The sequence below is a fragment of the Sander lucioperca genome, chromosome 2, assembly GCF_008315115.2.
Source record: "Sander lucioperca isolate FBNREF2018 chromosome 2, SLUC_FBN_1.2, whole genome shotgun sequence".
Taxonomy (NCBI): Eukaryota; Metazoa; Chordata; class Actinopteri; order Perciformes; family Percidae; genus Sander; species Sander lucioperca.
In genome coordinates, this window is record NC_050174.1 from 35,908,304 (window position 1) to 35,980,392 (window position 72,089).

Sequence of the window (72,089 nt, forward strand, 5' to 3'; positions counted from 1 at the left end):
CAAACACAAGCTTGAGACAGGAAGCATCTGTATGCATTCAGCGTGGTTTTCAGAATGAAATACTTAAGATGGCCCCCGAAATAGCCTGACACTGGTCTCGGATGACTCTCCTGAGAGTGTATGGAGGGGGACATCGGTGCTTTAGTATTCCCTGTATACAGCCCCCAGAAAAAGACTTGGCTAAATCTCTGCATGTGGTTCCACTCAGAGCATAATGAGTGCGATTTACCCACGACATGATAGTTGCGGAAGGCTGAACAGCTCGGCCTCTTAACCAGCCTCCTCTCACCTCAACACATGATCTCATACTATATATCTGCTGACTGGGGGAACTGCTTTCGGCCTTTAAGCCCCACAGGATGCATACATTAGGAAACAATGTTCTCTGGTCAAATTTAATTTCTGCGGATCAATTTCCTCACATTCTTAACGTATGTCACAATACGTATGTCATGCATATTATTATACAACACATTTTCTACAAGATCATTAGTGTTCTGGGGTCTGAGGTTTTGTTTCGCACTTGCAGCCAGTCCGTCCTCCTCCTTCAGGACTTGATTAGCTTCTCCAGCTAATGTAGAGTTTCCTGTGCAAAAGAAGAAAAAAAGCTACCACACAAACAAACTTAAACTGTGCTATAAAGTCACAAGAATCCAAACTGCGGCGACGGTGTGGTGTGTAAACTAAAAGTATGATGGGATTTAATCTAGATTTCGTTCTTCAACATGTAGGATCATGAACATGAAAGAGATTGTGCGGTCGGATTACAGTAAAAGTGGAGCCTTTTTTAAAAAAGGTAATAGTTTGACCTCTTTTGTACAGTGTGTTTACACTCCTACCGCTGGCTCCTGTTCTACTTTTGTTTGACAGGATGAAGACATTAAACGTCTCTCTTGTCTCCTCCTGGAAAAGCAATGGTCGGCACTTGGGCAGATCCAAACAACAACTTGAGGAGCCACTCAATTGAAAAATCCACATCTTATGTTTAACAAATGGCCCACAATCAGTCCTGCTTAATATGAGCAAACTCATGTCAACAAGATGTACACCCTCTGGCTTCCTCCATTGGCAATAAGTGGGAGAGTGACTGCATGGATATTTCCAAGCATGGGAGGGTTGGCACTGGCCAGATGGATTGCATTGTGAATTGAAATGTAAGCTTGCAAAGTCCAGATGGCTGCCATGGATCAGGCCTTCCCTATATGCTGTTATTCTTGACAGAAAAATACCAGAAGTTTTTTTAATACAAGCTTGATTGGAACAGATCACCTTTGATGTTTCCATGGAGAGAAGGGAAACACTCCCAGGGAATCATAGAATATGTGAAGAGTGAGGGTGTAATAAACAGGCTTTCTAAAGCCTCATGACTGCTCTGATGATTTACAAGCTGCCATTATGAACTGAGCAAATCCCAGACTGTTCTGCACACTGTAAATTAATTTTTTTCTTCTTTATCCAAGGAATTTATGCAGTGGCCGTCAAATATATCTCCAGAGTTACAACTCTATTCACACAAAGCAGGGAACCGGTAAGGGTGTCACAAATATTTTAGTGAGGATGTTAATCTGAAGGATTTACACATGATTCAACAGATCAGACAGTCAATTTGTTGGCCTTAATTGGTAAATTACATCACGTGTACAGTAAGGAACATCACAAACTAAAAATGTATAAAGTTTAAGTGCCTGATATCGGACATACAAAAGTGCCAGTACCCTAATTTAGCAGTTGCACGTCATGATCATCGCATATGTCTTGGATATATTTATATTTAGGCGTAGGCTATATCTTGTAGGGGTGACCTCGAATAGTCACCTATTCATCGATTCGATTTTAAGAAGCCTGTATCGACGCCAATCTCACAGTCGAATTGTCCCAGTGTCTGAAAACGTGGTTATGAAACAAAGGTTTATTCCATTCAGGCAATATGCAGGTACTGAATGTCGGGTTTTTACATGGAATCGTTTGTTTTTTTCCCCAATAAATCATGAATCAGAGACTGTTCTCCCCCTGATATACTGTACACCCACTCAAGTTGTTCATTGAAGCAGCAATTAGGACCTATATTGGCTATTGATTGGAACAGATCACCTTTGATGTTTCCATGGAGAGAAGGGAAACACTGGAGAACATGCTGTCGTTGCCTACAGCAGAAGAACTTCCACTGACTGTTCTCCCCCTGATATACTGTACACCCACTCAAGTTGTTCATTGAAGCAGCAATTAGGATCTATATTTAAGGTTATCGACAGTGCCTTCTAGTGGCTGTAGTAGTTATGACGGGAGCAAAGCAGGAAGTAAGGTGGCGAAGTAAAAGAGCACCAAAGGTGGGTTAGTGGGAGTCCCGTTTAAAAATGAAAAGTAAACCGAGTTTTTTTTAAACTACTGTACAAACGGAGCTATGTCAAGTTCTGCATCATATGCATAACTGGAAGTAAAGTATGGAGTGTAGACCTACTTGCTGTAAAGTGTCCTGATATAACTCCTGTTATGATTTGACACTATACATTTTGATATATCAAATTGAAATTGAAGTAGCGTCTGATTTTAACCCAACCCACGATATTTTTATAAACCTAACTAATTAGTGTTAGTGCCTAAACATAACCAAACTAAGATCGTTTCACAACGTTAACGTGTTTAAAGCGTGACCGTTATGTTCTCTGGTTTATATATGAAGACGTATTTCCTGCCACTGCTAGGGGAGCTGATTTATGAAACGCTCCTGTGGGTCATATTATAGTGTAGGAATAAACTACTGATATTGTTGTATGGTTTGGATGACTTCTTGAAAAGCCTACCTAACAATTAAAAGTAAGGATACTTAGGTAGACAAAAATCTGAAGTATCAGACTCTTTACTCAGTACTGCTGAGTACCAGCCCATTTCAGGCGCGGATAAAGTTATTCTTGCAAATGACTTATTATGCATTATAAATCACTGCATGCACAGTACACTGATGTAGTGGTGAGAAATCTGCCGAGGCTATCAGCAACTCTTCTTGCGCCAGCTGCCGTGCCTGACTGCTCTAGGAACAGGTCCAGGTCCACCAATGGCATCTTCTCACGCAAAGACAAACGAGCATCAATCAAGCTGTCAGGGCTCCATCAGCGCGGCCCTTCATCAATCAGATGGGGCCTCTTGGTCATCAAGTTTAAAAAGGGGCCAGTGTTTTGCTTTTGCCCGCGTTTCCCTTTTGTGACTGCACTCACAATTCCACAACTTCCTGTCAGATGGGATGAGTTGAGTGACGTGACCCAGAATAAAAAAACATTTAAACTAAAATAGGGCAAATGGAAGGGAGGCATTGCATATGTATGTGTTGGCAAAGAAAATCATGCTACAACTGACTACAATTTGATTAAACATCTATTAGATTCTCTCTCAAGACCATTTGTTTTAGGAGTGACGTTTATTGGCAACAAATAAGTACAGATGAAGACATATCTTCACTTACTGCAGACATAAAAACTTATGTTCAATGATACATCTGAAGAAGTTTATGTGTGTGTCTATCACAATGCATTTAGTAACCCAAACATGATGCTATATCTAAAAGTACAAATAACATTAAAAATACCACTATAAAAAGGGAGCTGGAGCCAGCTGGTTAGCTTAGCATAAAGACTGGAAACAGCTAGCCTTGCTTTGTGCTTAGGTAAGAAATTCACCAGCAAACTACCTTTTGACACTTTTGGTCTCAGTAATAATGGAGCAACATCAAATTTATTCCATCTTCAGTTTTCTGGTTTTACTTTAGTGTTTCTAATATTTTAGAAGAAGGCTAAAGCTGTCTACACATGATCCGCGGCAAAACCGCGAGATGGGGCACAGAGCAAAGCGGCAAAGCCCATGGTTGCGCCTTGAAATGCCAGCGGCAACTAGGTTAAAGTTGAAATAATTTGAACTTTGAGCGCAGCGCACACGGCAATTCATAGTTTAACCTTTGTTCTTTAAGGCCGCTGTAATCAATATTTGGCGCGTCACCTTAGGAATTCCGAGCGGTGCGCGACGCTCGGAATTCCTAAGGTGACGCGCCAAAAATTCCTATATGCAGGAAAAACGCTGAAATATATACAAATATTGATTACAGCGGCCTTAAAGAACAAAGGTTAAACTATGAATCAACACAAAAACCATTAGAATATTCAGGGCGACAATCTTCATGAAAGTTGCAAAACTGCCAACAGATATGTAAATTCTTACTCCTAGTATTCCCGTGTTTATCTTCTCATTAGGTAGAAGTTAAACACAAGGTGGGAATAAACGCAGAACAATCACAGCTGCAGTTGTACAGCTGATCAGACCAAAGAAGGAACTGCTCGGTGACAAGAGAGTTAGCACCGCAGCAGAGAGACGGCTGGATATCTGAAGGGAATCGCATGAAAGGCATTTGTCCGATTGTTCTTCTTCAGTGCACCGGCTTGAGCAACAGCAAGATAGTGATCTATTATTTTCTTCCACTGCTTTGAGTCAAAGGGAGGGCACTTGTTTCCTGTTCCCTACAGTCTCTACAGCCTTGTGCCTGTATTACAAATAAACCTTAGGGAAGATAATGAGCTATAATTCCAATCTAACAGCTAAATTGTGATCAAAATAGTCCAATATTTTTTTTTTTTTTTATGTTTACTGCAAAAGCCGGCGCTCAGATAAATTACATAAAATGTTGTTGAGCCTTGGGAGTGTGTGTTTGAAATAGCCCAGCATCATTTGACAATCGGAACAGAAGCCAGCAGTGGAAAAGTCTGTCATATTGTTGACACAAGTCAGGTGACAGATACAGTTAATGGGTTAACAAGCTTAGTGGAGCTGCTACATCCAACACAGCATCAGTGACATTAAAGAATAAAGAGCTGATGGTCATCACATACTTTTAAACTTACAAGTAAACAATGTGTGTACGTGTCTCAAAGATCATTTGGCAGTTTTTACACATTTTACACCCTCTAATGTAGGATTAGTTCTTTGCCTATATAGTATATACGTGTGTCTATAAGTGTGTGATTGTTTGCATGTGTGTGAGGCTATTAGGGTGCTGATCCCTGTATGGCTTCGGCACACAGGCACACTTTTCAACTCCTCCCCTCTGCCTTCAGCCAGGGTGTGATTAGAGCCAATACAATCTTGGGCAACCTGCACCGAGAGAGAGAGAGAGAGAGAGAGAGAGAGAGAGAGAGAGAGAGAGAGAGAGAGAGCAAAAGAAAGAGTGGGCAGCCACTCTGGTGCACTCTGGTGGATCTTGCATCGGCGTCACTGTTGCTTGATCTCCAACAGTCCACACTGAAACTACTACTCTGATCCCAGTGGACGTTTTTTTTAAATGGACACGGGCGTATTTTCTTCTGAAAAACATTTTTTCCACACTTCATGTTAATGTTCCCGGATTCATGAAAGTGCTGCAACTCTGTGAGCTAATATTGTCTCAGCATTGTCGACAGTTTGGTTGTGGATACATCTTTTTTTTTTTTTTGGAGAACATGCTGTCGTTGCCTACACCAGAAGAACTTCCACTGACAATCACGTCTCGGCCATCACGTCTGGAAACATGGAAACTGCCTTTTGAGCACTGCCAAACAAGACTGCCATGCTGTGAAATGTAAGCAAGTAACGGCAACGTAAAGAAAAACTTTTATTTTCGTGAGCAGATTTATGATACTTGGAAGAAGTGCAGATACTTCCGTTTTGTTAACTTTGACCTGAAAAACACAAACTTGGCTTATGATAATGGACGTCAACCTGAGCACTTCAGCGTCCTATGTGATCAACAGAACCGAACCGTACCACCCAGCGGCGGGACCCTGGAGCCTCATCGTCCTGGTCATCATCATACTGACTATAGTGGTGGGAAACCTGCTAGTCATCATCGCCGTGGCTCGCACTTCACAGCTACAGACGACGACAAACATTTTCATCATGTCCCTGGCGTGCGCCGACCTCATCATGGGGGTCCTAGTGGTGCCTCTTGGGGCCACCATTGTTGTGACGGGCAACTGGCAGCTCAGTAACACCTTCTGCGAGTTCTGGACGTCTGTGGATGTCCTGTGTGTGACAGCAAGCATCGAGACGCTCTGCGTCATAGCAGTGGATCGGTACATAGCCATTACGAGGCCGCTCCGACACAAGGTTCTTCTCAACAAGTGGCGCGCCAGGGTGATAGTTTGTTTAGTATGGGTTTTGTCCGCTTTAATTTCCTTTGTACCAATTATGAACGGGCTTTGGCACGACAAGCACGACGAAGAAGCGCAAAAGTGCTACAATGACCCGACATGCTGTGACTTTGTGACCGACAGGGCCTTCGCTATTATCTCTTCCATAGTGTCCTTTTACATTCCACTGCTCATAATGATATTTGTGTATGCCAAAGTCTTTCTAATAGCCACACGGCAGGTCCAGCTCATAGATAAGAATCGCATGCGTTTCCAGAACGATTGTCCAACGGCGCAGGTGCAAGTCGTCCACCACATCAACAATGACCTGCAAATGGCGTGCGCAGGCTCCAGCGGCTGCAGCGCGGCACGGAGAAAGAGTGCCAAGCGGAGGCCGTCGCGGCTGATGCTCGTCAAAGAGCATAAGGCCCTCAAAACTTTGGGGATCATCATGGGGACCTTCACCGTATGCTGGCTGCCGTTTTTCGTCGCCAACATCATCAACGCATTTGAAAGAGACATTCCCTCCGAGAGGATCTTCCGACTATTAAACTGGCTGGGTTACATCAACTCCGGCCTCAATCCTATCATCTACTGCAGGAGTCCAGAGTTTCGAACCGCGTTCAAGAACCTGCTGGGCTGTCCGTGGCTGTCAACCATGTGGGTCAATACTTTCTACAAAGAGCTGCGGACTCGCTGCTCCTGCTTTCTGTGGCAGGCTGAGTCAGGCACGGCCGGCTCTTACCAAAAGTCTCCGACCTGTAAGACTGAGGGCAGCGGGAGTCTGGCCAGTACTCTTGGAAGCAGCAAAAGTGACGGCAGCATACAGTTCAGTGACTTAACTGAGCCAGAATCCAAATTGTAAGTCCCCTTATCTTTATTTTACCTACACAGTCAAATGGGTTTTAAATATGATGAATGCTTTAAAATTGTCCCTTTAAAAGTGTCACTGTCTAAAAAACACAAACAATGAAACCCCCCTTTAAAGAAATTGAAGTTTGAAGAATTTTGACAGCTAATATACACCTGGACATCATGAACAACCACAATACAACATTAACGTGCACTAAAGGAAATTCACACTCTGTGAGTGTTTTTACTTTTTTCGATTTTCTTTTTTAATAAGATAATTAAATAACATACATTTTATAATACTGTAGATGATACAGCATTATGCAATCTCAGTGCATCTTATTTGAGTGTAACTCACAGACTTTTGTTCAAATCTCTATGAGATCACAGAGAGGTATAACAGGGAGTGTGTGACTGACCGTGGCCACTGGTTTGGAATCTTGTTCTTATGAATAGTGCTGTATTACATCGGTGGTCTATCATGTGAGATGGGAGCAGAGCATTCAAGCAGAACTGTGAAGACTTATAGCGTAGAATCGATATACTATATATAAAACTGAATCAAGCTCACATGCGTATTTTTGTCACAATGACAATGACAAAAACACACATGAGCTCGATTCAGTTTAATATATAGTTATAGTAGTTAGAGTTTAATAATAATAGCTGCCAACTAAATAATCAAAAACGAAAAATATAGAAAATAATAATTAGTCATGTATGACTGTGCAACAAGTAAAGAGCCATTTTCATTTTCAGGGAAATCTAGTTTCAAACATATCTCAAACAAGTTTGAAGTTAGTTTGTTTCTTCTTTTAAATAGATAGATATTTGCCTTTTACCAAATTATAATCCATTATTGGTTTGTAAAGGTTTAACTCTATAAATCTACACGTTCTTGGTATTGTGCATTCTGAATATAATTCTGAATATATATATATATATCTTTAAAATATCAAAAACAGTCAAAAGACTGTAGATAACATTTTTGAAAGTTTGGGTTTCATAGAAAACTGTACTTTTACGGCCCACTGTTCATTTCCTAAAAGTAGAAATCCATATTTGGACTTGTTCTAATACATCTGTGTGCTGCTCTTCGGATATAAAATAGATTGGGCAGAACAGTGCAGAACAATAAATAATTTCTGAAACATTGGCTGCTGTTGGGCTGTTAAAACTTTCCAAAACTAAAAGTGAAACTCAATATTTGGATTTTTATGCATGATTCAATAAACGTTTGAGGACTGTTCCTGTATCGGTTACTGCACTGTTACCTTTAATCAATCTTTGGATCCAGCTGATGTTAGTGTAATACAAATATCACTGGTATCTTTTAGCACACTACTTAACAGTAGTTAACAATATAATGAATTAGTTTGGATTTTATAGAAACCTTCATAATGTAAATATAGTTTATCTTTTATCTAAAAACAGTGACCCAAAGATGACTATAAAGTGGTTTTGTAAAACCACCGAGCCATGTGACGTTTGAGGACATTTCTAAATATTAGTGTGTCTCTGTGCACGTCAGTGGGCCTCAGTGTGCCCTGCCCAACACACCCTGCGGTAGATAAATCGTTATCACTTACACACAAGACTTCCCCCATTACTGGAGAGGCTGTTTACAAGACTGACAGCCAATCAGAATGCCCTTGTGGTGGAATACAGCACTGCAAGTCAACAGAGGGCCTGTCACAGAACACAGGAAGATACGTAGTAATCATTAGGAGGAAAATAAATAAATAAAGTGTTCCTGGCTATCTAAGATGTAAGAATTGTTCAATTTACATATAATCATGGGCGTACATGTCATCTAACAGTTGAGGGGGAACAATGAACATAACATTTTAAAAGCATTTTTATTGTTTTAGAAAAGGTACAGTATACAGTGCAACTTTACATTGTCAATTATAACAAGACATCTTTCTATTAACCCCATCCCACCCACAACAAACCCTTGTGCTGAGGAAAGGAGGACAGATAAAGAAACCAATAAAAAAGAAAGAAAAAAAATAAAAGAAAAAAAGAATTAAAATAAATAAAAATGAAAATAAAACACCTTTCTTCTATTACTCATGATGGCAAATAGTGTAATCATTGTGCTTTACAATTCTTAGCAGTTATTAAGAGGGAAGTGTAGTAAGTCTTTCAAAGTAAGCCAGTAAAGGGTCCCAATTTTTGTAGAATTTTCTGGTTGAACCTCTAAGAAAGTACTTGATTTTTTCTATTTTTAGAAACATCATAATATCAGAAAGACGTGGAGAATTTTGATGGTGTAGACGATTTCCATTCCATAAGTATATTCTCCGTCGTGCTATTAAGGTTGCAAAAGCAACAACACTTTCCATATTATTGGGCATTACATCACATCAAGGGACAGGCATGTAGTTTATTGACATGCTATTATTTTGAAAAAAGTCAAATATCTTATTATTGCATGTCTCATGTAGTTTTCTCACTTACAGTTTTGTCGACATAAAGCCCAAAAAAAGTAACTTAGCCATCATAGAGTTTGGCAAACCAAGCAAAACAATGATAACATTTTTAAAAGCAGGCTACCTCACAGCTGACTAACAGCCTGAATATGAAAACGTTCTGCTTCCGGGAGAATTTCTGAGTCTCAAAGTCGGCAAATCTGCCAAATTCTGTTTTGAGTGTCAGGTAATTACAGTTTGAAAACAGTTTCCCGTCTTTTTGGTTTGGCGCAAAACTAGACGGGCCAAAATTTATTGTGAACCTAAATTGATTTACGGGCCGGATCAAAATCTGCGAGGGGCCGGGTTTGGCCCACGGGCCTTGAGTTTGACACATGTGACTTAAGGGGACTGGCGTTTCCAAACCACAATCTTTTTTTCTAATCCTAACTAGTCTTTTTGGGGTCTAAACTTAACTGTCGTCGCCGCAGGACAGTTACCTTTTGTCGGCTAAACTTAACTGCATCATCCGCTGAAGAAAAACGGTAACCTCATGGTGCTCTGTACCCGGCTCACAGTCACCTTTTGTCGGCAAAACTCAACGTCAACGGCCGCTGAAGGTGACGTAAAGGGGGAAAGCAGGCAGTGGACCAAACCACTGGAGGACTCTGACTGCGTTCGTATTGTTTTCCTACTTACATAATTATTTTAAGTATATATCATTATATTATTTATAATATATAGCTTGGTTTTAATTATATTTTTAGGGGGGTGGGACAACTCTCAGATGGGGTAGGTCCTGACCCCCTGACCCCCCCAACCCCACAGTGATTTCCACCTATGCATATAATTTTAAATATTTGCTGTATTATTGAATTTTGTGCTCAGAATTGGAATTTGGCAAACTTTTTTCCCCTAAAACGTTAATACAATATTAATAAATAAATCACTTATTGTGGTCAACAAATTCAAAGATTCAACAAGTTGGTTGCAACATTAATTCTAGATATTATTACAGCAGGCCAGTTTTAAAAGACAAAGAATGTACTTTACTTGATTGATTGACGTAATGTAACAACTTATCATAACTAATGTGTAATCACCATGTTTGGTTGATGTCTGCAACATGCGTGATAATTAAAGGTTTTAAGTGCTGTTTCTTGTCACAAAATGGAAATTGTAGCTTGTGTAATTTCTATTAACATATGCACAGTGACTGAGTTTGAAAGTGTTTCCAATTAAGATTCAAATCCATCCATTTCATTTGAGTAATGCACATAGAAATGTAAAAACAAGTAGTTCAATTTGAGAACATAAAATCAAAAAGCGTCCCAGCTCTTACACTGCAACCCTGTCTTGCCATATAAATTCCCATGAGCAGCCCAGTTCTACGACGAGATATGTTTCATTTCAAATATTTACTCTGCTCTACATATATCATTCTTCTCTTCTCTTTACATGACATCTTCTCTGTGGAATTTCACAGTCATAATCAATGGGGCTATAAAATGGGAGACATTTAGGAGCATATAAAAGTCTTCCTTAAAAGGAGCCTGGTGGTGTGATCCGTAGTAAATCAGCCCACGGGGAAGGCTCAGCGGGCTTACCCTGCACTTTGAACAGGATTACAAACGTAAGTGAGACCAGCCGCTGCAGAATGACTCTGGCGTTGGCGGGGGCCGTCGCTCGGGGACGAGTTTATTGAAGGAATATGACAAATGGTTCAGTCTGGAGTGCTGAAGTGGTTAGTCACTGAGTGCCAATAATGCCATGCTTGGCTATAGCTGTAAAAATTCCAAATGTTGCTTGTACAATTAATTGTCTCAGAAATAATTGCGATTAACTGTATAATTGTCTATCAAATCAAATTTAAAAAATATTTATTCATTACTTTTTCAGACAAATTAAAGTTTTGAATGAATCCCAGGACACATCTTTTGGTTATTTGTAACATTTTGCCCAACGAGGCATTTTTGAAGTGACAAAAAATAGTCATCACTATTAGCAAAACAACGTGGCAAATTAGTCATCACTGCTTCTTTTTACTTACTTTTTTTATAACTGTATCCCCCTTGCATTTTTTGATGCTATGAACGTGTATAGGGACAAGTGCCAATAAAAAAATTTTGTCCTCCGAAAAAAAAGGTGGGGGTGGTTGTATGTTAGGTCCATATGTGTTTGTGTTGTTTGTGAATGTGAACATGAACTGCTACCTCCTCTGTCAGCTCTAGCCACTGAAAAGAAATAAGTGGAGAAATCAGGCCAATTACAAAAGCTGGTCAGTCTGACGTTGTGTTGCCTGAGCTCATTACTATTCAGGAGCTTGCCCAGTTGCGCTGGGTAAAGGATGCTGATAGCCAGGCTCTCATTGGCTGGCTGTTAGCCAATCAGAGTCAAGCAGCTTAGCATGTTGAATATTAATGATAACTGGCACAAATCAAGCTGAGTCTTCATGCAGGCTTTCTATATCATGCTAGAATGGCTTGAAACAAGGTAACCAAGGCATATTTCCACAAAAAATGTTACAGAGTCCATGGTAGAAATTCAGACATTACCACAAAGTAATGAAATACGTGTGGCAGGGCACCTTTAATAAGCGGGTTTGTCGAGCAGATTTCGGGCCAGAAACACAAGCAAGTTTGATTTCTCTGGTTTGAGTCTGGGGATAGAGCTATTATCGTCCCTGGCTGATTATTGTGTCGTTTTTTGGCAGTTTGTAGATTATCTGTATCGACATTTGTTTGCTTGATAACTGATAAAGTTATGAATTAAAAAGTGATCTACTTTGGCTCCGCTACAGCTCTGTGTCTGTCCCTCTGCTTCGGTTTCCCTCACCACTGAGTCTGACTTAATGTCCCGCCCACAACACTATCTGACTTTTACTGGGTTTTATGTTGAAAGTTTGTAGTTTATTAAATAATTGCTTAAAGCATTTAAACAAAGTTTTGTGTTGAAGTTTGTAACATTCCAAAAATCTTAATTTTGACTTAGATTTTTATTTTCACTGTAAATGCATATCGGCTCCAAATATTTTGGTTATCGGTTTCATTAACTACTAAAAATCGATAACGATATCGGCCTTGAAAAACCAGTATCGATCGATCCCTTCTTGAGTCAACCACAGCCCAGGATGTTTGGAGTTGCTGTGACAACAAGTGACAGCTAGCTAGGATAGCTTTAGCTCAACAGTCTGACCAATTATCACTTATACAATTACAATTTGGCATATCTAAACAAAATCAACAATTACCATCAACAGTCATACCCCTTAGGTCCTAGGCTAATGTTAGCATTTAATAGAGCTCAATAGTGTGATTCCAGAAGTAAAAATCCCATTGATTTTCTCATTAAGGATTTAGATTATCAGCCATAATGTCCAAAACATCCGAGGTAGACTGACCACGAGCAACAAGGTTGTGAAAAGTTCCTGCTCCTGTAGAAGCTACAAGTCCATATAAAATCAACCTTGTTTTAAGAAAAACATGTTTTATTCACGATCTTATGGAGAAATACTATGCTATCCGCAATCCTAAGTGTAACAGCAACGTCTCCGATTGGTCTAACTCCCTGTTACCATGGAAATGTTTACCGTACCCGCGAAACCGCTAACGGCTAGCGAGCTTCTACCAGTGAAGCCTACGTCTGATGCTGCATTCCAGGCAACCCGTAACCCGTGTTTTCACAACCTTCTACCTGTGAAAGTGCCCTGGAACGGCAGTCAAACCCGTAACTTACTACCCGTGAACTTGTACCAGATCGTTGTACTCCCAGTTACAGTTTTTGACGTCACACATAAACAACAATGGCGACCCCTGTTGATGCTGTACAGACGCTGGTGATTAACGGTGAGAAATAGAAATAAATAGACGTAAATAGGCAACGTAAAGTAATTCCGCACATTGTAATCAAAACAATACACATATGATTGTGTACTACTACAGGTTATGTTGATTAAATGAAGCCCAAAATATGTCGCCGACTAGAAATCGCTAGTATCAGCTGGCGCTAGCTAACGTCAACGTTAGGTAGCTGCTAGCTAACTTTGTCGTGACTTTGCCTGGAACGCTACCTAAGTCTTGTACCTTTTGCCTTTTTTAGCCGTTTTCAAAATGTTTTTTTGCGCCGCATCAAATGTTTTATGCTCATGATTCCTGTCGTAGCTGGTTGGCTTGGTTCCAGACTTAAAACGCTTTATATAAGCAAGTTTTGGAACGTCAATGGAACAATTGAATGGGGAAAATACTACTTTAAACCAGAGCCGTTTAAAAAGTGGGCAGTCACTGTTTGAGCTCTATCGCGGTTGAACAAAGAAACCACGGTGACGTAAAGAAATTGCGATTAGACAATTTTGTAATAATTGTTACAGGCCTCTGCTTGGCCTCAGCCAGCCCTGTAAAGCATCTTTGTAACTAGCAACACAAAGGAGCAATGGAACAGCATATTTCCTCTAAACCCTGGGACAACTTGCAACAGGAGCTGATGTGATATATCAGCTCCTGATAAGCTGATAAAAAGCGAGGCACATGAACCACAGACATGAATGGTTACTAGGGAAGAGCTGCTGCACTGCTCAGCACAGAACGGCCATTATACTGCTTACTTTGTTTTCATGGAAATACATGCAGGTGTATCACTGACGCCCTTATCAACATCCACAACGGCCTTCAGCATCTGTCACGCATGCACCGTGTGATATGACAATTCACATTTATTCACAGATCCTCTACCCAACAGCATTTCTAATCTTTACCGGATGTTTTTGGTAATCAGAGTTTAAGTGGGGGGAAATGTCCCAAGTTGTGCAGTCCGCATGACTTATTTTCTTCACAGAATTGAATAATTTAGCCGTTTCGGTCCCGATTCCATTCCATTTCCGATTCCATTCCATTTCAATTAGGTTAAGGACATTTCAGTCACAATAACAATTTAGCTTGGATAAAAAAGTGATTCTCAGATAACTTCTGCTGTAAATTGTACAAGAAAGAAGCAACCCTCAAATATATTTTATAATGCACCAGGTTAATGTTTACATTACGAAGTGACCTCCAAAAAGTTAGTTTGAAGTACTTTTTACTTAACATGACAGTCAGACAGTAATCCAAATCAGATCACTCAAACAAAGATCGATTTTAATTAGATAATTGATTATTTGAACCAGGGCCTAGTCTGTTTCTGTCAGTCATACTGCTCTAAAGTAAAAACAGGCAGCTGCTGCATTAGTGTAATGGAGATATTTAAGACAAAATCTCCATGTATTTGATAGGCATCGCTGTGTGTTATGAGCGGAGGGACTTTGTTAGCACAGTTTATCCATGATCGAGAACACTAAAATTAAGCTAACAGAGAGCGGAACATTTTATTTCAAAGAGCCAGCAGCCAACTAGGTTATGACCTAAATTGCAATGTGAATGCGGAGCAGAAATGAAAAGTCTAATAGACTGGTTTAGAGCGTAGACACAGGGACTAACATTCCTTACTGCAGAGTTACAGTACAGGAGCCACACAGAGATGTGGTGAGAGCACAGGACAATATTATTATCAACTCTTACTCTACCAAATTTTTTCTTTAAGCTTTTTTAGTGTTGTTTATTTTATCTACTCTAGCTTTTTCAACATTTTAGACACAGATATGGAAATAATAACAGTCCAAAATCAAGCAAAACTACCACAAAGGGACATAAACCGAGTACAAAGAGACGGAAAAACCCACAAAGAGACACAAAATGTATGGGGAAATTGCATTTTTTTTTTTTTATTGAAAAACGTAAAAAAATTGAGGAAGGACCCCTAGACCCCCCGCAAAATACATGCACCTAAGTGTTCCACAAAGCCAGGGAAAACACTGAATATGGAATATGAATATGGCTATTAGTTTAATAGATGACAACTAATGTACCCTAACCCTAATCTTTGCAGCTCTAGTTGGTAGTTCTCAAAATAATTATCTCATGATATAAAAACAGATAAATATGGTACATTTTTGGATATATGTTCTTATTCTCAGCTTGTGAACTTTCAACGCTCAATGGCGTTTTAAGCCCAAAACGTCTCCTTCCAGGCAGCGCTGCGACCGTTGACTTCAAGGCACCTAACCCTAACCCCTAACTCCTAACCCTAACCATAACCATAATCACTGCCTAATCCTAGTGCCTTCCAGGCAGCGTTGCCTGGAAGGAGACGTTGGGGGCTTAAAACACCGATAAACATTTTCAACTGTGGTGAGCTAAAAAAGGCACAAATAAGCAGACATTATCATTTGGCAGAGGTTTAGGGGTCCTTCCATAAGAAAATGTTGCGTTTTTTCAACGCAATACTAAGCAATTTCACATCATATTATTACCATATCTGTTACTAAAACGTTAGAAAAGCTAGAGCTTAAGAGTAATAATTAATAACACTCAAAAAGCTTAAAGACAAAACTTGCTAAAAAAGTCCACGGGGTGCCATGTACAACCATTAGATCTGAGAAAAGTCTTTTAGTTTTCCTTTAGTTTATATCCACGAAGTTAAACTTCCGGGATTGCTCTGTTGCCACCAGAAATTCTGCCGCATGTCACGCTTTTTGTCCGGATGTCCGTTACCTTCCTCTTTCTTTGTGTTGGCGTTCTAACCTCCGGTGGATTTCTGAGGACTATGGTTAACTGCTCCTCAGATCTCTGCAGGGTAAATCCAGACAGCTAGCTAGACTATCTGTCCAATCTGAGTATTCTGTTGCACGACTAAAACAACCTTTGAACGTACACATGTTCCACCAAAACAAGTTCCTTCCAGAGGCTATTATGCAGAGGCACCGTGGCTTCGTCCGGCGCTTAGCGCTGCCCAAGACATTTGTGATTGGTTTAAAGAAATGCCAATAAACCAGAGCATGTTTTTCTCCCATCCTGGAATGCTGTGTGGACTAGCCAGACCCTCCTCCACAGCGCTGTCGAGGAAGGTCTGGCAACGCAAGACTAGTTTTCCTTAGTTTAGTTTTTCATTCGGCGTAGGGGATGTCCAAAGCGACGTCTTGGGTGCAGTGCCTATTATTATTAAAAGGTAGCGCAAACCCTGCAGTAAATATGGAAGACATTTTAAAGCAACACTAAAGAACTTTTCCCGCTCCGGTCCCCCTACAGGTTGGAAGCGGAATTGTCCATTACATTACATTGTCCAGCTCATTCGAACTACAGATCCGCTACCCGATCTGGCAAACATGCATAATGTAATGTAATGGGACAATTCCACTTCCAACCTATAGGGGGACCAAAGCGGGAAAAGTTCTTTAGTGTTGCTTTAAGGTATTTGATTCACTGTGCAGGGTAAGTTTGCAGGGTAAGTTAAACAGCAATGTGGAGGACTGGTGAAAGACATTTGCTGCAGAGCTTGTGACTGACAAGCTTTGTACTACACTGAGCTGCTAATGTGTTGCAGGTTAAAGCTCCGTGTGATTTTAAAGTGGCCCGAATGCTGCTGTAATAAGTTAAGACACTGCAGTGAGCATTAACATAGGAGCACATTAGAGCAACCTGATGTTTTGGCAGCGTTTTAAGAGGGGCAGGCGAGCACTAATGCTTTTTGCCCTGTGCTGTGAACCCTGTAAATCTGGGCTTTTCTCTGGAGTATACTAATGGTGCCTCCGACCCAACCTCACCACACCAACTTCCATTATGTGCATTTAGTTAGCTTAGAGCGAGATCAGGCCTAAGAGAGCATGAAACAAGCAGCAGGATGAAGCAAAACATGGTGGTGACCTGCGGGAAACCTCTAACACTCCCTTTTTAAAGCCTGGCTGATATCAGAAACAATCGCACCGCAGCGCGGCCTTTAAATGGTGGCCTCCGGGAGTTCAGCAAACACTTGAGAACAGTATAACGTCTAATTCGTTTCGGTTTGGACGGATAAAAAAAAACCCAATAAACTCTAACTGGATCTTATTTATGTTGTATCCCTACAGCAACTTCAGTATCAAGACTGTGTATTACAGCAGCATACTTCAAGATATCAATACTCTAATGCTAGAGATTTTTAACCATGTAATGAATGATTTTCACCATTTAAATCCATTTAAACTGATCGTCTAATACAGGGGTCTTCAACCTTTTTTTAAGCAAATGACCCCTTAACTAAGAGAGAGATGGATCAGTGACACCCTTCTACATATATTGTATGAAATGAAGTTGCATAATAAACTGGGCCTACAATAACATGTAGGGTGGCCTAACGCCTTTATACATACCCTTTTAGTACATAGAATAGCAAGCTTCGGCTTCATCCCGCTCATTTTCGGACAGATTGAACATATTATTTGTAACACTTAATATATATTGTTTTTCCTTTTGGTGTGGTGCTATGCACTCGTTGTGTTTTTACATTTTATTTCATTGTTATTTTATGTTCGAAATCAAAATACGATTAAGAATACTAAGATATTAAAATAATAATTGTTCGATGATTTTATAAATCATGTTTTATTGTTGTGGAATTAAAGGGGCATGGTGAATCCTTAGGATTAACTGTATGTGTGGACTGCTACCTTAGTGACCACAGAACTTTTCTTTTCAATGGAATTCCATTGCTAGGCAACAGCCTGGCCCCTTGTTAACTTCCTGTCAGCTGATGTCATTCACATACACTGCAACAGGAAGTCAACTTGGGGCCCATTTAGAATGTTTGTTTACAACTGTGAAATGGTCAAGCCTATCATAAGTGGGGTTTTCTTCACAAATAGGCAGATTTTTATTTGCTAATAATATTGGATTCATGATAAGACATTTTAGTTGTTGAAAAAATAGTTAATTTTTTTTTTTTTGCAGTATCTCTGAGGACCCCCTAAGGGGTCCCGGACCCCCTGTTGAAGATATCTGGTCTAATACGTTGATTCAATATGACTCCTTATACAAACCTTATAAAAAAGCTTGCACTTTGAAATAAATTAAAACAATTTGATCTAAAATCTACCCAATGATACATGGAACTGTATAAGAATTTGCCCTGTTCTCGTTGCTGTCGTCAGTGTGACGAGTTAACACTTCTGGATTTTGTGCTGACTGGTTGGTTAAATATCTGGGAAGCTGTCTGGTTGTTGCAGCTAGCTGCTCTTAATTTACTTATATGTGATTCGGGCTATGGAGGCTACTTATTGAAAATGGGATTGAGATTAATTGTAAGGTTGCTAAAATATTCACAACATTGGTAATTGAATACATTTGTTTAACATCTGGCCCTACTTTATATACCTTTTGATAAGTAAAATCATCTGCAGCACAATTTTGTCCCTGGTTCTACACTGAGTAGTATGTTCGGTACTGTACACTTACAGTAGCTAAAACTCATGCATTTTAATGACACAATGACTTTATATCACGTCGGAGGCTGTCCCTAAGATTTATTCAAAGTTTAAAAATCATGTTAACTTAATGCTTTCTAACTGCATTCCCCTTTGACAAGCAGATTTAAAAGAGAGAAAATACACATGTCACAGATGATGGATGGGTTCTCCTTAACAATGATGAGCTTAGCTCTTTTAACCTGAACAGAGACTGTTGAACACGTGCCAGTGATGTCTGTGGTTTGGAATTTAAAATAATCCTACATGAATGTGAGAATGTGAGATTGAACAGAATGTGTAACATGGTGTTTTTACTGGACTCTTTTTCCATTAAATCATCCAAATGCATCAGCTTAAAATCACTGAGATAGACTAAACGTTCTACATATTGTAAAAATAATTAAGTAACATAACTGGAAATTCTGATGAAGCCACATTGTAAGTTGTTCCCTGCATATCTTCCCACCGTATACATTCACATTTCTGTGAAGCTTAGTTCTAGGTAGTTTATGACTTCCTGTGGAGACATGTGGAGGTGATAGCATCAGAATTCCTGTCTTTTTGAGGGTAAAAAAAGTTTTCAGAGTCCTTTTATGCTTTGTGAAACACAGTTTCACAAAGCATAAAAGGAAGAGTGCAATTGTGCATTGTGATAACTTTCTGTAATTAGAAAAAAGAAGAAAATTTGAAAAAAAGAAGAAAAAAAGAAGTAAAGGTAAAGTAACCTGTAAGACAGCAAACCGTTATTGTTGTTGTCTTGCAGGTTTCTTATCTGATAGTAACTAGAATGGTGTGCAGGGTGTGAGCAGCACACGCCAAGTCATACAGTAACACACAAAAACAGCACGTTTTCCTGTAGTGTCACATCGCACAGGGCTGCACACCAAGTCAAATATATAATCATGTTTTTAATAACCTCATTATCAAGTGCTTTTCAGTTAAACAAAACCAATGAAGATTAGAAAAATAGAAAATGTATTAAGAATTTAATGGAGAAATAGGATGAAAAAAGCAAATGCAAGATTGACAGATGAATCTTGTCATTGTGGGCAACTTCTGGCATCTACAGTATCTCTAAACTATATATATATATATATATATATATATATATACAGTATATATACATGTGTATATCTGTCTATCTATAGATAGATAGACGCGTGTCCTGGGTGAAAGTCTTGTGTTTTCCCCCTTAAAGTCTTCCAGGACACAAACTTGGCTCGCCCACTTGAAAGCCCAGTGTTTTAGGACCCATTCGTTCACCTCAAACTCCTCCCTACGCGGATCTTCGCTCTCTTATACAGCAGCAGCCATTGTGGTGCATACAGCAATAAATGTGGAATACATACAAATTACGGTGCTTTACGTTTCGTAGCTACTGTATATGTAGGAATGGTCCATGAGAACAGCCTGATATTTACATGTGATATTCACTTGTTTTTTGTCCATCTATTTCCAGCTTCACATTGCAGGAAAAGGACGGATGAACTGTGATGATGAACCAGCCGTTAGTGTGATCCCTGCAAAGGCTGAGACCAAACAGCAGGGAGGACAGGCTGAAGAAGAGCACAGCCGGCAGCTCTGATAAACCTGGCTGAATGTAGCTAACCCCAAAAAAATTACTGGATCCACTGAAGAGAAACAGCTGATTTGGTCTGGACAGGAACACTGTGACCGTCTCTGTGGGCAGGAGACGGACTGCAGCAGCTCAGCACTTTACAGACATTAGGTGACAACAAAGTATCCTGAACTGCACGTTTGAAATGCATTCCAGTTGACCTTTGGACACAGTGTATGTGGCCTGTGGTTTCAAAAATGACAGCACGGACTAATGTTTTACAGTATATTATCTGGTAAGTTATTTTGATACACTGAATCTGTAGCAAAACACAAAAGTTTGTTTTTTTAACTTATTACATGGTCATGATTCTGGCATGGCTGTCTTCACTGTCATGGCACAAACTTGTCAGCGTAAAATAGGAGCTAAACCAAAGGGCTGTGTGCATTCAAATATTCAACAATACTGGTGTCTGTTTTCAGTCTTGGTCGTTCTGTTTTTGAGCCTAGACTCTGCATCAACACAATAGTTATCATGCTTTAATCTCTTCGTCTATGTTAAGGTATACCATGGCTATGGAAAATGTCCATTTCCGATTGGTTGGCTGTTTACATCTTACATCAGGACAACTCAAACATAATTCCTGTCATCAGTTAACCATTACTATAAATTACTGTGCAAGGTACAGAATTACAAACTGCAGGTGGCCAACATAACACTCCTGCTACAAGCTATCAGTAAACTCCCTACCTTCACAACACAGTCTCACTTCCAGTGCATCAAGTTAGGATTAACTGTCCCGTAACTGTTGTTTTGACCCATCCACCACCCCAACATGCCTCCTTACACAGATTTTCAGTCTTTCAAACTACTCATTATCATTATCGCTTGTCATACTACGTCATCTTACAGCGCCGTGGTCGAACCTTTTAGGGCTGGGTTTAAAAAAAACGATATTCCGATTTTCATTTGAATGATCCAAAATCGCTTCGTAAAATCCAAGAACCGATCTTTGTCTGTATCACATGAAACTAAAAGACCATTGGTACCGACTATGTCATACTAGCGTGGCAGGAAGGGGGGGGGTTACCTAATAACCCTCCAAAGATAGGCTACATTTTGGTGAGGGAAAACATGGCCATTTTCATAGGGGTCCCTCTGTTACCTTTAGGATATCTAAATGAAATGTCACTCAAAACTCACTGAGTGTAGAGTCTGTAGATCGGCACTTTATTGTGTGTTTATGTTAAATAAAAAGTACATTAATGTAACTGCAATTAATGTAATTGTAATGTAATGGAAACAATTGTAGAATCTCTTTCATCCCTAAGCTAAATTAGTATTGTAACTGAAATGTTCCTAACCTAATTGATATCAAAATCAAAAATAAAATTGAATTGGAATAAAGTCGAATCTGGAATAAAATCAATCCCTGACGATAGCCAGCCCTAGTTACCTTTTGCGTCGGTATCTTTCGCTGAGCAGCCACTGACCAAGCGTCAGTATTTGACGAGTTGGGAGTGAGAATGGGTTGACCTTTGGTAAGCGGCCATGGTAGAAGTTCAATAGCACACTCCGAAATGTCCAAATAAAATAATGGACTTAATGGATGAAACATCGCCTTCGCCTCATCCATTATTGTGTTACATCGGGACACCTTGTCTTTCATTATCACCCACATTACATCATCTGTTGCATTGACAAATAAAATATTATGAAACTGTGCAACGTTGGTCATGTGTGCTCTGTGTGCAAACTCACCACTGTGGAAGTAAAGAAAGGCCGTAATATGTTAAAAACATAAAAAACTGAGTGCATTATGTTGAAATTTAAACACCACTGAGATAATAACATTGTTATATTTTACTTTAAAACCCATCCATACCCCTGGGGGGGTCCCGACCCCCACATTGCGAACCACTACTCTATAAACACTGAGCAATGTCATTGATATGAACTACTAAACGATTTAAGGAAAAAAATCTAATTGAGATTTTTCTGCCAGATATTGCGATTACGATTGGATTAGCTAAAGTTCAATACTGTCTGTGTAACAGATAAAACATGTCATGGAACATTATAACATGAGACACCATGAAAACTGCTCTATATATTTATTTCAATTCAATTCAATGCTCTATATCTTTATGCGAGGAACACAGATATGAATTTCCAGCGTGATATCACCAGCGTTCCAAGTGATCTGTAACATTATTCCAGCATTTATCTTAAACAAAAACAGTAAATATAATAATAAAGAGGAATAAATAATATTAAACCAAATGTTACAAACATTCAACTAACTATTGCAGATTCAATTAACCGCGGCCTTCACGATTAGCTGTCGCATTCTTTCAAATCGCGATTTCGATTTGAAAACGATTCATCGTTCAGCCCTAATATGAATTTAAGAGACCATTCTAAATTACTTCATGTTTCTTATTTTGAGTAATCCTCCACCCACCGAAATCACCGTCACCTCTGACTCTGCTGTTTGAGCAGATATCATGTCATGAGAGGAAGGTTTGGACAATTTAAAAATAAACCAAGAGCCGAATGAATACAAGCCATTTGAAAACAAACTGCGACCAACGTTGGCTCATTAGGTGAGCTGTGTCACTAATTCAATATTCTCCAGTAATGAGTGTAAGCAATTATCCTGTCTGAAGTTAAAAAATTACATTTTTATCAGCTGATTCCTTTTACAATGTTTTCCAAGAGCAGAGTTGAATTCAAATCCCAAAAAAAATAAAAATAAAAAATAGAAGCCACCAATTAAGATATGAATACAGGAAACACACAAGTGCACCCAAATGAATATTTAACAAGCCAAACATTTGTTTATCATATTGGTTGAAGCAATCAAATATTCCCCAGTTTGCAAAAAATCTGAAGGTGATGAATCCTAGACAAATCTAGGACAATAATAAAAAATATGTGGCATACTGCACACACACACACACACACACACACACACACACACACACACACACACACACACACACACACACACACACACACACACAAACTATTAAGACATGGAGTCAAATATGTTTAAAAAATGTCAGTCTAAACTGTTTTTTATCTCTCAATATATGCACTTTGCTTTACTGGAATTATTTATAAAAAAAGACGTGGTAACACTTTACTTGAACGTATTGACATAATCGTGACATGACACTGTCATAACTATGACATGACACTGTCATGAACGTGTCATAAACCTTTATGACTCTTGTCATTAAGTGTCATTCGGTTTTTGTCATGACAAGTTGACATTGTTTGGGTTGTCTTGATTATGACAACTTGACATTAATCAAAGTGACATTACCAGAAGTTGTCTTGGTCATGACAACTTGACATTAAATTAGTTTGGGATGTCTTTGTCATAACAACATAACATAATGTCATCCTGTTTAATGTCAAGTTGTCTTAATAAGGACACTCCAAAGAAATTGAATGTCAAGTTGTCATGACAAATACATCTTCTGGTAATGTCATCCTGGTTAATGTCAAGTTGTCATTACAAAGACATCCCAAACAAATGTAATGTCAACTTCTCATGACCAAGACAACTTCTGGTAATGTCACTTTGATTAATGTCAAGTTGTCATAATCAAGACAACCCAAACAATGTCAACTTGTCATGACAAAAACCGATTGACACTTAATGACAGAAGTCATAAATGTTTATGACTTGTTTATAACGTTTATGACACGTTCATGACAGTGTCATGTCATATTTATGACAGTGTCATTTCACGATTATGTTGATACCTTCAAGTAAAGTGTTACCAAAGACATTTTATATTAATCGTGACAAAGGCACTCTGATCAAACACTGGTGTTTGATTAAAAGGCTTTTTATGGATCTACTTTGAAGTGTGCAGTATGTTTGTCTCTCTCTTCTCTTGATTGCACATGCAAAAATTGCAAGACTTTAAACGTAGTATTCTGTTGAACCCAACTTTTACGCCCAGGCTTTCCTGTGCCAACAACTTGTCCTTAAAGAGAGTGTTTGCTTCAGGCCAGACAGATATTTTCAGAACACGGGGCATCTTAGTCAAAAAAAGAAGTCCTTTGACACAAAATTTAGACTTTAGAGCTTACCAGTTAGGAGTCCTTAAATAATTGAGTCAACAGTCAACCTTAATTAGATAAAGTAATATAGATTCATCCTGGTGACATGGTGGCGTGACTGGGGCACACTGGGTCCATCTTACAACCGCTGCCATGGCCTCATGATGTGACAGTATAATAATCTAATGCAACTAATGATACTTTTCAGCATCGATTAATCTGTCAATTATTACTCCATTAGTTGTTTCGTCTATAAAATGTCAGAAAACTGTGAAAAATGTCGGATCAGTGTTTCCCAAAGCCCGAGATGAAGTCCTCAAATGTCTTGTTTTGTCCACAACTCAAAGATATTCAGTTTACTGTCAATAGTTGACAACTAATCGATAAATAAGAATATGAGTCTTTTTCTCAGCCTAGATTCATAGAATCAACAGCGGCTTCATTAATTTATTTTTTATAAAACGTACACTCTGTTTGTTAGAACAAACTACACACAGGCCTGAAATACACACCTATTCATGCACAAATGAAGAGATGTCAGAGTGAGTGGGCTGCCAGTGCTGGACCCTGAGCAGTTGGGCACCTTGGCAGTGCATCTCTCCAGGTTCCACACTCTGTACTGGGACTTGAACCAGCGACCCTCGGGTTACCAAACCAACTCCCTATAGACTGAGCTACTACCAGCCCCCATTATAGGACTTCTCCTGTTACCTTTGTATGTTTCTGAGCAAATTTTGTTGCTTGACTGTAATGGACAACTGGGCAAACACAGATAACCTGACATCCCACAGATATTTCAACTGCAGCCATAATGTAGAGTGGTGGGAGGGAAAACATGCCCATCGACAAAGTGAAAGGTAAATGTTTTGTTGTCACTCCTTCGGAATTAAATAAAAAGCACTTTTCCCTACAATTACCAGTCTGTGCTGATGTTTAAACAATCACACAAGAAAAAAATGCATCACAGGAAGGGCAGAGACACTCTGCTGACAGCTGTCAACACATCATATCTCTCACATTATAACAACATTGTACAAATAGCTGATTCTCTGAAAGCCGTATTCTGAGAAATAACACAGAGTGAAGTGGATGAAGCAGGCTGAGGAAAAGTGTGTTTCTTCAATTGCTCTTTCTTAAATTACTCCTGGTCAGCTAATTGACAAGACTAACTGCCCGGTTTGGCCATCTACTGCCATCTAGTGAAGTGATTTGTGATTACCAGCTACATATAGTGGACTACAGAACCTCTTCCACATAAAAGCTGCATGATGACTACTTTGATTCTGGTTTGCAATAACTGTGAGACCCACAGAAAAATTTTCGTCTCCATGAAATTACTGTTTTTCACTTCTCTTCACCAGATGAAAAGCTCTCTATTTCCCAGAAGCCAGCTGCACATGCAGGCACTGTGTATTTTTTTGTTATAACCTGAAGAGCACTCGGCTGTAGAGAAGCTCAGTGTATCTTGGAGTGTGACTCTGTACACATCTTGTATCATCATCAGCAAACTGATGGAAAAGGAAATACAACTCCACAATCTAGAGCACGGATGTCAAAATCATTTTAGTTCATAGACCACATACAGCCCCAATTTGATCTTAAGTGGGCCCGGACCACGACTCCAGCAAGATCCCAAATCCTATCTGCCACATAGTTTCTTATCAGGCTGATGTTGGGAAAAGCCTGTGTACATGCGGTTTCTCTGCAGCCTTCGGCATACATGTCTTCACAAACTCAACCTCAGAGTACTGCTTTGATGCTACAATAAGATAGCTAGATTTCACAGATGCATCGATAATCTCTCAGCTACAAAGTCGTAAAACCAGACTACTTTTCCTCAAACCTGCCAACAACCTTTTTCACCTTCTCTGTTCTCAGTTGTCCTTGCAATTTATTCTTTTTTTTTTTTTGTTATTCGTTGTTTTCTTTTTAATTGTTTGAAATAAAGATTTCTCTGAAATCAGGGAAACCCATTGCACATGGTACTGTGTGTGATTGTGTATGTGACAAATACATTTACAGGTGACATGCCTTTTGTAGAACCACCAAAACAAACCCTAATGAGGAGCAGAGGGTCTTCTTTGCACTGATTTGTTGTCTGTTAGAGGCCGAAGCTAAACTCAAACCTTTCATGTCCAGACAGTCAGTCTATTTGATGATTGCTTACTGTGATGGCAAAAGTAAACTCACCAGATCCACAAATTAGGGAGTGATAAACTCATCTATCACCGTTGCCGGGGTGACAGTATCCAAATATGTGCTGTAGCCTGGCAACAGTGCCCAAACAAAAGGCTCGCGGCTATAGCGGGCTGATTTTCCTGGCTGGTAAAAATGAGTCGACCGGGCAGCAGCCTTAATGAAAAAAGGGTCAAGCTAAATGAAGACCCGGGAGGTGATCTCTCCGTGTTTACCAAAGCTCTCACCGCAGCAGAGAGTCCTGAAACACGGCTACTGTCCGCTTTCAACAAGGACCCTCACGCCAGGAAGGCTTACCTGGCAGGGAGAGGTGAGTCCGCTCATATGCCTGCTGTATAACGGTTTCTTTTCTTTCCTTTCTCTTTCAGGGTTTTCCCCGCCATTATAAGGTTAATGGGCACCACCTAAGCCTAATGAATGTCACTAAAAGACTGTAGTTGGACTTCTTCAGCAAGTTTTGTTTTTAAGCTTTCAGAGTGTTATTTATGTATTATCTGCTCTAGCTAGCTAGCTTTTACAACGTTTTTAGACACATATGGTAATAATAACGGTCCAAAATAATGTGAAAAAAAGAGACGCAAAAACAACCAGAAAGGGACATAAACTGACTACAAAGAGAAGCCAAATGACCACAGAGACCCCAAAACAACTCCAAAGAAAACCAAAAAAGACCGAAAAGAGACACAACACCTACATAAAAACACAACAACCCACCAAGAGACAAAATCCCAAACACAAAATATATGGGGAAAATGCTTCTTTTTTTATTGAAAAACGTCACATTTTCTTGAGGAGGGACGCCTAAACCCCCGCCAAATACGCACAGAGGTCTTCCACAAAGCCAGGGAAAACACTGATGTATAATGGGAAATGTATGCTAGCCATTGCTAGCTAGCTTTCATGGCACAAAAGCAGAAATGTAAAAAGTTATGTGTCTCCCTCAGCTTCAAATCAAAGTTGACACTTTAAATTATTAAATTACAGTAAATACTGACTCAATCTGGGGTTCATAGACACTAGCCTAAATATTTTAACTTTTAAACACCAGGCCCTTTTAGTGTCAGTGCAGAGACTTACTTTTGTTGTTTAGAAGCAGAGAGATGTCCCGTTTTAACGAGGTCTTCCAATGCGATTGTAGTCCATTTCCAGAAGCTTTTTAATCCAGCATCGAATCACAGTGTCTTTGTACAAAAAAATCCATAATTATGAATCCTTAAATCAAGTTACGTAATGTTCAATATCTCTGCATTGCTTTAAGCTAGCGTCGTTCAGTTTGTTTAGCATGATAGCTAAAATCTGGGCCTTTCCAAAGAGTTCCTCTGCGTGATCCTAGCCTTTCCAGAAGCTTTGTAATCCGGCCTGAAACTGCAGTGACTTTTCCAAAACTTTGCACAATAACTCAGGAATGATCAAACTGTTTACTGTTAGCTCCAGCCATCTTGCATGTTGTCAGGTGAGTGTGTCGTCCAAGGGGGTAAGCGTCTGTCAACAACCCGTAGCTCCTATGGCGCCATTTTGACGCTAACAAGCACTCACCCGCCGTTAGCATCCCATTGACTGCCATTCATTTTGGCGCCACTTTGACAGAGAATAACTTTACATCTGAAGCGTTTAAAGACTCATCCTTCACTGGTCTCCGTCCAGAGCAACGGGATCTGTTGGTCCAGTTTATATACTGTCTATGGTGTCGTCCAATAAGAGGCTGTCTTTCTGACTTTCTTCTTTTTCTTCTTCTTCATTCATCCACAAAATTGGAGATGCTGCCACTTTCCTGATTGTACGGTGGCCGACAGGGGCAAACGCCCTGCAACTTAAGAAAACACAGGCAAATAGACAAAACACAAGGAAATTAAGAAAACAACTTCATTAATTTGACAACACATGTGCAGCATTCAGCAAACGCACTGCAAATACACACAACACAACCAAATACATAAACGCACTGCAAATAAAAAACGATGCAAAAAGAAAAGCACGAAAACCCCGAAAAAAGAAGCGATGCAAAAACAAAAACAACTTCATTAATTTGACAACACATGTGCAGCATTCAGCAAACGCGCTGCAAATATCACAACACAACCAAATACATAAACGCGCTGCAAATACACACAACACAACCAAATAGATAAACACACTGCAAATACACACAACACAACCAAATACATAAACGCACTACAAATACACACAACACAACCAAATAGATAAATGCACTGCAAATACACACAACACAACCAAATACATAAACGTGCTGCAAATACACACAACACAACCAAATAGATACATTTTCGACTGTTATTAACCGATATTAAATTCATATTATTATTATTATTATTATTATTATTATTAATAACATAATATATTATTAATATACAGTCTATGCTCCCGTCTCATGCCCTCCCGGCTGGTGCCATCCCCGAGCTTCGGCTTTTCAAAATAAAAGCTTGCGTCTGGTCCGCTATGTCTTCGTACTTTGGTGTGTTGGATGTTTGTGAACTAAACAGTACGGCAATCATGCTTATGAATACAATAACTTTTTCAGCAGATGTCTTACTTACAACACGATGGAATTAGCAAAGCAGTTTTGTGTTTATATGTGCCAGCGGGATTTATTCAGTTTGATAAATCCCACGGTAAATTGGCTGGTTTACTAAACAGGGAGGGACTAGAAATTAAACCCTCTCATGTGGCTTAAACAAACGTCAACATTAAATGCTGATGCAGTTTTAAATGTTTTATCACCATGAGTTTACAGACGTCTCTGCTGACTGAGTATCACCTGTGACCTGAGCCGAGACACACCCACCAAACGAGAGAAAACATAGATTTAATATTTACAGTCTATGCAGTTTCTCTCTCTCTCTCCCTCCCTCCCCATGGGGTCAAAAATCAAGTTGTTCCACTTAGCTGCTCCCTCTAGAGGTCTGGAGAACTTCCGTTGTGTAATCTGGATGCAGCGTTTTTTTTGTTGCATTCGTTTTCTGGGTTTGGGTGCTTTTCTTTTTGCATCGTTTCATATTTGCAGTGCGTTTATGTATTTGGTTGTGTTGTGTGTATTTGCAGCGCGTTTATGTATTTGGTTGTGTTGTGTGTATTTGCAGTGCGTTTATGTATTTGGTTGTGTTGTGTGTATTTGCAGCGCGTTTATGTATTTGGTTGTGTTGTGTGTATTTGCAGTGCGTTTGCTGAATGCTGCGCATGTGTTGTCAAATTAATGAAGTTGTTTTCTTAATTTGCTTGTGTTTTGTCTATTTGCGTGAGTTTTCTTAAGTTGCAGGGCGTCTGCCCCTGTCGGCCACCGTATATGATTGTGTTTCTTCGCTGCTACACATACTAAGCATGGAACGAACAAGCCAAAAATAATGATATTACAGCATGAATGTAATAAATAATGCATATATTCTCAGAGTAGAGCTGCAGATCATTTAGGCAGCGCTGAATGTGGAAATGAGTGTGATTTGGCCTCCTGACGTCTCATAGCAGACAGAAAATGCATTGGAGATGACTCAACTAACTTTTTGGATAAAAGCAAATGGACTTTTACTGTTCTCTGTGTGATTTCAATACATTTCTGTGAGATTCCATTTCCGTTTAGTCTTTTCTTTTGTCTGTATAGTCGTATAACAATGTATCCATTCATGTGACATCCCTGCAGCGTGCATATCCTGAAAGACCAGGTTGTCCAGAAAAAAAGATGTCTTTACAGTAACTTGATTGTGGTTTACAGGGTTGAGGTTACACAAGCATTATTACACATGAGACTGAGCGAACCAAAGATTGGAAAAAAAAATGCTTAGACCTCAGAGCAGTTCAATAATGTTCTAATCTTTACCTAGACATAAATAAACTAAGACTAACTAAGCATATTGTCAGTAGAGAGTATATACTTTAAGGCACCACATTGGTTTAAACCTGATTAATGCCACTTGTTTGTTTCCTGATGACATGGTTACTACAAATCACACATTGACACTACAATGCACATATGTAAGAAATAGTGTGTTAATTCAATTTTAGGCTTGACTTTGCGAGAGCCTCAATCACAGATCTCTCTTGTTCTTTCCGTCACTAATTTTTCACAGTTTGATACGGTGTTTTGTTGGATGAAAACACATTTGCAATGTCTGTCTTTTGCAGAGTATTACAGCGAGGAAGGGAAGACCTTTGAACTGCGTCTTGTTAGAAGAATAAAGCAACAGCTGAGTGCTGATCCCACTACTCGTCCGGAGTATCCATCTTCTCTTGGTCTGACAGAATTCACCAGGCGAGCCACAGAGGTCGCTTTGGGGAAGAGCTCTCGGGCTATAGTGGAGAACCGGGTAATCTCAGCTGTGCATGCACACTGTAACTGATTGTAGTTTAGGGATATATTTACAGCTCAGTGTGCACAGGTACAAACATGTACAGATGACGCAGTAGCCTGTACCTAATTGTTAGGAAAGTTAGTCACCGATTATGGGTGTCAGGACACGGGAGGCAGGGATATCCTTTGAAAGGTTTATTGTACACTAAAATATAACTGTTGATTATTTTCATAGTCAATTAATCTGTTGATTATTTCCTCGATTAATCGATTAGTTGTTTGGTCTATAAAATGGCAGGAAATGGTGAAAATCAAATTGGTTTGTGATTAATTTAATAGTTGACAACTAATTCATTGATTAGTCTTTGCATCTCTAAAATATATACAGATGCACAGGCACTACTCCTTTTACACTGTAGATTCCTAAGGAGAGGGAAACCAACATCAATGTTAACTAACATGAGTCCAAGTAACTTTGGGTTCAACATTGTGGGGAGGGGGGGATGAATTCTCCACTTTAGAGCAAAATTGAAATTTTGAATGTCAAACACTTCATTTTCTGCATTCTGGTGAATTTTTGTGCAACAATTTGTGCCTTTTCTGCATCAATTTATGGCGCAAATGTCTTTATTTATGTAAAAGAAATTATAATAGGTTTTTTTTGTGGGGGGGGTTGCACTGGCCAGTTTTGATTATTGGGGGGGGGTTGTAACCCCCCCATCCCCCCTGTAAATTACACCTATGCATGAGCCTGTTGCACACGATCAACCAATCAATAAGCACTGTGCAGAGGCATCTGTAATGGATTTATGTCCAGCTTCATCTGCAGAATAAATCAATACAAGATTAGTACTCAACTGTTTTTACATCAGCCATATTAATAACTCAACTCTTGATTCTTTTTTTATAATGTTTTTATTGATTTCACAGGACATGTTACAATAAACATAAAGGGCTTATTTTTTTTACATTTTCACCCCAACCCCAGGTTCCACACAGAGTTTGTAAGTATAACACTGGGAACTATTTGTACACTCACATATGTCTGTACACCTAATGCAATTAGATGAATATGTAGGCCACATATACGCACATATGTTCATATTTATACAGGGACAGTACATATACAGAATAAAGAAGAAATTAAATATAAGCGGCAATGGTACACAACAAGGAATGCAAGTCGGTGGCACTATAGAACTCTTGGTGTTTCTTGATTTTTGTTGCAGGTGTTCGGTGTCCAAACTCCTGGTTTTACCGCTGCTGTGCGTCTTGGGGCTGAACTGTTGAGACACTGGTATAATGTTGGTGCGGATTGGTGTGGGCCGGTCTATCTCTCTTCCCCCTGTCACGGTAAGCTCCCCTCACTTCCTCTTAACAGCATTTAACCCTTGTGTTGTCCTCGGGTCAAAAATATGGGTTTCTTTCAACCAAATTGCCCAAAAATAACATGGATAGTTCCGTACATGAAATGGGCTGTAATTATGCATCAACATACGTTCCTCTGATCTTAACTAGTAGCTAAAATAATTCATAATTTCTTTTTTTTTTAACAAAACATTTAGGCAGAATTTAATAAGAATTTGTTTTATTGACCATGACTTCCAAAAAAAAAGTGTAAAACTAGCGGTGATAAGTTGGAATGAAGTTGGCTAAGAAGATGTAACACAGAATTAGGTGATAATTTATACTTAATATATATTATATTTATACTATGCTTAATAAAACAGGCAAAACAGACCGGGTCAATTTTTACCATGGTTGAATACAACACAAGGGTTTAAAGATACAACCACAAATTTCCAAAGAATAAAGAAAATTCCCGCACACCCTTGTCACCTCTGCATTATTCTGGATCAGTGGAAGTACATTTACAGGATAGTTGCTTGACATACATGGATGTTCCTCACCTTCTGCTCGTGTGTTGCCGTTCTCAAACTCCCTTCACTTCAGGAAACAACAATGAAATTCGCCCTAGCTACACGTTGGAAATGGCAAGTTTGGAAGAAAATTTGGATTGTGCAACAAGGCAGGCCTGCAAGTTCCCTCCCGAGGTTATTTTGCAGAGGCAACGTACCTGCGTCCAGCACTTAGCACGGCCCAAGACGATTGTGATTGGTTTAAAGAAATGCCAATTTCAAAGTTTTTTTCCTATCTCGGAATGCTGTGTGGACTAGCCAGACTTTACTCCACAGCGCTGTGGAGATAGAGCTGGCAACTACCTCTGCACTGGTTTATTTAGTCAATGTTTCAAATCACAAATATTTTGGGAATTTTCTTTTTTCTTTGGAAATTAATCTTTGAGGTAAAATAATCCCCTGTACCACAGAGGAGAAAAAGCAAGAAGTGCCTTGTCAGTGTGAAGATTGCAACTGTATGCTCTACTCGTGTATCCTTTACATCAAGTTATAAAAACAAAACAAAAAACATTGTATTTGCTCACAGTGGGGGCTCCACACTGTAATTACACACTGGAGGTTAAAGCAGCATTGAACTTGAGGAGTTTGTACTGCTTTGGAATCCACTATAATGTTTTGTCTTGATCCTCCCTGCAGACTCATTGGCTGGTATCTTCCAGGCAGCGGGCATCCCAGATATCCGCGAGTATTATTACTGGGATGACGAGCAGCGGGGCATTTGTTTGGAGAAGCTTCTGAAGGATTTGGGAAAGGCTCCAGAGCGAAGTGTTGTTGTTCTGTCAGCGTCTGCCCACTATCCCACCGGAGCAGACCTCTCTCAGAATCAATGGGCCATGATTACAAAGCTCGTCATGGTAACTGTTGTGTACATTTATGCTCAGAGGCTAAAATTATCAGACAAGTAGCTCCTCACTCCCACTTAAATCATCATTTGCTGTCTCGTCACTCTCTTTCAACAGAGGCGTAGGCTTTTCCCTTTCCTCTTGCTGCCTGCCCAGGCGCTCTGCTATGGCGACTTAGAGCGGGATGCCTGGCCTGTTCAGTACTGTGCCTCGCAAGGGATGGAGCTCCTCTGTGCTCAGTCATTCTCCCACTGCTTTGGATTATATGGTGAGAAAGTGATGTTAAGAATTGATTAGAAAGTACATTTCCAGGATAACATCCGGCGCGTAATGTCAGGCTCCCACAGAGCCTGACATTACACCTCCCGCTCCCTGTGCGTTGCCGTTCTCAGAATCCCTTCGCTTCAGGAAACAACAAAGTTCGAGCTAGCAAGCTACACGCTGAAAATGTCAAGTTTTGAAGAAAATTTGGATTATTCAACAAGGCAGACCTGCTTGGTTCTTTATTAGATTTACAAAAGAATATATTTACAGCATTTCCTCTCTAACTGGGACGTTTTGGGACCGATTGGTTGGATTGCTGTGGACGAAGTTCACACGGTTATACACTAAGACTAAATGCTGTTTAACCATGTATCAGCTAATTTAAATAGCTCACGTTACTGTATTGTGTGAGCAGTTAACTTCAGTTAATATTGTATGTGGTTTTTTCTTTTGCGAGGTGCAAATGTTCCACCAAAACAAGTTCCTTCCTGAGACTATTTAGCAGAGCCACCGTCGCTGCATCCAGAGCGTAGCGCCACCCAAGACGATTGTGATTGGTTTAAAGAAATGCAAACAACCCGTAGCGTTTTTTCTCCTATCCCAGAATGTATCTGTGGTGTAAACAGGCCTTACTCCACAGTGCTGTGGAGATAGGTCTGGAAATGTGAGACAAAAATAGATTGATTTGTGTGTCACAAACTGTAATCTGTGACTTTGAATCAATACAGCCCAGACTTGTTTTTCGTTTTCTGCTGTGTTATTGTATAGTCACAGTCACGCTCTCTGTTGCCTTTCAATTATGATAAGGTCTCTCATTGTGAGGCAGATCAGCTTGTTCCTTGTTTCTGTATGACCTGGGGGATATTCACTCACCTGGAACGGAGTGCTGTATTTTATTTTCTGATTCAAAAGTATCCCTCTTCAACTGCATTTTCAATCGCAGAAAAATAAGAGAGAGGGAAAAAGAACATAACACCACTATTGCTGGAACATGGTGTTTCTTCACATCAGACTCATTATTCTCCTTCCCTTTGTAAGGTGAGGCTGTTGGACACCTCTTGTGCGTCCTAAAGCAGAACTCCCTCCTGTTATCTGTGCAGCGTCAGGCTGACAAAATAGTCCGGTCACTGTGGGCCCAGCCATCTGTAGGAGGAGCACAGGTCGTCGCCACGGTGCTCAGTAACCCTGCCCATCTGGTTGAATGGTGAGTCGCGCTTCACTTGAATGAATTTTCTAGTATTTAAAGAATGTTGTTGGGCGACTACATTGCTACTGTATCAGTAGATGTACTTAGCGATAGCTGGACCTTTTGTGCCAATCCAACCTACAGGCACGCAATGCTTCAAAAACTTGAACTGGTGATGCAATCCAATGGTTTATATGCTGTACTAAACTATATTGAAGGTATTATCTGCAGCAGAGGTAACTCCTGGCCTTCCTGTCCAGATTGATAGACCTTTTTGTCTTAAAGTAATGAAGGACTGTCATTTCTCTTTCCTTAGTTGAGAGGTTGCCATAACATGGATGAGTCGAATAGGGCTATTTACTGTGTACCAACACTACCTCGGCACAGCACAACTGATGGTCTGAAATGCATTAAGTCGGCAGGAAATTCAACAAATTACCTTTTGACAAGGCTGTTGATTGAAAAGCATTGCAGGTGACTACCTCATGAAGCTGGCTGAGAGAATGTCAAGAGAGTGCAAAGCTGTAATCAAGGCAGACCATGGCTACTTTGATTAATCAAGAACAGAGATCTTCAACAAGAGTTGCTGCAGGGGGGCCGCCAAATTGTTGTTAGATGGTTTAAAAAAATGTTTTAATCCATCCATCATCCTAAAACATGTCTGAAAATATGCATTAACATGAACTCTCCCCCAAAAAGTTGACCGGAAGCTCATGGTGCTCTTGCAAGGTGTGAGTTGGCGTCTCCACAGAGGCTGGCTTTGCTTGAGTTGTTTCTTGAGTTGATTTTGTTGCTTTTAAGAAAAAATAACTAATTTTTGGCTGTTCAGGCTCGTCACCTTCTCTGCTCCTCTTCGACATTTTTTACCGCTAGTTACTACGAAGGAGCTTGCTACAGTTACGCTACATTCACGAGACCATGTAAGGGTTAATGTACATTACTCAGCAACAGGTGAAAATAGGGGCAAGGTTGCGGGACTATAGTTAAAATGAATTGAACTTTTAAAGCGAGGAACAAGAAGCGAATTGCCTGTATGTGTGAAAACAGCTTTATTTCGCGCATGCGTTTTCTTTTTTATAGCATAATTATATAATTTTGTCATTCTTTCAGGGGGCGCGGGGGGTCAATGGCCAATGGTAGGGGAAACACTGATATTGTTTTTAATGTAGGCTACACAACATGATGAAAGGCTTAATGGCCCACAGCTAAGGTAGCCATAAGGTACAGTTAAGCTTAAGGATTTACTGTGCCACATTTTAACATCAAAACATGATGTAAAAATATATGAAATGCCAACAATTTTTAATTAAAAAGCTTAGCATTGTACGCACCATGAAAAGGTATGTGTAAAGGCCTTAGGCCGTCCTTCATGTTATCGTAGGCCCAGTTTGATATGCAACTCAATTTTATACAATATATGTTGTAGGGGGTCCCTGCTTCATCTTTTTTTAGCCAAAGGGTCCTTGGATTAAAAAATGTTGAAGACCCCTGAGCTAGAATATAAAACATGAAACAAAGATTGTCTCATGGACTGTTCACACAAATTGGAAACAAGTGGTTTCTTACAGAGTGGAATGTTGTTATTTACAACAACAGCCTAAAGTAAATAAAAATAGCCTAAAGAAAAACCATTGAATGAAAAGACGTGTCCAAACTTTTGATTGGTACTGTACTTAAGATTTGTTCCAAATGCTGTCCACTTTTTCTGTTTCCCAGGAAGCAAGAATTAAAGAGCATTGTGGAGAGATGTATGCTGATCAGAGAGGTTTTGAGAGAAAGGCTGAGGCTTTTGGGAACTCCAGGTTGCTGGAACCACCTAACTCAACAAGGTGGACTCTACTGTTTCACAGGCTTGAATGGTGAGTAGCGAGACTATCCTCCCCCGAAAAAACGCCCACATAAGTAATTAGTTCAAGCAGCAATTACGACTTATACACTCACCTAAAGGATTATTAGGAACACCATACTAATAGAGACTCATCAGACCAGGCAACATTTTTCCAGTCTTCAACTGTCCAATTGTGGTGCCCTCGTGCAAATTGTTCTGAAGTAAAGTTCATTAGTTCATTTTCCTATTTTTAGTGGAGATGAGTGGTACCCGGTGGGGTCTTCTGCTGGTGTAGCCCATCCACCTCAAGGTTGTGCGTGTTGTGGCTTCACAAATGCTTGGCTGCATACCTCGGTTGTAACGAGTGGTTATTTGAGTCAAAGTTGATCTTCTATTAGCTTGAATCAGTCGGCCCATTCTCCTCTGACCTCTAGCATCAACGAGGCATTTTCGCCCCCCAGGACTGCAGCATACTGGATGTTTTTCCTTTTTCAGACCATTCTTTGTAAACCCTAGAAATGGTTGTGCATGAAAATCCCAGTAACTGAGCAGACTGTGAAATACTCAGACCAGCCCGTCTCACACCAACAACCATGCCACGCTGAAAGTTGCTTAGATCACCTTTCTTTCCCATTCTGACATTCAGTTTGGAGTTCAGGAGATTGTCTAGACCTGGACCACACCCACACTAAATGCATTGAAGCAGCTGCCATGTGATTGGTTGATTAAATTATTTCATTAACGTGAAATTTAACAGGTGTTCCTAATAATCCTTTAGGTGAGTGTATTAATGTTTATAGTGACGGCGCTCTCTAGTGGCTGTAGTAGTTATGACGGGAAGCAGTAAGTAAGGTGACGAAATATAACCCCTATTTTCCACCGGGCACGTCTGCGCTGTGTTCCGGAGGTGCTGCGGCTACCGGCGGCCATTTAAGTCAGTGTTTGATATTCCACCAGCTGCACCACGGCGTGTCCCAGAAGCGTGCGTGAAGCAGCTCTCCACTCCGCTCCGCTAAAGATATGCGCCAGGTCTATTTTCACGCGAGGCCGGGGGCCATTCGGACAGCGGGGCAGGAAGTGAAATAGCGAGAGTATCCAGTCAATTTACCAAAACACACCCCCCAATATCATATATGTCTCCTCTACAACAACACGGACAACGAGAGATTCATCTTGGAAGTGGAAAATCATAATAGACAATCACAAATCCCTTTTATCATGACAACGCCATAAAAGAGAAGGCATGGAGTTTAATCACAGGAGTGCTTGCAGTTGAAGGTAGATACTAGATTAATAAACACGTAATTGTTCTGTAAAGTACTTGTAGAAACAATATAATCTGCGAGTCGGGCAGTAAGGCGATCCGCTTTTGAGACGCTCCCGCTGTGGAATGGACTTTCTCCTCCCCACCTTCAACAACCTGTTTGCTCTCTGAACTGGCTTATATTGGTTGTGTCACATCATTTGAAACAAGTGAAATCAATTTTGAGTGGTTGTGTTCAATCAATGACATGTGTTCTCTATTTGTGTTTGATTGTTGCCACTTGTGTTTTCCAGTATGGATGACATGTGCATTAGAGTGCACGATGTGTTTTGAGAATGAGAATGTGTTTAGAGTTTTGCTGAAAAGTCTAAGTGAGATCTTTTACCATGTGAAATGGTTTAAGGTATTGACAACAGACTGCACAATTAGCTAAATGAGTTCAGGCAACTGAGAACTTTGTTCAGCCAATGGGTTTTAGTGTTACAGCAATTGAGAAAAACTGTAACAACGGAAATGATTTACATGGATTTTCTTTCTTTACTTTCTTCTTTTTAAAAGAACAACAACAAAGCTCATGATGTTTTGAATACTGATGTCTTTTCAAAGTATTTCTTGTGTTTTTTAGGTGAGCAGGTAGAATTTCTGTCCAAGAGGAGACACGTGTACCTGCTCCCCGTTGGCTGTCTAAACGTGAGTGCAATCAACGGTCGAAACTTGGACTATATAGCCGAGTCCATCCACCTGGCTGTGACCACTTCAATCTGACAATGAGGCTTTTAATCAAGCTCTGAAATCTGTCTCAGGGGAGCCTGACTGAAACGCTCATTTAGATGTGTCACATTCAAACGCTCAGTTTAAAGATCACTGTAATTACTATTGCAAGTCTGGCTATTGCAAAATAAATACTGGTAGACATTCAGAAAAATGTAGGGGAAAATGCAATTGCTCATTGAATTTCCGCTGATGTTTCATGACAGAGGTGCAATCATTATTACAGAGACTATTAGTAACAGAGACTGGGCTGGAATGGCCCTTAAGGTGACAAAACATGACTTTAGGATGTGATTGTGTGTCCTGTATGGAGACCGTAGAGGGACATGGGGATTTTGTTTTGTCTCGTGAGCACGAAACACCATCCAGAATCCAGCAGTTGGTTAGCTTAGCTTAGCTTGTTAGCTTGGTATTTGCTTGACTCAAAATGTACAATGTGAAAAAAACTGAAATGTCTAGTTGGGTTTTTACAGGAGGACAAAACCACAGATTTTATGTCTTTGTTTTTGTACGGATTAAAGAAATGGGACAAATTTTGGAATATTATCGATGTTCTCATTGAACTTGAATACAAAAAAAGAAAGAAAGCAATAAATGTATTTCCCATAAACAAATTATTCCTTTACATTTTTGTCTGTTGATTTCGGTCATCAAATCTGTGTAAGATCATCAATTTCTAAGCACTTTTTTGTTTACTTACTCATTTTGCCTCTCTTTCTTTTCAATATACGATGTGACTGACAGCACCTTTCTTTAATATGTGGAATTCCGGCTTGTATATGGGGCTTGTGGGTGTAAAGGGACAATTGGGGCAAGATGAAGAAACACTTTCTTTATTTGTCACTTACAATCTGACAGTACATTGTTGGGGAATTTAATCTCCACAGCTAACCCATCCTAAGCATCAGAAGCAGTGGACAGCCACAGTAGGGGTGGGATAAAAATCTTGATACGGCAATATATCGTTGTCCTTCTTTGTGTGATACGAGAATCGATACACTGGATAATAAAATAAGGTGCTCTGAATAGATTTTCCTGCTCCCAGCGTGGCTATTTCATGGCTCCTCGAGGTGGCGTTCAACACACGAATGAGGGAAACTTGAACATAAGATAACGAGCCGAAGAGGAAGATGGCAACGAGGTTTTCAACGGGATGTCAGACAGCAGTTTGAGGAAAATAACAGATGCCCCAGCCACGTTCAAGTCCAAAGTCTAGACCCATAGTTGCTCTATAGTTGTGTCATTTTAATTTATAGACTTCACAAAAAAAAAAAAAAAAAAAGATTATAGATTATTATTTGGGGCATTTTAAGCCTTTCATTTACAGGACAGCTGAAGATAGGAAAGGGGAGAGAGAGGGGGAATGACATGCAGCAAAGGGCCGCAGGTCAGAATTAGGGCTGGGTAAAGAATTCAATACTTTTTTTACATGTACCCCTAGGGGTACTTTGGAGGACTGCAGGGGGTACATGAGATATTTAACAAAATGTTTAATAGTTACAAGGCTGTTGTCCAGAACATTGTTCCTCTTTATGTAGACTTTTTTTTTTTTTTTCTACCAAAAATGTGACATTTGTGTCGCCTTCTTTGTACCTAATCTTGCCTTCCTTCCTTCTATTGTCCTTCTACTTTTTACAAGTTTCTCGCTTTTTTTTCAAAGTTATGTCACTGTTTTTGAAGTTCAACCTATTCTTGCCTTACCTCCTTCCTTCTTTCTACCATCTTTTTCCAAGTTTTTTTTTATAGTTTTTGTCTCCTATTCTCATTATCATTTAAATGTTTTCTTCAGTCATCTATCGCTGACAGGACTGTACTGTTCCTCTTTATATAGACTTTTTTTTCTTCTTCGTCATTCAATAGCCAATTTCAATACCTAAGGAGTAAATCTCAGAGTCAGTGAGCCAATCAGCATGCAGAATGCTTCTACCAAGATCTACTAATGTCTGTTATTGGCTGTAGAAATGCGCAGAAAAAACTCTACGTTACACAGAGACGGGGCTCACGTCATAGGAGCTGAAACATAAATAAAAATATTTGTGCCGTAATGTTGTAATTTCTTTTTGTTTTATAAAATTGGACTTGAAACAAGTATTGTTTAGGAACCGGTATCAAAGTCACGCTATTGGTATCGGTACCTGTATTGACATTTTTTTAAGGATACCCAGCCCTACTCAAGACACATAATAGTAAAGGGAAATAGTGCATAGTGCTTAAATACAAATCATCACTATGCACTAGGTCACTTTACTATTACGTGTCTTGAGAAAGGTCCCTGGGACCGAAACGTCGACCGACCAATAAACCAAGGCAGAGGTGAAAAGTGTGTGCAGTAGGGGCAGGAATCATCAGAGGCCTCACAATACAATATCATCACGATACTTCTGTCACGATACGATGTTATATAAAAAAGATACATTTCTCTGTTTGTTCATCTCACTTCAATTGTATTGCTGCAAAATGGGATTGTCAAGAAGACAAACTGACCAACACGTATAAATATAACAAAAGATCGATACTTTGCATCTGTGTATCGATACAGTATTGCCACGGAAAATATCACGATACTGTGCTTGTTCGATTATTTTTCCCACCCCTAGTATGCAGGAGTTTTTTGTTTGTTTTTTTAGACGGGGCTCACGTAGTAGGAGCTGGAACATAAATAAAAAAAAAAAAAAATGCTGTAATGTTGTAATTTCTTTTTCTTTCATAAAACTGGTATTGAAAAAAGTATCGTTCAGGAACTGGTATCGGAAGTCACAGTATTGGTATCGAAAAATGTTAAACGATGCCCTAATCGGAATTGAACCTGCGGCCGCTGCTGTAAGGTCTGAGCCTTTGATACATGGGGTGCACGCTTAACCAGGTGAGCAACCAGGGCGCCCCCGCCTGGTGGAATTTAGGGGTAACAGTTTGGACTTGCAGTGAATAAAGAGAGAAAACCTGCACAATGTATTCATAGTTAGACCGCTATAGTGATGTATCATTATAGGATCGTCTAGCAGTATATTGATTATCACAGAATTACTGTATCGTGATATTATCGGTATGGTGAGCTGTTTATTTTAAGAAGTATTCAGATCCTTTACTTAAGTAAAAGTCCTAATATCACAGTGTAAAAATACTCTGTTACAAGTAAAAGTCCTGCATTGAAAATGATACTTAAGTATTAAGTATGCAACTATCATCAGGAAAATGTACTTAAAGTATTAAAAGTAAAAGTACTCAATGCAGAAAAATTCTCACATTTTAGAAACTGGAAACGATCCAAATAGTTCTGTCAATCAACTAAGTTCATTTCCGCTGTGCTTGTAGGTCTGTATGTTGTTGGGTAGTTTAATTTATAATGCAACATGGTATTTTATAAACAAACTACATGCGTTTTGTGTGCAAAGATCTTAATGTGTAAAGTAACTAAAGCTGTCAGATGAATGTAGTGGAGTAAAAAGTACAATATTTCTCTCTGAAATGTAGCGGAGTAGAAGTAGAAAGTGGCATGAAAAGAAAAGTAAAGTACCTCAACATTTGGACTTAAGTACAGTACTTGTTGGTTAGATTGGTTACATTCCACCACTGATCGTATTGCATCGTGACGTGCTCTGTGATATCCTCCCCTGAGCCACATAGCAGCGCCCGGGGAGCAACTTGTGGTTCAGTGTCTTGCTCAAGGCAAAACGGATTTTTTTTGGGGTCAAGTGACCAGGTCAGACTTCTTCAGAAGTAGTGTGAACAACTCAAATCTAGCCCAGATCTGATTTTTTTCAAATCAGATTTAGACCACTTCCATATGTGGTCCTGAATCAGACCCAGGTCTGATTTTTTTTCAATGCGGCCGCAGTATGAACAACCAAGGCGGATATGATGCGACATTTACGTAAATCTACATCGACATTTGTCACAATTATGTGCCGGCGGGAGTTAGCCCTAGACACAGACAGTAAAATTAAAAACTGACAGAAAGTTTTGAATAAACTCTGTGAAGCTATTCACAACGCAGTCCCACCACTCCTAGCTTTGTCTCTGCATGCACACAGAGGTGCAAAGTGAATTTGCAGCCATAACCCCACAAAAAGCCAAAACAGCCAATCTGGCTCTCTTTCTCTTCATTCTTCTCCTCCTCAGCACCTGCTCATTTATGTTACAGCTGCCATTACACAAACATTTTGAAATAAAAGCGAAAATGCGAAAATGAGTCAAAGCTGACCCCCTCTACCTCTGAGCCACAGCCACCAGCCAAGATTGCACGTTGTGCTTCTCTCACATGGATGTGCTCTGTTGAATTGAGACATCTGGTGTGCACTCTACACATTTCCTGTGTATATTTGTGTATACTTGTTTCAAATTAAATAACATTTTCGAGGAAATGCATTTTGTATAACCAAAGAAGCTATAGCATCTTTGTGTGGATACTAGGCATATATCCTGTACCTTGTTAGCGGCATGATGTCCAGACTTCATTCACCAGCACCGTCTAATAAAAGGGTAAATCAAGAGCTTATCAGTGCCAGAGGGAAACCGTCAGACGGATATGCATCAGAAGAACATATTTTGCCTACTGCATTCAAAGCAAAATGATGCTCTCCAGCTTCATGAATTCCTCAGTTGCTGTGAACATAAGTCAGAAAATGAAATCTCAAATATATTAAAACACATGCTGCGTACACGCCAGATCTCAGCCGCCTTTATAATTAAACTGGGTGTGCTGAGTAAACAGCCTTGACAAGAACATTGTCACAATCGTCTGTGCTTCTCGTGTAAACCTATTTTCATACGTCAGCGTGATGCATGTCCGTTCCTAATTCTTTTCAAATATAACATCAATGGGACTCATGCATATACAGTATATTGCCTCGTATTACAAATTCCTTCATATGACTTGACTGCACATTTAACACCATCATATCTGACTGTCAAAGTGGCAGAAAAATAAAGATAAAAATAATATTCTTGCGGCAGGTTTAGGAGGTTGGGTGCTTCACACAGCGTAACCGTTCTTCTGAAAAGAGTTGTGTTTGGTTAGTTGGGGGTGTTACTGCCAAATAATGTTTTTCGTAACATTTCCTTTCAACTAAGAAACATTTTCAAATGATGTGAATGTATCGATCAGTAATCCTCTTCTCTATCATGCATGTCTGTGTGGCAGCATCGTTTTTTTGGACAACAAACGGCTTTTATCTAACTTAATACTCTCTTTTCATTTGTGAGATAGGCCGTTATTGTCACTGGATGCTGTTAAGTTCTTTGGAACAGGTTGCAACAAGGTGTTTAATGGAGGCACGCTTTTCATTTCAGCGACCCACAGGTGAACAATGAGGATAATCAACAACCATCATACAGAATCTGAGCCATTAGTTTGTAGCTGTTTGGAGGCCTTTGATTTGCACGTGAGCTGGCTTACATGTGGACGGTGTTACAGATACTGTACTCGTTCACAGGTTTCAACTTTGTGACATACATAATACGTCCATGTGTCTGAAGGTTGAAATTACCGATAGTTTTAGGCATCAGTAGAGAACATAAATAAGGAGGCAGTGGGCCCTAGCTTGCACCCGGCGCAGTGCAGTGCAAAGCCCGACGCAAGTATCTTTGCTAGTTTAAGACCAACACATCAATTTCAATGTCAATTTCTCGCCCAGCGCCCACGTCTTTTGCGCCCATGGGTGTGCTGGTCTTACAGGGAGGTGTGTTCAGGTGAATTCTTGGCGTATTGCTATCTTTAGGCAGCGGGAAGTGATCGCGCCATTGACCAACAAAAACCTGGTCTAAAGTCAATAGCGCAGCATTTCATTGTTATTTTAACAGCAAATTAGTTTAGAGAAAGTCCCGCACACTGACCATTACGCAAGTAATAATTTATTTAGAAAAATGCAACGTTTCGGTCTTAGACAATGAAGGTCTAAGGCCGGTTACACACTGGATGCGTCGCGCGAGCGTGTCAGCCGCGTGGCGTGTCCGTTTTTATTTTGGCTCCCATGTTAACAGGTTAGAGCTTACACACTGCCTGCGTGAGACGCGCGTCTCGAGCCGCGCCTGAGACGCGTGCCTGCTAGAAATAGAACCGACGCCTATTTTTCACGCGAGACGCGAGCGTGTTGGAAGCGTTTCCATGCAAAATAGAACAGGAAAATATGTTTATATGTCATTTAGACACGAATGCATATTAATAAATGACATCTTGATGTTTGAAAGTCTCTAGGTTTTGACATCAATGTAGATATAAATGTAATAAAAAATTTCAGAGAAAAGATTTTCAAATATAGCACCTGTCATACAGAACGAAATATTCTGTAACATATTTTGCAGTCAATACTGCCGACGTTCAAATCGTATCAAATCAGTAGGCTATATATTTATTTTAAGTTTAACAACTCTCCCCATACGTCGAACAAGCCGATATATAAAGGGTAGAATAGGCTACAATAACAACGTAGTGTGTGTTCTGAGTGACGGTCCAGCTACAAAAAGTTGTTATAAACAGACAGCCCACTTACCCATTTTTCAGACTTTGAATGTGTCGGCGCTACGTCCCGAGATCAGCCCTCCCTGTACCTAGCAGCAGGAGCAGCGCTGCGTCACACACGCTTCTGGTGTGTAGGACACAGAAAAATCCACGCAGCGGCCACACTTCTGAGACGCAACAGAAACGCCACGCTCGCGCGACGCATCCAGTGTGTAACCGGCCTAAGACCGAAACGTTGTATTTTTCTAAATTATTGCTTGCGTAATGGTCAGTGTGCGGGACTTTCTCTAAGCTTCTGATCTGCTACTTTTGATCATATCCTACGCACCTGCCCGACAAAAGAGGTGTGCAAAAAAGCTTTCCTACGTAACAGCAAATTAGTAAAATGCCTGGCACACGGACCCTTTTTTCCGCCGTCAAACTAGCAAAAGTGGATTTGGACGTGCCCTAAACGCACCTGTGCCATGCGCTTCACACTGTGCGCTAAGATCGTTAAAATAGGGCCCAGTTTGTGTAATATGGCCTTATAAAGAAAAATGTACCAGTGTTGTTCCATTCTGTAGGGTTGTATAAATGAAGACATACCAACTTTCTCATACAAACTGCAATTGTGTGTGTGTGTGTGTGTGTGTGTGTATGTGTGTACATGCATCCTAAAACTCCATGTGCAGTTATCCCAGCATGAATAAAGGGGATTGCCTAAATACAAATATTCAGGCTGTTCTCATGAACCGTTCGCTATGAAAAGTAATGCACTGTAGTAATGCACTGTAATTTGTATGTATTTCACATATGTATTGCTGTATGCACCACTATGACTTCTGGGTCATAAAACACAAGGGCTTCAAGCAGGGGAGCGGAGTTGGTGTCCTGGGGAAAACACAAGACTTCACCCAGAAAACGTGTCTTCATGTCCTGCTAGTACTACGTCACGGCATAACCACAATGGAAAACTTGTTAATACCGTTACGTGTCTAGGAGCTCCAGAGCTTGGTTTAATCTTCAGTAAATACTCGGTTCGCCAGGCTGAAATGAAGGATGAAATGGCCTGCCGTTGTCCTCAACTCCGGGTGCCACTTCATTTGTAGACATTCAAGCGGACGTAACATTAACACGACTTGATGTGGAAAGAGGAAAGCTTCAGTCACTCTCAGCAACACGTCCATTCTCCTGCGACTCTCAGTCTGACTCTCTCCCAGCTGCTCACAATCTTCCTTTAATCACAAAATAGCTAAATTGTGCCTTGACACTACTAACCACATCTTTTTTTTTTTTTTTTTCCTTAGGGACTATTCGTTTTATATTTGAGGGGCTACCGGAGGAGTTTTGGTATCTAGAGTCAAAATAGACTTGACCCTCCCTTCGCCAGCAATAAATATTTTTACGACCCTCCAAAATGATTGGGAAAAAAGGCATGACCCTCTCCAACAATTTATTGATGCCTTTTGTACTGGTTTGCGCTTGGCAAAGATGTACAGATAGCCACTGTTGTTTTACAACCATGACATACATGACTTAACCTCTGCTCTCTCATCTTACACATCACACTCCACTATTATAGTGGCCATTTCAGTAGATTTACTCACTAACATTGTTGTGGAAACACAATAAGCATGAAAACTAAATGCACAAAACTGCATTACTGCATGACTTCAAATACTAAGTTACTCCTCTAGTAAACTAGTATTCACATGAAATAAAACAATAAAACATTGAGACTATTCAACAAAAGCACACTGGGTAATAACCCATATTGACAGCTGCCCCCCCCCCCCACCAATCAGAAATTCAAAGTTAAGTGTGTTGGTGTGCAAAGTGCTGTAACAATCACAACAACCATGGATTGCTGTTGTGGCCAACAGCTGGAAACTTCGCTGGCTCGCACCTGGCCTGTCCACCTCTATAGACAGGATTGGAGATGAGAAGTTTAACAGACACGTAACCGCGATCAGCGCTCACACGCTCCACTTAGCACCAACTGCAATGTTTAATTTTACAGTAAATGAATGTATCCTACAGGCAATCTGGCACACGTGGATGCTCAGTATTTTCCGTGGGTGCTCGAGCTCGAGGCAACGTGAAACCTTTGAGCTAGTCAGCCTAATCATATTCCAGCTCCATGTCAGTGACGAGACTTTGGCAACAGGTGGCGCAGTTAGCAATAGGGTTGCATTCTCAAAGAAAGCAACTCCAAAGTTGTGTTGCTGTCATGTTGCGATTTTTGTTGGGTCAGACCCATCTGCTAGCGATGGGGGGCCAAGACTGAGATCTACATGGAAAAATATGCACCAAACAAGCCACTTTGAAATTTTGCTGTTTTCATGAATACAAAAGTTGGGTGACCCCCCCTCCCCCCAAGACTAAAAAACATTGGGTGACCCTCCCCTCAACAAAGAATAAAATACATGACCCTCCCCTATTCCATAAATACCTAACGGTCCCTTAACTAGTCATTTTGTTGTCTGAACTTAACTAGCCTGGCTCTGCCCTCCTACATACTTCCACTCAATTTTCAATTTCCTTCAGTACACCGTCTGGGTTTGCGGTATATTCTTCAAATCTTTACCGGTCCAATCAGCAAACAGAGGGGGTGGCTGAGAACGATGACGTTGAGGTTGTGCGCTAGTTTGAGTTGTAGTTCCGTATGGCGGCGGAGAAAGATGCGAGCGAAGCCATTCGGGCCGTTGTGGCAATGCTGCCGAATATCCAGAAGTTAAAGCCCGAGCAAGAACAATCTTTTCTGAGTTTTGTTGGTGGCCATGATGTTGTGGCTCCTCCTCACGGGGTTCGGGAAAAGTTTGATTTTCCAGCTCGCTCCGTTAGCGGTGAAGGAGTTGGCTAAGGCTAACGCTAGCGATGCTAAGCCAATAGTAGTTGTTGACATACGTCGCAACCAAACGTTTGCGATTGGTTATGGCAGATCCAGAGTGGCTCTGGGCAGATCCAAAAGTTTTAAACTTCAACAGAGTACCGGCCTTCAAGGAAGTTAACACTTGTCAATGGAGAGAGGCCAGACTCTCTGTACAAATGAAATGTACCAGAGTCTGGTAGGACCAGGCTAAAACTTAACTGCATCAGCTGCTGAAATGGCAGCTCCTCGCGTTGACCGGTACCAGGCTCCCAGTAACCTGTCTAGGCTAAATGTAACTGTGAAGTCCGCCGCAGAAATTGGCTTCAGATTCATAACAAAACAAGACTGGGCCACTCCTGAATTTAATTTGAGTTATACATTTTAGCAGAAATAAAGTGATAAGACACCGTTGCCCACAATTTGGCCATGACATTTTTTGTTAACACTAATAGGTTGTCGTTTCGACTGAATATCTGCAAAACTGATGACAGTCCCATCTGCCTCAGCTGCTAATTAGCAAATGGTTGGCTAACACTGTGAACTAAGATGGTGGACATAATTAACATACTTGCTAAACAGGACGATAGTGGCTTTATACAGCCTCACAAGTATGGCTGTAGATTGTGTTTTTTCCTAAAAGCACACTGTCATACTAAAGGAAAATAACACAATCAATGTTCTGTGTCTGTCATCCAATCTCCTCAGCAGACATTTAAGCAGCGATGTTGATGATAACCCAGACTCTGAAGGAGTAATCACATGCCAGATAGCAGTCTAAATTATTACAAAAACAATGTGAGCAGATCTCTGGATTGTCACAGCAAGATGGCAGTACATGAAATGCACATGGGCACCACTGAGTGGACGCGGAGCAGCCTTTCATTACCACAGGAGGAAATGAGTTTTGGTTTTCATGCTGCTGGCCTAGTCCTCTAGTGCACTTACCCTCAGAAAAGGATGTGCTGACAGTGATCAATGATTAGCCATGACAGAACAAATGCTATTAACTTAAAAAATAAAAAAGCTGAAAATACTAAATCTATTCACTGTTAAATTACTCCCTGGAAACAATCATTCATTTCAAGTGGCGTTACAATAACCCAGCAATTACCTGAACCGTATCATCTGGTGTAATCACACAATAAAGGATAATGAAGGAGTCTTTGTGAATAGGGAGTCTGTCTCGCCAATGTGGTGACCCACATGAGTTAAAGACATAACACAAAGGCCTCTGTAAAGCCAAAGCATTCTCATGAACGGGTTCGTATGATATTGTACGACAACTAATGCACAACAAAGTCGCATGATATCCTATGAAATTACAACAGTCATCGGCCAGTCACGTGACTGTGAGCCGGGTACAGGGCACCGCAAGATGCCGGTCGTTTCAGAGGCCGTTGCTAGTTGAGTTTAGCCGACAAAAGGTAGTCTCGCATTGCCAGGCCTTCCTCCACAGCGCTGCGGAGGAGGGTCTGGCTAGGCCACACAACATTCCAGGATGGGAGAGAAACATGCTCTGGTTTATTGGCATTTCTTTAAAGCAATCACAAATCGTCTTGGGCGGGGATAAGCGCGCGCACGGTGCCCCGGTGCCGCTGCGAAATAGCCTCGGGAAGTAACTTGTTTTGGTGGAACATGTGTACGTTCAAAAGTTGTTTTAGTCGTGCAACAGAAAACTCAGATTGGACAGATAGATCTCTGCAGGGTAAATCCAGACAGCTAGCTAGACTGAGGAGCATTTAACTGGCCTCATAAATCCACCGGAGTTTAAAATGCCAACACAAAGAAAGAGGAAAATAGTGAAATCTGGCAGAATTTCCGGCGGCAACGGAGCAATCTAGATATAGACTAGAAAAAAGTTGACTGTGAGCTGGGTACAGGGAACCGCGAGACACCGCGTACAGAGCATCGCGAGGTGCCGGTCGTTTCAGAGGCTGTTGCTAGTTGAGTTTAGCCGACAAAAGGTGATGCGGCAACGACAGTTACGTTTAGACACCAAAACGACAAGAACAGCCTGAATGGATTGAGTTCAAAGGATATGGAGCCATGTCAGACTTATAAGATCAGTCACAAGATAGATTCACATATGTTCTTATCCCCCCATCAGTAGTTTCCAGTTCACAGGCTGTGAAGGTTGACTTCTTCAACTCCAATATACTGTAAAGCTGTCTGCACCTAGAAGAAACACATCACTGTGACTCCTCAGATTTTCACAGTTTCAGCAGTGATCCAGAATGAAAATCTGCAGAGGTGTCATCAGAGCTCTGTGGGCGTAGATATGCATCAGATGTTCCTCCTCTTCATTGGTCAGGGTTTGACTTCTTGTTTTCCTCACACTCTGTGTTTTGCCTTGGAAACAAGCTTTTTTTTTTCTAAATCCCGGTAAAAACTGTCTCGGAGACGAATCACACGCTGTGGTAGATTTCTAATGCTGTTGCAGCTTTTCAGTCAAGTGTCTGTCCTCGAACAGGAGAGTCAGGGAGTTTGTCTGACAGGCTCTTCAAGGTTAGTATTTGTCCTCAAGCTTCACACAAAAAGTGTTGATAGCCAAATGGAAATCAGCATCAACATTCTTAGTCAATCTCCCCAAAACCATAAAGCCAATCTGAAGTAGTTTTGAAATCTAGGGTTTTCTCTGTTTGTGTTTTTGCTGAGGTCTCAGGGGACTTCTGTCAGCCAGCAGCTCAAAGTCTTCTCTTTGAACTAAATGACACAGCTGCTGAAGAAGAAAAGATCTCAGATTAAATGTTGCCTCTTTTGCTTTATACTTCTCTACTACATATTAATGGATGACAGCAAATTGTTGAGTCTGTGTTTGGATACAGTAGTGAGGGCTGGACTTTGAAGTCCCCATGATGTCAGATATTGATCAACAGATGTAATTATGCGTTTTCACTCCCACCGTCTCTCTCCTCTCTCCTCTTGCCTCTCAAATTGGAGGCAATTATTATGTTTTACTCCATACTACATGTATCTGATAACTTTAGTTACTAGTTACTTTGCAGAATCAGATTATTAAAACAAATACAATAATAAATCATGATGTATTATTATAGGCTAAGATAACATAAGACTTTATTGATCTCCATTCAAAAGCTCCCCTTCAGTATATAAAGTCCATTATTATTAGCTCCACCCTTAACAGCTGCAACATTTAAGTGATGAACGCATTAATGCATCAATGTCAAAACATATGATATACATTATTCTGCATACTTTTACTTTTGGTAGTATATTTTGATGCTCACACTTTTGTAGTTACCTTAGCTAAAATTCTGCATGCAGGACTTTTAGTCTTTATTTTTACTTGAGTAATCGCATACTCGCTCTGTCGTTAAGCTGATAAACGCAGAGTAGCCATTTTGAATGGAAGTCTACTTGAATGAAACATTACTTTGCAGAAACCTCATAATGGTTATGTTTGAAATTGGCAGATTGTAATTTGTTACGTGGAATACGCTCGGCACTTATCGATTATTTTATCTTGTCCTTTTTTATTGTATTTATTCAGTATAATGGCTAAGCCTAAAAACTTAAAGCCACTGAGGGGCTGCTATACGGACTTAAAACAATCAAAAAACAGTCAGTCAGTCTATGGTTAGTAAACTAGCTGACGCGCTCTCTTCTAACTTACACTGCTCCGTAGCCTACTGTGGAAATCACTGACTCCAATAGTCATCTTTGCGTTTTGATGGTCATTTATTGATCACAATGTTCTTCATATCAACGTGCAAGAATCCATGTGTCCATCAAGCTCCATCAACAAACATTTCATCATCCATATGAACGTTGCGGTGTGTAGCGTTATGATGCGGTCAAAAACTATTTGTGCTCCTCCGATTAACAGCACCCCTGTTACCTGTTGAAAGGTTCCTACCTAAATAGATGTCACTCAAAAGCACACTAGTGCCACCAGTGGACCATTTGTGTCCTACACCCAAAAAAAAATGAAAATGGCTCTTACATTCAGTTCCTATTTCATTTCTTCTTGTGTATTTATGGATCTTTATGGATCTATTGCCTTTTTTCTGTGCTCTCTTTCAGAAATGACTGGTAAAAATATGTATGTCTCGGTGGACTGTGGAAACTGAATTGCCCTTTAGTAAAATGTAATAAAGCTATCTTTATCTGTAAAAGAGTTTCTTTTTCACCATGCCTTAAATGTGCGGCAACACACACACTTTCTTCAATAGTCTGCTTGGTAGCTTAGAAAAAATATTCCTATAATGTTAGACAGGACGACTGCAGCTGCACAGTATTCATGGTCATACATGTTTGAGCGTGAGAATATGTGATACAAAGCCCTTGAATGGCCTGAAATCTGGAAACTCTACACAGCCAGACAGGGAAACAACCGCAGTGATCTAATGTGCAGTGTGCCATTGTAAGATGTTTTTGGCACAATTACATACAATAAATGACGAAAGAACAAAAACATGCTACAAACGAATACAAGTTCTTCACTCTCGACAGATGTCAGAGTAGTGAAACGTGATCCCACTAGAGCAAACAGGAATGCTCTCTCAGCTTTTGTCTCACACCTTTCATGTGTCTAATTGACTCAAGAAAATACTTTTCTGCTGCATTGAAGCTCGACTTAAGCCTTCACATTTTTTCCTGTGGTTATCTTCGTCTTCCCTAATTACTTTCCTTTTCTGCCACCGCTAATACCATTTCCCCAAGTCTCTAAAAGAGCTCCTTAATTGGTTTGGAGGGACAGGCAATCAATACTTTCCCAATTAAAATTACTGAACAAACAATCTTGAGGCTGATTTGAAAGTTGAGTGTGAATTGGAATTAATTTGTGGTCGTTATGTCACATTTTCTGTTATTGTGTGTTTTGACTTCGTCCAATAACCTCGAGGCTTTAACAGATCCTGCTGACAGGGGTCTGAGCTGGGATTGGCTGCATGCGGGAGGACGAGTTGGGAGAGTTAACCTCTATTGATTCCAACGAACCACTTGTAACTTTGAATGAACGCGGCGAAGCCACGGACACACTGAGTACAACTGCCACTGTGAGCGTCACATCAGGATCTTCTATAGCAGGCCTGGTCATCTGGCTTCACACCCGGCTACTGATTCAGAATCAATCCACTGACGTCGGCATACATCCAGGGTTGTTGGGTCTCTGCTTTCCCTTGTTTAGGGAGAAACTGTGAGTCAGTTTGCACAAATGGAACACCATGCCTACAGAGCTCCAGATCTGATTGTCCTCCTTTACAAAAGGCCACTCAGCATTCAGACATCACGTCACCTTCTCCTTATCAGTGTGCCCCTCAGCCCCTTTTACAAATATTTGAGCGGTGAAGGATGACAGGATGGCATGTTTAAACATTAGAGCCACTGTTGTGACCTCAGAGCAACAAAAAACCTCAAATTCCTTGTGTGTGTTCACACCATAGACCAGGGGTTGTCAACATTTTTTTAAGCAAAGGACCCCTTAACAGAGAGAGACGGAACAGGGACCCCATACTACATGTATTGTATAAAAATAAGTTGCATATTAAACTGGGCCTACAATAACGTCTGGGCAGCGTAAAGCCTTTTTTTTTTTTACATACCTTTTTATTGCATAGAATACTAAGCTATTAAAATATTTGTTGGCATGATTTTATAAGTGATGTTTTAATGTTAAACATACATGTGGTATCTGTGGATGGCTAACTTAGTGTCTACCTTACCTAGAGGCCAATTAGCCTATCATCAATGTGTGTTTTTTGTTATTTAGTTTTTTTTACAAATAGGCCGATTTATATTTGCTAGTAATATGTTGGATTCATGTTAAAGGGTAACTACCGTTTTTTTTCAACCTGGACCCTATTTTCCTATGGTTTTGTGTGTAAGTGACTGATGGGAACAACAATATTAGAAATTGGTCCAGTATTAAGCGTGAACGCTGTAACTGGCAGCCACAGAGCGGGCTGCAATGTAACCCTATGGGCTATCAGCATCCATTTGGTCTACTGAAAGTGGTGTTTTTGCCATTAAAAGGCTCAGATTATTATTACAAGTGTCTGCCAACATTATGGAAATTATCCCTACAAAGATAGACCTTTTTAAAACCTCTGTTTAACCAGAAAAAGCTCTGAGGTCGCTAGCGCTAAACCCACCAGATTCCATTTAAAAAAACAATACTTTTAGCGTGTATAGAGCCAACATATTTTCACATATAAATCAGTAAACTGTGTTTATTTCAACTAAACCTAGAGTTGTGATTGTTGGAAAAGTGAAAAGATGACCCAAAATGGCTTTTCACAGTTTTATTTTGTTATGTCGACTTTGAGTGTATTTTACGATGCTAAAATTACTGTTTATTTACATGGAGTCTGGTAGGTTTAGCGTACGCAATTTCGTGGATGTTTTTGTGTTTAAAAAAAGATCTTAATCTTTAACAGAACGGTCGACCTCCTTAGAAATCCTTTCCATAATGTTGGCAGACACTTTATCTTAATCTGAGCCTGTCAGTGGCAAAACAAGCACTTTTGTGACCTTAAATACAAGCTGCAAAATTGCCCTATTAACTTACATCGTAGCTTGTTTCGCTGCTGCCGACTGCAGCGATCTTGCTTAATACTGGACCAATGTCAAAGATTTTGTTCACATCAGTAACTTAGACACAAAAAAACATAGGAACATAGGGTCCAGGTTGAAAAAAAACCTTGCCTTTTGGCCGTCGCCATCTTAGTATTTTGGAGCCAGAAGTGACAACATTTGGACAAAAGGGCAGAGCTGAGAAGGATAATGCGTAAATGGTTTCAAAGGTGCTGCGCTAAGCGCTAAACAGGGAAAGTTGCTGATTTTCAACCCTTCTGAAGCGAGTCATCCAGCAGAGTTTTGCTGGTGGGTTTTACACGGACCTCGGGGTACTGGTGCCGTTTGTCAGCATGTAGCCTACGTATGTGTAGTACACAGAGCTAGTTGAAAATGGGGAGATTTTTCCTTAAGTTCCCATAGCTTAGCTTCAGCGCTAGCTAGCTAGCTTGGTTGACAGAACGCTGAACAAGACATTTCTAAGTGACCAAAGTGTTCCAGTTAACTTTGATGGAGTGAAAACACACAGTGAGAGGGTCACAGTTTAAAATAAAAACACGGACACACCCAAAAACAAGTTGAGGTCTATTTTGAGTGTTAGCATGGTTAGCATTGCTAAGCCTCTGTCCTGATTGGCAGGTCGTAAAGCTTCCCCTGCTTTATCGTCTGTCTTAAAATAATTGGGACCATAGTTTACAAAATGAACACCATGCTGTGTTGAAGATTTAAAAGTAGCGATAGAGACCATAAACTCATTTTGAAAAGGTGACGGAGATAATAAATCAAGTGAGAAGTAGGCTCATTTTCCCATAGACTTCTATAGAAACAGACTTGTTTTTGGAGCCAGTGGAGTTGCCCCCTGCTGGAAATTAGATAGAACGCAGGTTTGCGGCCCTTCCGCATTATTAGCCTCACTTTTCAGGTGCAAAAGTTATGGCTTGGTTTACACTTAATTGGCCATTAGACTTGATTGAGACAGCAATGTGCTTGTTTCCATAATGCATCATAACTGATATTACTCCAGATAATGGGAACTTGATGATTTCTCTGTATTTCTCAATATGGAAAACAAATGTATGATATCATGAGCTTATCTTATATAAACCAGAAAGGAAAAGATCAACAAAACAGAAACTTCTCGAGCTTATAGAGAGTTTTGAGTAGCCTATTGTGCATGACTTATCAGATTACTCATCTGATTTCATTGTCTTAATGTCATCATGGTTGTTTTGTGGTCTCTCTATTGTTGTAAAGCACTTTGAGCTGCACTCTCTGTATGAAAGGTGCTTTTTATAGGCTAAATAAACATTAATATTATTATTCCACGCGCGTCAGACGCTCTCCCAGTCCTCCGAGCTGTCAGTCCGATATAAAAGCGAGCCATCCCTGTCAGCCGGACTGCACCTGTTGATCGCCAGCTGGCAGATTCCTCCTGACGCTAAAAAAAAACCAAACAGATTGTCACATTAAGTAATCACAGCGTAAATCAACACGGACACATAAAATAGTCTACCAAACGTTCAGAGTGCGGACGCATGGCTTTGGTGCTGCTCAGAAACCCATGTGGGTGCATTTGCGTGAGAAGCGCGCATCTGTGAGGCGCAAACATACACACACACACACACACACACACACACACACACACACACACACACACACACACACACACGCTCCGCGCTGGATCTCTCCTGCACTGAGACTCCGTGTCTGAAAACTGAGAACCAACACGCGGTAGGTGTGCTACTTTCTTGTTCTCCATTTCCAGATGCGAATTTGTTATCTCGCCCCAATTTAGTTAAGCCTATAACTAAAAGTCAAAATAGCAAAGATTTGAGTTGAAAAGAGAAAAGATAGAAATGATGCAAACATGCGTCACTTTTGTAGCAGTGCATTTAAAATGCATTTCTTACAGCTTATATTATATATATATATAAGCATTTACGCTCGAGTTTAGGGGATTGGTATGTTCGATAAAGACTTTAAATCTGCAGTTCCCTTTCATTGCATCGCAGTATTTCGAGGCTGCGTCGCTTTTTGAGGTACTAAATCAAGATACAGTGAATATGTTTAATGCATCACACCGACGGTTGTTCAACCAAACTGGTGTCTCTGAATCACTGTTTCAGTATGGAGGCTATCTATCCTGGCTGGCAGGAGTGTTAAAACCAATTCAACTGACAAAAACCTACTTGGCAGAGCGGATGAGTTGGGAGCCAACATCAAATCTTTAAATTATTATTATTTTCAGAGTCATTATATTCATTTAAAAGACAGAAACAGTGTGAATCAAATGTAAAGAGTTTTTCTCAGTCGGAACAGTTATGCAACTGGCATTATTAATTAATTCCCAGTTATAAATCTGCTACTGAGCATCCACGTAGGCTACAACACGTTATGTCGTGGGTGATTTCAGATTCAATCATCGTGACGTTTTGATTACAAATGTCAAATCAGAGGGAGCATACAGTGTGTAGAAACAATAACAACAATCCACAAATGCATCCTTAGACTCAAGAGTCGGCTCTTACAGATAAGTAACCAGTAGAAAAAGAAAAAAAATGTTTAGGCCTATATATACTGAAACAAGAAATAATTATTTTTCATGGTTTTAATGCAATTATATTCTTCCTTGAGACATGGTAACGTCAAGGATTTTGATTAACAACAATTAGGAGAAATTATGAAATTTTGGACATCTTTCCTCTTGATCTTTCCTTGACAGATACTTTACTTTTTTTTCTCCATCTGAGCCACATTTTTAACCGAACAACCTTGCACATAAATCAGTATCCTTTGTCCAATTTTAAGAGCACCTTCTCAATCCGAAGGCTAAATTCAAAATGCAACAAGTCTTTGCAAAATGGGTCACTGCTGAGTTGGGTCAGTATCCTGCCCATTCCCTCATGCAGGCATCTCCATACAATCTGTCCTTTTACATTTCCTCGGCTGAGCTAAATATCGAAACAACACCAAGTGTGCTGGGCAGATGAAAGGACAGGTCTCTGCACGCAGCTTTAATATTCAGGGTTTGAAGTTCTGAAATTGTGATGAAATAACTGAAAGGCACCAGTCTCACAGTGAAGACTCACCACAGCATTTAGCTTACAAACACCACTCATTTAAGACTTCAAACACAATGATAGAAAGATCACTAATTGTTTCTAAATGTAGTTAGCCAGAGAAACTAAGAAAAGGAAGTGACTGTCAGTACAGTGATTTGAAGCTATAAAAAGGGCTGACGAATGTGTTATCACAAAGACGAGAGTTATCACTGTACATGCAGAGGAACCTCTAAAGCTTATCTGCATCCACACAGGATGATAATAAAAAGGGAAATTTGCCATTGAAGTTAAATCGCCTAATTGACCATGTATAAACATGTCTGTGGAGAATTGATGTTCATGTCCTTCAGCACATGCTTGTCTTGGCAGTCATATTTCACTGTGCATGCTGTTGAATACATACAGAGCTGCAAAGATTAAGTTTCTTCTCTCCTCTGTGACAGTAAACTGAATATCTTTGAGTCGTGGACAAAACAAGACATTTGAGGACGTCATTTTGGGCTTTTTGGGAAACACTGATCCACATTTTATGTACGGCTGAACAATCGGTTTTTTTTTATTGTCATCGCGATATGAACTTAATAATAAACACATTGCAAAAGGCTGCGACAAATCACGAAAGACACTCAGAGATTTTTTGTGTTAGTTAAGAGTATCAGTACACTGTAAACCCCAATCCATCCATGACACAAAATTTTAATGTTACGTCCACATAAATGTTCAGGATTGTCAAAACAACATAAAAACTTTATGTTCATTTGACACAAAAAATCATCCCATGTGAGGTTGACATAATGTTTTTATGTTAAGTCAACAATTTTTGACTTTTGAGTTCATTCTACTTAAATGTATAACGTCAACATCACATAATTAGTTCAAGGCCAATTAACAACACATATACTGTGCACTTAGCATATATTTTTATAGTTAAGTAAACCTAAAAAAAGGTTGTCAAAATATGTACTCAATGTTTTTATGTTCATATGACAAGCGGTCACTTTCAGGTTCAACAAAATGAAAATATTGTGTTCACTTAACACAACAAAAACACATAATTACAACACAAGTTCCAGAGTTATGCTGAACACAAACATTGTGTGCTGTTTTAACATGAAACTGCCACAATGTTTTGTGTTTTTACCAACGTATTATTTTTTTAGTACATATAATTAATGTTTAACTAGTCAAAGCAACGTTTAATTTAAAGGTTGAGAACAACTTCCATTTCTTTGTTTGTCTAACTTAAAATGTTTGAATAGAAGGGACACATGAAATTTACAGCATGGACAGCATAGAATTCGTGCATTAGGTTTTTTTATTAGTTGTTTGAACTTACAAATTGGTGTAAAAATATCTACTCAGTTGTTTAATGTTCATTTGACAAGCAGTTACTTTCTCGTTGAATAAAATTTTTAAAAAGTGTTCAATTTACACACTAAAAACATTGTGAATTTGGCATTTCACTCTTCTCAAAATGAAATGGAAAGTACTTTTCAAAAGTCAAACGTTTAGCTCCGCCCACATTTAGCCCAACCCCGATCTGCGTACTGCAGTCAGATGCAATTGGTTCATTGGCTGGTCAATTCCCATGATGCAAGGCGGTAAATAGAGTTGTGTTAAAATTTGCTTAAAAGTTTGCAGTTTGTTCAAAATACAAATGTAAATGTAAACGTGTCTTAGAATTTTTGTTGCCTGGTAATTGTCATTGTTGTGCTGATTTACATTTGTAACCATGAGTTAAGTGACTGTTACGTTTGATAAGAGCTGGAGTATTGCAGCATTAGACTTTGAGCAGTAATAGGGTTCCTTCAGCCATTAAGCTGTGATGTGTCACTTCACTAGTGGTCCTTTTGTGTAAAGTGATGCAAGATCAGCAGCTTTAGAGGGGCCCCTATTTCGCATGGGGTCCTTGGGTGGCCACACCCAAGCACTCATGCTATCTCTGCTATAGCCATTTTCTGCCATAACTTTTTGAGTTTAATAAACATAAAAATACACATTATGCAACCTGATAATTATGTTAATATAATGTAGAATTATATGTTAAGAAAACACCAATTATTTTTGTTGCATGACTAAAAAAAGTTATGTTAAACTGACATAAATTTCCTTTCAGATAACACTCATGTGACACATTTATTTTATGTTTAGTGTACTCAAAACTTTAATGTTACCATACTGTACTAAATTAAAAGTTTTGTGTGCAAGCCGTTTCCAAAAATTTTTTAGGTTGAGTTAGCGAATTCGGATTTACAGTGTAGAAAACTACACTTTAAAATGTAACTATCACTTTTTATTTTTTTAAACGGTGCCTTTGTGTTCAGTTCAATGTTCAATTTGTTCCATAAAAGAATGTTGAAAATATTTTCCTTTGTGTTTTTTTTTTTTAAATCAACAGGCTATTTGTTGTATTTTAGCAGTATACTGACACCACAGAACTAAGTACACTTAGTAATATCGTTAACTTATCGCAAGAAATATCATTATCGCGATATTCAACGTTATCGCATATTTTCCTCATATCGTGCATCCCTCATTTTATAAACCAAACAGGTAATCGATTGATGTAGAAAATAAATCAACAGAGTCATCGATTAGTTGTCAATTATTTTGACAATCGATTAATCGCTGAGTCATAAAAAATAATTCCAGCCTCTTAAATGTGAATATTTTCTAGTTTCTTCTCTCCTCTGTGACAGTAAACTGAATATCTTTGAGTTGTGGACAAAACAAGACATTTGAGGACGTCATCTTGAGCTTTTGGAGACACTGATTGACTTCTTTTTTTTAAAAAACGTTTTCTGACATTGTATAGACCAAACCACTAATCGAGAAAATAGATCAACAGATTAATCTGCAATGAAAATAATCTGTAGTTGCAGCCCAAAACATACATAGCCTGCAGTTCATTGTATTCATGATTTCCCCTCCAGGTTGACATCAGCCTTTTGGGGATGGAGGACGCAGGCAGCGGCTGGGCACTTGAGCTCACCCCCCCGTGCATGATGCCTGAGGTGAATGCGAATGACACGGGTCAGGTGTTTGAGGTGGCGCTGCAGAACGACTCCTCCAAGCGCAGCTCCCAGTTTGTGGGCGTGGAGCTGCTGCAGTCCTTCAAGCTGCTCATCATTCCCTGCTACACTCTGGTGGCTCTGGTGGGCGTCTTCGGCAATTACCTGCTCCTCTACGTCATCTGCCGCACCCGCAAGATGCACAACGTCACCAACTTCTTCATTGGAAACCTGGCCTTCTCCGACATGCTGATGTGCGCCACATGTGTCCCCTTCACGCTGGCCTACGCCTTCAACCCACACGGCTGGGTGTATGGCCGCTTCATGTGCTACCTGGTGTACCTCATCCAGCCGGTGACGGTGTACGTGTCCGTCTTCACTCTCACTGCCATCGGTGTGGACAGGTAAGGATGAGGAGAGGATGGTGGAAAGTATCTATTAAGTAAACCCCTGGGAATATTTCCATGCATTGCATGCTGATATTCATAATGCATCATTAGCGGAGCAAAAAGGTTTTCAGCTTGAGGCATTTTTTCAAACATACTTACCAACCCTGTTATAAATACAAATAAATGAAAAAGTAATAAGGTACATCATTCCTCACAATGAATGTCACTGTCTTTCTGCACAAAATTGCAGTGGCAGATGCCAATTGAATTAACATTTACATGGCAAGAACAGAGAACATTTCAAACTAAGTGCCAAAGCATAGTGAAAAATACAGAACTTAAAAGAGGCAAACTAAAGAATATAATTTCTCAGATTTAACTGTCCAACCATTATGGCAGTGGAGCCTCAGTTTAAATAGCAAGTAAAAATGGAAGTCAAACACAGAAACGGCATAGTCATATTTCTATCAAGTCCATATACCACTTACACATGTATACACCATCAACATACTATGTTGTAAGCTTTTATACACAATATAGAAGACAGTTTATTAAAAAAAGTGGAATTCCCTTTCCAAACCACCCCATGTACAGGTAATTAGCATTCACTCAAATTGCCATTAGTAAATCACTAATGTTACCATTGCAACTAAAAAATATAACAAAGACTGAAAACTAATGCACTGAGCACTAATATACAGTATCTACAGCCAAGAACTGTCACGTTTGACAAAATGGCCGGAAAGAACCCAATAGCACGGCAATGACTCAGAATTGCAAGAAAAGTGAGTTAACAGAGTTTAGGAAGGGTCAGACCTTGGAGATCAGTCACACAGGCAAACAGAACCGAAGAGGGGCAGGCAGACTCCAAGGTCCAAAAACAAGCAGGCGAGCAGAGTCAGAACAGGCAAATCCAGACTAAGTGACACTGGAGAGCTTGTAACACACAGGACAATCTGGCAAAGAGCTGAGGAAATGGACTGGCACAGATACTGATGGGCTGATTAACTGATGAGTACCAGGAGAGTATGGGGGCGGGGCAGGCAGGTGAATGGTTCCAGCAGGTAATGCAGAGCAGGAGGGAGTGGCAGCTTATGCCTACCATACACTAGACGACTTGACACCATCTCACATCTAACGTTAAAGACTGTCCTAATATGTATCACAAATTGCAAGACTACAACAAATGTAACCAAGCCAGCTAGCTACAGCTAGTGTTATCTGGTAAATTAAGGGAAAGTTTGCCAATTTTCTGTTTCACCTTTACATGCAGATGAATGGCAGCAGTACCTGAAGGTCCGCTTTATCCGCCGGTAAAACTCCCATTGGATGACGTATTCAAAAGGGTTGCACATCGTCAATTTCTTTCTTTAGCATTTAGATTAGTGCAGCGCCATAGCAACCATAAACAACACTGGCTCTAACCATTTGCTGCTTCCTGTTTGGTGCTGGAGGGAGCGCACCCATTGGTTGGTGACAAAGTTCACGTGATTTAACTCCACTACCAAGACTTAAAACTTACGATAATATCAAACACATTTGATTTTGTCGGAACGTCAAGACGGGAAAAAGACTGACTGGGTCTGAGTTTTATGACCACCTTACACCAAGCGATTGAGACGATGGGAGCGCACCCCAACTCTAGCAAGACTCTCATGATTTCCTTCCGATATTGGACAGTGGAATCGCTTAAAAAGTCGTTTTGTGTAAGGTCGGCATTAATTTGACTCAACACAGGAAACCTCATCCGGTCCAGACAAGGAAAGGAGTAACAGATTGATAGCTCTTTCTCGATTCTGTGGGTGGTGGTGATGGCCGTTCTTAGTTGGTGGAGTGATTTGTCTGGTTAATTCCGATGACGAATGAGCCTCCAGCATGCTAACTAGTTACGCAGCCCCTGTGCATTCGGCACCCAACTTCTTTTTTTCAAGATAAATTTTTGGGCATTTTAGACTTGATGGTGTTTTAAGCCCCCAACGTCTCCTTCCAGGCACCGCTGCGACTGTTGACTTCAAGGCACCTAATCCTAACCTTAACCCTAACCATAACCATTGCCTAATCTTAGTGCTTTGAAGGCAGCGCTGTCTGGAAGGAGACGTTGGGGGCTTAAAACACAGAATAACGCATTTTAGGCCTTTATTGAAAGGACAGCTGAAGAAATGAAAGGGGAGAGAGAGGGGGAACGACATGCAGCAAAGGGCCGCAGGTCGGAGTCGCACCCGGGCCCACTGCGTCGAGGAGTAAACCTCTATATATGGGCGCCCGCTCTACCAACTGAGCTATCCGGGCGCCTGGCGTCCAACTTCTTTGAGGGACAAGTTGAGTTTAGGCACACAAGATTGAACAATAACAGGTCTGTGATGCCCTTAGATCGCTAGGGCTGCACACACGCCACACTGAGTGGATCAGCGTGTGTCTACCCTTCGCCGAGAGGCGTGGGTAACCCGCTGGACCCCACTCGTGATAGGGATTGGGGATTGTAATTATTTCCCATGAACGAGGAATTCCCAGTAAGCGCGCGTCATAAACTTGCATTGATTAAGTCCCTGTCCTTTTACACTCCGCCCCATCACTACTACTGATTGGATGGTTAAGTGAGTTTCTTGGATTGGCCTCGCTGGAATTGGCCAGGGCCCTGCGGGAGCACCGAGAAGACGATCAAACTTGACGATCAAACTTGACGATCAAACTTGACGAAATGAGAGTGTCACTGCCCCATGTGAGTTGAGTGCAGATGTGAGTCGCGCATGCTCAGATTTAAACTGTTTACGGCATAACGTGTCATACTGAAATTTGTGAAATCTATAAAATAATAAACGTTTCTCTTTACATACAATAACAGAAGATGGTAATCATTTCAAAAACGTTGTAGCTATCTATGACTGTTTGGTTGCTAACGTTAGCTCAAAATGCCATTCAAGTGACAGCCTTTGTTGTGTTTGATTGCTAACTTTTAGCTAGCAGTCATTTCAAAAACGTTTTGGCTATCTATGACTGTTTCATTGCTAACGTTAGCTCAAAACGCCATTAAGTGACAGCCTTTATTGTGTTTGATTGCTAACTTGTAGCCAGCAGCAGCAGTCATTTCAAAAACGTTTTAGCTATCTATGATTGTTTGATTGCTAACGTTAGCTCATAGACTGTGCGTCAGCTCAAAAAGCCGTTAGCATCTTGTAGGCTACTTGTCGCAAAGTGACGCATGCGCGACTTACATCTGCACTCGACTCACATCGGGCAGTGACAGAGAGAAAACACAATAAAAAGTAAAGCCTGCCTGAAGTTGTGGCAAGAACACTCAAATTTCAAATATATATAATTTTCTTTCTGGGGGACAGAGTTTCCAGAACCACATCTTTTCTTTGGTCTTCCTCGATTGGTCTCATGCACGTTCTGTACTGGATTGGTAACCGTTTCAAAGATAATATATCATGAAGAATTGCACTAGAATTCTTAACCTTGGTTAATTGGGACATTATCGTTTCCATCTTTGAAAATGGAATATATATCTCATAAATGGCTGTTCACTGCAGATCCTCTAAACAGATATTGGGCACTAACCCTATTCTTTGAGTTTCTCCAAATATCAACCTGTCTGGCTGAGGAACAAAGAGGGATGGATTACAATAATACTCTTCCCCATTGCTCAGGAAGCTGGGCCACAAGGCCAAACCCTGCTTTGCTTTGTCACCATGGATACAGCGGCAGAACTGAATTAGATTTTTGCGAAACCTTTGTGAACAGGATTTTTTAAATATAATTTTTTGGTCGGAAACTGTCAATTTGGCATTGTCTCTCTTCTGTGGTCATTTTTGAAGCTGTAGTAGCTGTGGTGCTTTACAGCTGTGCTGTCATTTGCTTGTTAACTGCAGTTGGCAAATGATGACTTGTAAATGCTGTTCTTCTTTACTTAAAGGTCCCATGTAGTAAAAAGTGAGATTTCCGTGTCTGCTTTATTTCAAAGCAGGTCCAGGTGCAATATAAGTACTGTGAAAGTATCAAAACTCTCAATCCACAGACAAATGCACACAGCCCGTATTGAGAAACTGTGCCTTTAAACGAGCCGTCAGGAATTCCGTACAGTTGTGATGTCACAACTATACTATACAGTATATAGGTAGAAAGTGCCGTTACAGTCATTATCTGGCTGCAATAATGGTGCAGAAAAGCAGAGAGCGCAGATGTGGAAGGAAATGCTAACCAATAAGAGCAGACTGGGCTTTTTCAGGAGTGGGTCTTAAAGAGACAGGCGCTAAAAGACAGAGCATTTCAGACAGAGGGTGAAGACAGGTACAGTATAGTCAGACAGACAGTATAAGAAAAATAGAGTGTTTTTGGAACATTATAGCATAACATGTTCTAGTAGAAACCCAAAATACAAGTATAAACCTGAAAATCCTTTAACTCATGTTTGGCATGTTTCTATAATGTCCCCCAACAGTTTAGTTAGGTAGATCTAATCTAATCTAACTCTGGTAAAACAAACTGAGGCGTTTCCTCTTCTCTGCTTCTTTACAGATACTATGCCACAGTTCATCCTCTGAAAAAGCGCATCTCAGTCTTGGCGTGCACCTACCTTCTGTCTGGGATCTGGTTGCTGTCCTGCGGCCTCGTGGCTCCCGCTGTGGCTCACACCTACCATGTGGAGTTTAAGAAGGAGGGCTTCACCATCTGCGAGGAGTTCTGGATGGGCCAGGAGAGGGAGCGGCTGGCCTACGCGTACAGCACTCTCTTCATCACCTACGTCCTGCCTCTGTCGGCGCTCTGCATCTCGTACCTGTGCATCTCTGTTAAACTGCGGAACTGCGTCGTACCGGGCCACCACACCCAGAGCCAGGCGGAGGCTCAGCGCATGCGCAAACGCAAGACCTTCCGACTGGTGAGCCTGGTGGTGGCAGCCTTCGGCATCTGCTGGATGCCAATCAGCGTGTTCAACGTGCTGCGGGACATTGACATCGACCTGATTGATAAGCCGTACTTTCTGCTCATCCAGCTGCTCTGTCACCTGTGTGCGATGAGCTCCTCCTGCTGTAACCCTTTCCTCTACGCCTGGCTGCATGACCGCTTCCGCTCTGAGCTCCGCAAGATGTTCACATGCCGCCGACGCATCGGCCTCTCGGCCAACAACTGCGCCACAGCCAGCGTGGTTTTGTGAAGCTCCTGTGTTTTAAAGGCTACTGTTGGTTAGTCCCTGCTTCTTTGGACAGTAGAGTATAATTGTTTCATTCATGGTAAATAGCAACGCAAAATTAGTGTTTTTCACACTTGGTCCGTTTCAGCCCTCCAAAAGAACTCAGACCTATTAGACAGCATATTTTTGTGCATATGTAAACATGCCAAAGGGACTCAGACCCCTCTGCAACGAATCTTAGTCTGACCTTTTCTGGAGGTGGTCTGAGTATGGTTCGCTTCAAGTACCGGTTCTCTTCACCTGTGCATTGTGAACACATAGCGCTTCAGGTTTATTTTGCAATTTGTAATGTACTTTAGCCCTGAGGCCCCATCAGAGCTGAAGTGGATCAAAGAGAAGCGAGCCCTTTTCAACTGATCATGTAAACGCTGAGTCCCTTTTCTGTTGGTCCCTTTTCTGTTTGTTTAAAGAGGATTATATGTGAAAAAAACCTTAGATTACATTACTACTGTATACTATATGGTGATCCAGCTTTCACACATTATGCGCACCATGATTCAGTAGCCCAGTGTCTAAACTGTCGCCCTGTGGTTTATTAATACGCTTAAAAGAGTACTTCACCAATTTAGCATCGTACTCCATATTCCATTGTCTGACTCTCGATGAACAGTTTGAAAACAAAGGGATCGTGAACAATCCAGAACCAGAGATATCGTCTTTTAACAATTGCAATGTTGCCTCAAGCAGAGATGAGGAGTGAGCTAAAGAGGTCTGGTACGCTCTCTTCTTTCTAACTCCACATCCTTAGATTTTTTTTTCATTTTCAAACTTGCACTCTTCAGCCCCAACCAGTGCTGACTCAAGTGACAACCCCTGAGGCAGTTTATGAAATTTTGCACAGCTCCCCCTGGAGTCACAAAAGGCTTTATACAACGTTTTTTTTCCATTCGCAGTAGTCTCAACGGATGTACATTGCTGGGATAAAGCCAGACATCTGGATGTTCCTCCCCTCTCGCTATCAGGGCTTAGCGCCAGGACCGTTGTGATTGGTTTAAAGAAATACAAACGAGGCATAGCATTTTTTCCCCCTATCCAAGAATAGATAAGTGGTGTAGCCAGACCGTACTGGAGATAGATCTGGCAATGTGAGACTACTTATGCAGTAGTACTGCCCAAGACCTGTAGACACACATTGATGTGTAAAATTGACCATAAAAAACAGACTTCTTGCTGGCAAAATTCTATCTTTTTCTTCTTAATGTCAACAGATGTGTGTGTGTGTGTGTGTGTATATATATATATATATATATTTATATATATTTATATTTATATTATTTTATTTTTTTTACAGAATGCTATAAAATTTCCTAAAACAGCTGGGAACTGTAGTTCTCAGGAAACACTACTCAAGCAGGAGTGAATTGTGAATGTGTTTGGGACTATTTTCAGCTGCAGACTTTGTGCACTAACAAGTAATTAGAAATCATGTCACTTAGTGCAACTGTGAGGCTCACTGATGTTTGTAATATCTTTTGGACAGTGAGGGTCTATGGTACAGAAGAGTAAGCTATATCAAGCTTTAGATACACAGTACTTGTTAGAAGGATCAATTCATTGTCTTTTTCTCTTTTAATGAAATTCGTTGACAATAAGAAAAATATAGCATGTCGCCAGACTTATCCTTTTCATGAATATACAGTATCGACTTAATGTATCTAAAATTGTAAGGTTTGAAAGTTTGTAAATTTACGTGAGAAAAGGACAGAAGTGCAGCTGCAGTCTTTTGGTCTGAAAGGCAGCTATTGTGTAGAATAAAACATGTTGGTCTGGGACAAATTTTATATATATTATGTGAGAGCCACTAATGTGTTGACTTAGCATTACGTAAGACAACTAATGGAGTTGTCAGTGCATTATGTAGCTTGTTTAAACGCTAAGAAAAGGGCAATTATGTAGACTCATATTTCACTTACGTATGTTTAATTTAATCTTTATTTGTCAGGGACAGTGCATATTAATGAACATTTCTGTAAATATACCAGAATTAGCCAAAAGGCTAGTTTTTATATGCAGTCCCTGGCCAGATGTTACAACAGGCTCCCTTAAAAACAATGATAGGCATCCTAACATCAGCATGACATTAAATACAAATATAAATACATGTGCACTAGATAAAATCACATTACATTCTTGTCTTGTTGTCTATGTAGGTTATATTTCTTTCCAAATGTAAATAAAATAAGTGTAAGTAATTGCAAATACAAACAATGTGGTGAAATAAGTAGTGTCTTTATTTAAAATAAAACCATATTTTGCTCAGCATCACTTCCTGCAGAAGTTTTACATCAACTGTAGTGTTATTGTCACTTGAACAGACACTTGATACATCAGGCTGCACATTCTCTGAGCTCTCACTCCAACAACCGTCCATCCAGCAAATCAGACGCACAAGTCATGAAAAAGGTTTTGAAGGCACAGGTATGTACATTCTGAAGCTTAATATTGCTATCATTGCTGCCAAGACATTAAATAATATTGTCATATAAAAGGCATAGATGTTCATTCATAAGTGTAGTTCAAATATAAAGACAAGGCTGGTTGGTTATTACAGATGCTGAGTCTTTTACAGTTCCTCGCGTGATCATCTCTTGGTTTTCATTTTAGTAGTACAACACAAACATCACAGTGATCACATTATTATTAGAATAGTTTGGATTTCTTGCATAATATTTTAAAAAAGATGTGCACATGCTCCATAACAACCACATGACATAACTGCTATAGCTGCTGTGTAATTCAAACTATGTACAGTACGTTGCAACTGCTTGCTTTTTAATTTATTGCTGGTTTTTGTAAATAACACCTCTTTGAAGCAAAAATAGGCACAATATGTTTGGGACGACCAGCTGACATTCGACTGCGGTGAGTTAAACGTGGGAGGAATGTTGTCTGGTTAAAAAAAAAAATAAAAAAAAAAAACACACCGAGACAAATGGATCAACAAATAAAATTAAAAAATAAGACTTTAGTGGTGGAGGGAGAAGTTAATGTGGCCCTTGTTATCTAAATCTTAATCTGGACTCCGCTCATGAGATCATATGAGAGAAAAATCTTACCTCATTAAGATGATGCATGAATTTGGAATGATTGTTGAAGGTTATGTATATGATTATAACACAGGAGTACGTTAACATAAAGCCCAGTGAAAAGAGTTAAAAATGCTAGATAATAGTTTGAAAAAATTAAATACATTTTTTATCTGCATCATAAGTATATTAAATAAAGCTCAACCCAGGTTTCATCAAGCATGGTATAGAAATCAAAATGTGGAATAGATTTTCATTCATTTTTTTTTAAAGCAAATTCCAGTACCTTAGTGTCAAAACAAATACATTCATTTGCTCATATAAAGATGATTTACTTGCTTATTATTAAGTGTTCACTACATGTTTTTACTCCAGAGACAAATTTTCCAGCATTCTCAAGCAAATTTGACTCTGAAACTAAGAAAGTGCATAATGCTCTTGGTGGAGATCGTGTCTCGCGGTACACAGTGACAACAGTACAGACACACACAAACACACGTAGACGCACGTGAGACTCTGGTCTCCCAGCAGCCGTTACCTTAGACTGGCTTGGAGGCGTTCAGAGACTGCAGGATGCTGGGTTGCTCTTCTATGACGCGGACCAGCAGTCTGTCGATGTACTCCTCCAGCTCAACGATCTGAGAGTCCTTCCGGGACAGGTCGGCTTGCTGCCGCACTACCAGCGTGATCAACTCTTCCTGTGTCAGCTGAGTATACGGGCCGCTCTGCACCGAGTGCGCCACCTGAGGGGGATGACGAAAAGCAAATTCAGTATTGTAATATAGAGCGCGATCGGCCGATATTATCGGCCGATATTAGGCATTTTCCAAACTATTGGTATCGGCATGTATAATGGCCGATAAATAAAATAAAAACCGATGAAACCCCCTTTAACTGTGTTCTGAGTGTTGGCGTTGCATAGTCTGTCCACCAGAGGGCGCTCTACAACGTCCCTGTTAGCAACGCTCTTTGATTTTTGTTGTTATTGTGTTTTTGTTCAAAAGGACTTCAAGTTTCATATCTTAAGTTTGTATTTTTATACATTTTATTTATCAGAACTTTAATATATTCTGATGTTCCTCTGTTCTGTTGTGACAATAAAACAAACAAGTTTATTTGTTTATCATTATCATATTATTTTAGTGAGGACTCAAATAACTACAAATAACTAATGTTAGGGAAATCTGTTTATGTTTTGTTACATGTTTCTACATTTTTTTCTAAATATTTATCGGCCGGAATATCGGATTTTTAAATCACCAAATATTTCTATCGATATCGGCCTTAAAAATCCTTTATTGGTCGGGCTCTATTCTAATAACATAATATTGATTGATTTAATTTAGTACCGGGGCAGGGGCACCAAATGCTGGTAAAATATGCAATTGGCTGATAGATTTGCTTCACTCACTAGCCAAAAAAACAACAAAAAAAGGGTAATCTATCGTGTGGCTGCTAACATTTGAACATTCACTAGCCATTTGGCTGGTGGACGAAAAAGTTTATTTTGAACCCTGACCAGGGGTGTCACGTAAGAGCTGCAAAGATTAATCGATTCATTAATTAGTTGTCAACTATTATATTCTTTATGTGAAGTCTAAATGGTTCCACTTTACTTTAATTCAGGGGAGTTATTCATGAAGATTAGTTGTCAACTATTAAATTAATCGCCAATTATTTTGATAATCGGTTTGAGTCATTTTTTATGAAATAAAAAAGTAAATGATTCTCTTGATTCCAGCTTCCAAATGTGAATATTGTTCTAGTTTCTTCTCTCCTCTGTTACAGTAAACTGAATATCTTTGAGTTGTGGACAAAAACAAGACATTTGAGGACGTCATCTTGGGCTTTTTGGGAAACACTGATCCACATTTTTAACCATTTTCTGATATTTTACAGACCAAACAACTGATCCATTAATCTAGAAAATAATTGACAGATTAATCAACTATGAAAATAATCGTTAGTTGCAGCCCTAGTGTCACGATTTTGTTTTAAATCGAAAATCGATCGATGAATTAATTAAGTCTGACTACAGACTCAAAATCAAGCATCTTTGCTTCATCTATTTGGAGACTTTCCAAGACTAAAGTCCCATATTTGTATTTGATACTTTTTCGCTGTTAAAGTGTGAACAATGTAACCCCCCAACCTCAATTCCAGGAACATTTCAGATTAACTCAAAAACGTTTGACTCTTAAATATGCATAATGTATGTTAAAGGATGAAAGGAGATTTTATGTAATGTGTCCCTGAATTCCTCCTGCAGGAAAATCCAATTTGCTGCTGTGAGAGGAAATGTCAACAACTCTGTTCCGGTTCCAGTTTGTTATTTACAGTACCTGAATCTTCCCCGGTGGGCTCTCGCGGACCTTTATCTCTTTCACAGCGGGGCTGCTGATGGGAGCCTGGCTCTCTAAACTCATGGGCTTCACTGGATGAGGCCTGTAAAGAAAGCACATACATAATTATACAGCGCTCAAACAGATCGCTGCAAGTAGGTTCAACAATATGCACGGAAAAGAATTCCAAGCAGGAGAAAGAGACTATTAAATCCAGTGCTTTGCAAATCTTCCAAATCCTCCCACTGTGATCCAAGTTGCATGGAAATCACAAGCTTTTTGGAATAGATAAGGTAAATAAA

The 72,089-nt window shown here is 40.0% G+C and overlaps 4 protein-coding genes across 5 annotated transcripts in view; 3 read left to right on the forward strand and 1 right to left on the reverse strand.

Annotated features, from left to right (window-relative positions):
- Positions 1-5,139: 5,139 nt before the first annotated feature.
- adrb3a (adrenoceptor beta 3a) lies at positions 5,140-22,002 on the forward strand. Its single transcript, XM_031305113.2, has 2 exons — positions 5,140-7,007; positions 20,179-22,002. Exons 1-2 carry the CDS (start codon positions 5,719-5,721, stop codon positions 20,204-20,206), a joined length of 1,317 nt encoding a protein of 438 aa, XP_031160973.1. The 5' UTR covers positions 5,140-5,718; the 3' UTR covers positions 20,207-22,002.
- A 4,408-nt stretch (positions 22,003-26,410) lies between these two features.
- Positions 26,411-39,173, forward strand: got1l1 (glutamic-oxaloacetic transaminase 1 like 1). Its single transcript, XM_031305114.2, has 8 exons — positions 26,411-26,863; positions 30,688-30,869; positions 32,083-32,206; positions 33,409-33,626; positions 33,732-33,882; positions 34,917-35,082; positions 36,781-36,923; positions 38,782-39,173. Exons 1-8 carry the CDS (start codon positions 26,689-26,691, stop codon positions 38,919-38,921), a joined length of 1,299 nt encoding a protein of 432 aa, XP_031160974.1. The 5' UTR covers positions 26,411-26,688; the 3' UTR covers positions 38,922-39,173.
- A 21,377-nt stretch (positions 39,174-60,550) lies between these two features.
- Positions 60,551-66,786, forward strand: prlhr2a (prolactin releasing hormone receptor 2a). The gene is made up of 2 exons (XM_031305140.2): positions 60,551-61,246; positions 65,747-66,786. Exons 1-2 carry the CDS (start codon positions 60,786-60,788, stop codon positions 66,381-66,383), a joined length of 1,098 nt encoding a protein of 365 aa, XP_031161000.1. The 5' UTR covers positions 60,551-60,785; the 3' UTR covers positions 66,384-66,786.
- Positions 66,787-68,629: 1,843 nt separating this feature from the next.
- The window catches only part of rab11fip1a (RAB11 family interacting protein 1 (class I) a), a 22,927-nt gene continuing 19,467 nt past the window's right edge, over positions 68,630-72,089 (reverse strand). For both annotated transcript variants that reach the window (XM_031305039.2, XM_031305040.2), the window contains 2 exons: positions 71,788-71,890; positions 68,630-70,188 (listed from right to left, as the gene is read on the reverse strand). In XM_031305039.2, coding sequence (XP_031160899.1) covers positions 69,985-70,188; positions 71,788-71,890 — 307 coding nt within the window. In that variant the 3' untranslated portion in view covers positions 68,630-69,984. The remainder of the gene's footprint in view (positions 70,189-71,787; positions 71,891-72,089) is intronic.

What these genes read in the sequence shown, in the direction of transcription:
- got1l1 (XM_031305114.2), top strand. Translation starts at nt 26,689, where the DNA reads ATGAGTCGACCGGGCAGCAGCCTTAATGAAAAAAGGGTCAAGCTAAAT. An exon ending in GGGCTATAGTGGAGAACCGG is followed by an intron (nt 30,870 to 32,082) that starts GTAATCTCAGCT and finishes TTTTTGTTGCAG; the next exon opens with GTGTTCGGTGTCCAAACTCC. An exon ending in TGATTACAAAGCTCGTCATG is followed by an intron (nt 33,627 to 33,731) that starts GTAACTGTTGTG and finishes CTCTTTCAACAG; the next exon opens with AGGCGTAGGCTTTTCCCTTT.
- prlhr2a (XM_031305140.2), top strand. Translation starts at nt 60,786, where the DNA reads ATGGAGGACGCAGGCAGCGGCTGGGCACTTGAGCTCACCCCCCCGTGC. An exon ending in ACTGCCATCGGTGTGGACAG is followed by an intron (nt 61,247 to 65,746) that starts GTAAGGATGAGG and finishes GCTTCTTTACAG; the next exon opens with ATACTATGCCACAGTTCATC.
- adrb3a (XM_031305113.2), top strand. Translation starts at nt 5,719, where the DNA reads ATGATAATGGACGTCAACCTGAGCACTTCAGCGTCCTATGTGATCAAC. An exon ending in ACTGAGCCAGAATCCAAATT is followed by an intron (nt 7,008 to 20,178) that starts GTAAGTCCCCTT and finishes ATCTATTTCCAG; the next exon opens with CTTCACATTGCAGGAAAAGG.